The sequence below is a fragment of the Cajanus cajan genome, chromosome 7, assembly GCF_000230855.2.
Source record: "Cajanus cajan strain Asha chromosome 7, NIPB_CcT2T_4, whole genome shotgun sequence".
NCBI lineage: Eukaryota > Viridiplantae > Streptophyta > Magnoliopsida > Fabales > Fabaceae > Cajanus > Cajanus cajan.
The window spans coordinates 48,934,569-48,989,939 of NC_138523.1; the positions used below are offsets into that span (position 1 = coordinate 48,934,569).

General features: G+C 30.9%; 5 protein-coding genes and 1 long non-coding RNA gene across 15 annotated transcripts; 1 reads left to right on the top strand and 5 right to left on the bottom strand.

Annotated features, from left to right (window-relative positions):
• Positions 1–12,360: 12,360 nt before the first annotated feature.
• LOC109805084 (F-box protein At5g49610) lies at positions 12,361–16,285 on the bottom strand. Of its 4 annotated transcripts, none has more exons than XM_020367036.3 (2): positions 14,814–16,284; positions 12,361–12,494 (listed from the first exon to the last, which is right to left on the bottom strand). In XM_020367036.3, the coding sequence occupies exon 1, from the start codon at positions 15,943–15,945 to the stop codon at positions 14,818–14,820; it is 1,128 nt and encodes a 375-aa protein (XP_020222625.1). In that variant the 5' UTR covers positions 15,946–16,284; the 3' UTR covers positions 12,361–12,494; positions 14,814–14,817. The 4 variants fall into 4 exon arrangements, with proteins under 4 accessions (XP_020222625.1, XP_020222623.1, XP_020222626.1 ...); XM_020367034.3 differs by lacking the exon at positions 12,361–12,494 and adding an exon at positions 12,524–12,724; XM_020367037.3 differs by lacking the exon at positions 12,361–12,494 and adding an exon at positions 12,939–13,089.
• A 320-nt stretch (positions 16,286–16,605) lies between these two features.
• On the bottom strand, positions 16,606–19,854 carry LOC109805371 (DNA binding protein). 2 transcript variants are annotated; one of them, XM_020367427.3, is made up of 5 exons: positions 19,704–19,854; positions 19,276–19,425; positions 17,492–18,617; positions 17,083–17,231; positions 16,606–16,957 (listed from the first exon to the last, which is right to left on the bottom strand). In XM_020367427.3, exons 2-5 carry the CDS (start codon positions 19,407–19,409, stop codon positions 16,849–16,851), a joined length of 1,518 nt encoding a protein of 505 aa, XP_020223016.1. In that variant the 5' UTR covers positions 19,410–19,425; positions 19,704–19,854; the 3' UTR covers positions 16,606–16,848. The 2 variants fall into 2 exon arrangements, with proteins under 2 accessions (XP_020223016.1, XP_020223014.1); XM_020367425.3 differs by lacking the exon at positions 19,704–19,854 and adding an exon at positions 19,550–19,697.
• A 4,483-nt stretch (positions 19,855–24,337) lies between these two features.
• Positions 24,338–34,049, bottom strand: LOC109804837 (UDP-Glycosyltransferase superfamily protein). Of its 4 annotated transcripts, none has more exons than XM_020366715.3 (14): positions 33,292–34,045; positions 31,193–31,279; positions 30,944–31,047; positions 30,711–30,761; positions 29,872–30,043; positions 29,423–29,743; positions 28,471–28,674; positions 27,866–28,372; positions 27,538–27,747; positions 26,959–27,139; positions 26,368–26,545; positions 25,425–25,577; positions 25,237–25,318; positions 24,338–25,162 (listed from the first exon to the last, which is right to left on the bottom strand). In XM_020366715.3, the coding sequence occupies exons 1-14, from the start codon at positions 33,793–33,795 to the stop codon at positions 24,773–24,775; spliced, it is 3,144 nt and encodes a 1,047-aa protein (XP_020222304.1). In that variant the 5' UTR covers positions 33,796–34,045; the 3' UTR covers positions 24,338–24,772. The 4 variants fall into 4 exon arrangements, with proteins under 4 accessions (XP_020222304.1, XP_020222303.1, XP_082916075.1 ...); XM_020366714.3 differs by having other exon boundaries at positions 26,368–26,540; positions 26,951–27,139; positions 33,292–34,044; XM_083059949.1 differs by lacking the exons at positions 24,338–25,162; positions 25,237–25,318; positions 25,425–25,577 and having other exon boundaries at positions 26,381–26,540; positions 33,292–34,049.
• Positions 34,050–36,152: 2,103 nt separating this feature from the next.
• On the bottom strand, positions 36,153–43,896 carry SEX4 (dual specificity protein phosphatase (DsPTP1) family protein). The gene is made up of 14 exons (XM_020366967.3): positions 43,654–43,896; positions 43,497–43,560; positions 43,358–43,402; positions 42,506–42,608; positions 41,920–41,996; positions 41,751–41,827; positions 41,565–41,645; positions 40,722–40,854; positions 39,487–39,546; positions 38,807–38,863; positions 38,400–38,495; positions 37,429–37,488; positions 36,742–36,849; positions 36,153–36,543 (listed from the first exon to the last, which is right to left on the bottom strand). The coding sequence occupies exons 1-14, from the start codon at positions 43,677–43,679 to the stop codon at positions 36,412–36,414; spliced, it is 1,119 nt and encodes a 372-aa protein (XP_020222556.1). The 5' UTR covers positions 43,680–43,896; the 3' UTR covers positions 36,153–36,411.
• Positions 43,897–44,011: 115 nt separating this feature from the next.
• On the top strand, positions 44,012–45,500 carry LOC145949586 (uncharacterized). Its single transcript, XR_014427924.1, has 2 exons — positions 44,012–45,151; positions 45,242–45,500. It is a non-coding gene; the product is annotated as an uncharacterized LOC145949586 (long non-coding RNA).
• Positions 45,501–46,119: 619 nt separating this feature from the next.
• PHF1 (phosphate transporter traffic facilitator1) lies at positions 46,120–51,452 on the bottom strand. 3 transcript variants are annotated; one of them, XM_020367387.3, is made up of 11 exons: positions 51,432–51,452; positions 50,532–50,807; positions 49,988–50,088; positions 49,210–49,342; positions 49,024–49,115; positions 48,614–48,713; positions 48,451–48,523; positions 48,220–48,340; positions 47,837–47,956; positions 46,715–46,785; positions 46,120–46,604 (listed from the first exon to the last, which is right to left on the bottom strand). In XM_020367387.3, the coding sequence occupies exons 2-11, from the start codon at positions 50,706–50,708 to the stop codon at positions 46,408–46,410; spliced, it is 1,185 nt and encodes a 394-aa protein (XP_020222976.1). In that variant the 5' UTR covers positions 50,709–50,807; positions 51,432–51,452; the 3' UTR covers positions 46,120–46,407. The 3 variants fall into 3 exon arrangements, with proteins under 3 accessions (XP_020222976.1, XP_020222974.1, XP_020222975.1); XM_020367385.2 differs by lacking the exon at positions 51,432–51,452 and adding an exon at positions 51,155–51,250; XM_020367386.3 differs by lacking the exon at positions 51,432–51,452 and adding an exon at positions 50,948–51,088.
• Positions 51,453–55,371: the final 3,919 nt, after the last annotated feature.

The following is a 55,371-nucleotide window of genomic DNA, read 5'->3' on the forward strand; positions in this document are numbered from 1 at the left end:
ATTTTTATTTTAAATAAATATGAATAATTTTAAAAAAATAAAAGAAAAGAAAAATAATATAAATTTTTACATATAAATATTTTTAATTTTGGTTTATATATATATAAATAATTTTTTAATTATATTATTAAGCGGGGCGGGGGCGGGGACGGGTATGGGTGCGGGGGCGGGGTGGGTATTAACATCCCCGTCCCCGCCCCCGCCCCCGATTTTATCAATCGGGAAAAATCCGAACCCGAACCCGAACCCGAACCCGATAAACACGGGTTTTCCCCGTCCAAATCGGGGCGGGTACCCACGGGGACGGGTTAGATTGTCATGCCTATATATGACTCCCAAAACCTAATCCGAGAAGAAGTTGTGGGAAAAAAATTAATGAATCATAAATTTCGATGACATATATATCTGAAGTGACTATCTCATTAATTATATATATAACGTATCAAATAAGGAAAGAATTAAGCAATAATTTTTGAATTAAAATTAATAATATTAAAACTCAAATATAAATATTTTTTATGAAATGATTATTATTATTGCATTCATAACTAAAATATGCCTATGATATATAGTGTCTTTTTCGATCATGTGTAAGTGAGTTGAGTTGGATTGAATTTAAATAAATCCATTATTATTTAATTTGATTAAAATTCAATCGGTTGGATTGAGAATGATTTATGTAATTTTTTAAAAATTCAATTCAACTCAACTCAACTCAACTGTATTATAAACAAATTAGATTGAATTGGATCAATCAAATTAGTATAAATAAATTATTTTTTTTTATAAAAAATTAATATTTTATAATAAATGTAAACTAATTAATATCATGTTATAAATATAATATTATCAATTGAACATTAATTTTTTTTAATATGATTTCATTAGGTGGCTTGATTCAATTTAAGTTTCCAAGTTACTGATATCTGCTTACACTCCTATTTTTCAATATTATTACTATGATCATTATCATTATCATTAGTGTTGTTATTATTATTTTCATCTCAATCATAGTTGTGCGGTCACTATTTCTTTTCTATACTTTTTTATTTATATTAATGTTTTTTTCATAAGATTACAATTTTAATTTTTTTTAAATGTTCTGCTTATATTTTTTGAATGTCAGTAAATTGTATTTTATATTAGTTATTTTAAATTTACTTATATTTTTTTTACTTATTTATTCGAATTAATCATTTAAATGTATCTTATAATTTTAAATGTTTTAATTTTTAAATTTGACTTAAATTAAGATTATATACTCAATGTATGAGATAATTATTAATTTCTGATACTGTATAGAATTGAAATCCTTTAACAAATACTTGCTGTAAAAAAAAAAAAAAAAAACTAATTGCACCTAAACATTTTGTCACTACGCATGGAGTAAATGCATTTGATTTTTAATAATTTATTTATCAACCACTCTGGAAGGAAAATGAACGCATGCAGTAAATGCATTTGGTTTTTTAATAATTACCTTAATCACTTAGAAGTTGAAGGAGAATAACTACGACCAAATGATATAAATTTGAGATGCATAACACTTATGTTTTTTTTTTCTTTTTGGTTCATCTCTGGAGTATCCACCGCTAACAGCAGTGATTAATCTCCTCGCTACGTTGGAGGCACCTCAAAAGGTGGGATAGCTGGCTCCAAGATTTAACGCGGCTGCATACACAAGGCAGGATTCAAACCCCTGACCTTACTTAAACGTGGATCAACCCCTACCGCTGAACCACACGCTTAGGGTTATAACACTTATGTTTGATTCTCTTTATCATCGTTGTAATATTTTGTATTAATAAAATGTTTAAAGAAAAAGCAGAGTAAACCATATAATACGTTCCACCTAAAAAAAAGTATACTTTGATTCCTCTGTAAGGCGTTGAAGAATTTAAAATATTTACATTATACTGTTCGTGATAGATAATTAAAAATTTAATATTAATTCTTGAATTTTGGTATTTTATATTAAATTAATAGACAAAAAAATCACATTTCCTTATTCAAATAATTTATTTTCATATTTTCTCAATTTAATTATTATTTTTTGTCTTACTAATTGTTCTGATATGTAGCACTACTATTGGAGAATCTTGGATGAGACAATCACTAAGGAAATCTAGTTACTATTCAGTCTAAAACATTCGGTGAATGTAATTTGATTTTCTCGAGACTTTCGAGCCTACATATATTAGTTTCATTTCTCAAACAATGATCTGTGATTTCTTACCACAATCCCACAAATCATGACTCATGGATCTTAGCCATTATAATTGTTATTGTAATTGTTTCACAAATCATATGCATCCAACTAGATTATCTTACAAGTAAATAATATCGGTTATTACCTGAGACTTTATGGTCGAGGCAAGTAACTCAAAAATAATCTAGGAGTTCAGTATTATATATAGGAAACAGGAACCATATACGAGCTTGGTCCAAGAACTTGACATTATTCCAACACGTCATAGAAATCGAGTTCCCTGACTCAAGCATAAAGGTACAAAGAATTTAAGTGTCATCATAATCTCTATCAATGTAGATAATTAGCCTAAGGGAGGCTAATACAACATAGAGTCCCAACCCTTAGACTCGAGCATGAAGGTATGAAAAGCTTAAATATTGTAATGTTCTTTATTAGTGTGGATAGTTGACCAAAAAGAAACTAGTATGATATAGAATCTCCTCATATATGACGAATTTAAGTATCATCATGTTCTTTTTATAATTATTTAATAATATTTTTTTTTTATAATTTTGTATTTCTTATTTGTAAAACCTATTATTTTGTAAGTATAGATGTTTGTGGGATGAGTTTATCTATATATTCCTTCTTGAAACCGATTAAGATCCAATAACACATCTTATATAAATTCCATGGGTTGACATAATATATATATATATATATATATATATATATATATATATATTAAATTAGTTAGAATATATTTGACCAATAAAAATTAAATTTCATAAGCACAAAGTAATATTTGATTATTAACTTTAAAATACTGCATCATATATTTGAATTATTCAAAATACAACTAGAAGTCATCTTTTAAAAAAAATGAGTTTAGTTATTACATTTGAACTCAACAAAAATGTATTAACTAAGTTAGTGTAACGACTAATAAAGACTCTTACATCTTAATCACTATTGACACTACAAGATGTTATATTATTTAATTTTTTTATATAATAATACTAATAAAATTATATATATATATATATATATTATTTTAACTATCATTATTACATCAATTTATTTAATATTATCTTGTATAATAACTTTATTTAGGTATAATTTGTATAATTAAGGAGTTGAACTTCTACTCTTATAAAATTAGACATAAAATACTTTAACTGTCCATGCCTGCTATCCTACATTTTTTTTAGGCTTTCGCAAAGCTTGAAATTATTACTTGGGTAAATATTATTTATTGCTTTTCTTTTATAAGGCCAATGAATATATTAATAAATTGTAACCAAACTGAACACAAAGTTTGCTAATTTAATTTATCACCCTTAACTTTCACTAAAATTATAATTTCAGGATTTTCAAACAATAAAAAAGGAACATATATAGCATATGATAGTTTTATTTTATTTAAGTACATAATATAGCTGTATTTAAGTAAGCCTCCGTTCATGCCGTAGATATTTAAAAGTATAAATTTTGTCACGTCATTTAAAAGGAATCCTATGAAATGATAAATTTAAATTTAAAATAAAAATGAAAAGAGAAAGCATTATTGAAAAAATTTCAACCATACACACCAATATTGACATTAACAGTTATAGTTAGAAACAAACAAGAGTGCAACTTTTATAGTCTCCGGCTTGGCCTTCTTAGTTTTATAATTCATGTGGAAAAAAAAAATTCAATTTTTTTACCTCTGATAATTAGTTGCTTTATTTTTATATTGGACGTCACTTTGTATTCTACAACATATAAAGGGTTAAAACTTGTCATTTCACCATTAAGATGTTACATATGATAATTTAAATTGATGTAATTATAAGGTGTTAAATAATTTTTAAAATTTAAAAGTTTATAAATATATTTTATTTTTTTTAACTTAACACTTGAATTGTGAAAATTTAATATATATTTTAAATTATTAAGTGTAATAAATTTACTAAAATTTACCTATGAAATAAATTGATTCACACTCAAATATTTTTTTAAATATTTATTTTACTTAATAATTAGTTTTATAATATAAAATTTTAATTCAATGAATCATGTATATTTAAATAATCTTACATGTCTTAATTTAGTTCAATAAGACTTGTTCTTAAAATGTCACCATCAGTTACACGTAACTACAACTTTTTTTTAATAAACGGATAGTTTTGTATCACTAATAAGTGTTCTTTTATTTATTTATTTGTCTGATTTGGATAGAAAATCGTGATATAAAATTTATGAATTTTGAGGTGAAAAAATTGATATTGTGATTTGTTCAAAATAAATTAGCTTCTTTAAAATAAATTAATTTTATCAAAAACAATTTTATAAAGTTTGAGAATATTTTTTTTCCAGAGTTTTCTAAACACACAAATAAATATGTTACAAAAATACGTTTTTTGTTGGTAATTATTTTCTTTCCATGACTTTTAAAATATCAAATTAAAACATATTCTTAGTTTTACTTTTTTTTAAAAAATAAATTTTCTCAAAAGTTGAATTTGTGCCACTATATGCTTATTTAATTAGTTCCCTCCCGCAATAACAAAAGTAGGATAATGAATTAAAACGCTTTTGTAGAAGTCATAAGTTAACTCATCCATCTTTGAACTTTGCACATATGAGACAGATAATTGGCATCCAATGCCACCCAACATCATGGGGTTGAAAATTTAAGCTGTTCATGTCAACACACTACAATTTGTATAACATATAATATAATTATTGTTAGAATCAAGTATAAGATGGATTTTCAAAGAAGTTCATATTCTGTGCCGTGGAGTGCAAGAAATTAACTGCAACAAATTTCTTTCCCAATTAATTAATATTAAAATGGTTTTCAATCATAAGGCAATCAACTAACACAACCAAATTTATGTTATCCTTGGGTTTAGTTTGGACTTTATGAAACGATCGAGGTCACACGTGCAGAACTTTACCAGGATTGTTGGTTTTCACGGAAGCCTAGGATATCTGTATCCTTGACTACAGCCATGCATTCAGGTACATGTTGTAGCAATTTTCGGAAAACCAAACAAATCTACTTCCTACAAGTCTTTGCCTTCTCACCTACCAATTTACAACTTATGCAAAAATAACTCCATTTTTTTAATATATATACTGATGGTGAATGTAAATAATGATATTTATTAATACTAATTGTAATGAAAATAGAAGTAATAGTAATATTATGAATAATAATAATAATCATGATAATAATAATGATAATCGTGAAAATGATAAAAATTGGAAAAAATATATAATGATCATAATATATATGTTATAAAATTTTAACATTTTTATTTAGATAATTAAGAAAAAGTCAGGACGTTAAAAACTTAAAATATAGGACATGATAAATTGATATTGCATTTCAAACTTATAAATTTGTGCTACATAAAAAAAATTATTTACATTGTAAAATTAATTAATTCAAATGCTATTTTTTTTAAATTTGATAATGAGGTATTAGTTCTCTTTTCTAAATTGGCTCCTACAAAAGTAAAACGATATATTCGGTCACACTTTTATGTTCAAAGTTTATAAATATTGTGTTAGCTAAAAAAATACATACATTTTCCAGATTAAGTAACTAATTTAAATTCATAGTTTAAATATATTTTTAGTTCTTTAAATTTAGAATAAATTTATTTTTAGCCTCTCAAATTTAAAATTATTAATTTTATAATAATTTAAAATTATTGTTTTAGCTCCTCATGTAACAAATATTGTATTACATGAGGGGCTAAAACAATAATTTTAAAAGTTTATAAATATTGTGTTAGCTAAAAAAATACATACATATTTCCAGATTAAGTAACTAATTTAAATTCATAGTTTAAATATGTTTTTAGTTCTTTAAATTTAGAATAAATTTATTTTTAGCCTCTCAAATTTAAAATTATTAATTTTTAATTATCATAACTTTTAAAATTATTGTTTTAGCCCCTCATGTAACAAATAATATATATAAAAATGACAATTTAAGATAATTATGCATCATTAACTAAATTTAATGTGATATTTTTACTAATAGAGACACTGATAAATATATTTTATTTGATAATATTTGATAGATTTTTTGAACAAAATTTGAATATAACGATTAAAATAAAATTTTTCAAAATTACGTGATTAAAAAGATTGATTTTAAATTTAATAGACTAAAAATATATTTACCTTAAATGGATTAAAACATATTTAAACCTAAATTCATTTAAAAGTATTGAATAATTTTAAAGTTTTATAAAACTTGTAGACTTTGATATATTTGATTAGAAATTTTAATTTAATAATTTAATTAATAAAATTTAATATATTAAATAATTTTATTTATTTTTATAAAAATTTATAAACTTAATTTACTAAATTAGATTTTTGAATGTAACAATTTAATTAATAAAATTTAATATATTTCCCCTGCATACACCATTAAGCAAATTGAATGAGGCTCATCCATCCTTAGAGATCTAGCTTGATCATCAATTGTGGCCACTAGAAAAGAAAGTTAACCATTTTATTATGATAATGTCCCGAGACAAACTGAGTAGCTAGACTTAAATCCAAAACTTTCTAATTAATTTTCCATGAAAGTTCATCACCACATCCGCAAAATATGTAAAGCCAAGAAAATTTAAGATACGAATATGTGAAATACTCACCATCGTTACAAGAATTAATAATTCACATAACTTATACAAGCATGCCATTTATCCCTTTTTTAAAAGACATAAGACATGGTTGTTATTGGATAAGTTCTGGAGTTGTTTGTCCTTTTTTTGTGTTTTTAAACACATTAGTAGGTTGACAAGCTAAATAAGATAGGTTTTGGGTCATAGTCATCCAAATTTTGGCATCAATTCATAACCATGTCTTGGTTTTAAGAAGAGTGAGAGCTATATATCGATAGACATTAGACAGCTTGCTTTGATAAATTAATGCTTTTCAGAGAGCATAAACTATTAATTCAAATATTATTCCATCACAATACACATGCCTTTAACACAAATTTTTATTTAGTTAGCCTATCAAAAAATCTATTCTTATGAAGAGCCATTTCTAACTATTGATAGCTAGTTATGAATTTTGGTTATGGAATTGAAATCTCATTAATTATAGAAGTCCATTTTGTTGGTTGTGCTTGTACATATATTTAAATATAACCAAAACAAGGAGGCCAAACATTCAAGTTCTTTGTCTATTTGCAATTTAAAATGTTATCAGTGTGTTATTAAGAGAAATTAAGACTGAGAACCATTAAAATTGGAGCCAAGAGAAGATAGTACTTGAAATTTATTAAATATGAAGATTGATTGTGTTTGGCTATACTGCTATATATATATTCAGATAAGGAGTTTCATAATTATGAAGACAGCTTCCTAACTACTGATTTATGAAGATAGCTGGTTGCAATTGAAGTTATAAATTGAAAAATGGGCATTGAATTTGAAACCTCTTATGATAGTGGTTGCACCTGAAACATTGTTAATATAGAGGAAATAATGAACCTAAGCAGTACAGTTGTTGATGCATAGCAATTAAAATTGCTGTCAGGTTTTGAAGGGCGTTATGATTGAGTGGAACACTTGAGTTGATAGCAACTAGTAAACCTGAAACATCCATACCATGAACACTAATGTTGCTGATAGAGATATATATAAATTAATAAGTCACTCTTTCATCTTCTAATTCTTGTTCTTTAAATATGCAACTTCTGATTAAACTTTGGTTAGGTTTAAGTCACAGGCTGAAATATCATCAAGGAAAAAGAAAACATTTAATATGATGCTTTGTTCCCTTTCTTATGCTTCGGCAAGAACTTATAACCCAAATTTTTACTTTGTTCGAATCAAGGTTCTATGTCATGGTATCATTTTTATGTCATGGTATCATTTTTATATGTAATGTCATGCAAATTCAAAGTTGCGTAGTTTTAAATTATGAGTTAATCACTTATATACTGTCAGTGTAAAAAAATTTTATACTGACAACCAATTATATTTATTAAATGTGTCATGTTACTGTTAAAAGTAAATGTTTTACAGTGACATGGCACAATTAAAAATTATAATTGGTTGTCAGTATAAAAAAAACTTTACACTGGTAATGTATAGGTAATTAACTCTTAAATTAAAAGGAATTAAGATAACATTTAAAACATAGTTTGCTTGTAGTTGTATATTAAATTATTAATCAATTCGGTTGTTCTCCAGCTGTAAACATTGAAATTAATTAATTTGTTCTTACATGAGATTTATTATTAGGTTGATATGGGCTCTAAATCTGGCCCATGATGCTGATGATCCTAAATCATCATGTTCTTTTGTTTCCTAGCGGATTCTAAGAGTGCCCAATTAAATTGATATTCACCGCACATTTGAATAAATTAACCGAGTCCAGACAATTTAGTCTCTTCATTTCTACCAATCTAATTTCTCTTATATTTTATAAATTTCCATGTGAACTTATATTAATAATGAAGAAGACGTATCATAATCCTATTGGAAACCTTCATGAGATGTTAATGATTGGTTATGTTCTTATATGGGTTGCAACTTATTTTAATCTTTTTTTTTTATAATAAAAAATTGCATGGGGAGTAGTGGTTGAAACTGAAAATGTAATGCCGATCGACCTTTTTCTTTTAACTACTCAGTAATTAAAAGAGAGCCAATTACATGTGTGAATTGGAGTTTCTTATTCAAAGTCCATTTTATTAGGCATGAGCATGCTTGATTGTCGTATTTTCAGGATAGTTATACTAATATATAGTTTTCTTTATCATGATTACATTTCCCTTTTTTTTCTTTGTGATGTTCATACGCGAACATGTTTGGCATTACAGAGAAGGTAACTCGATATATACTTGAATGTTATGCAAAATAATGTCCAAATTGAATATATAAAGCTAATATGAAGTGAAAGATGCATTTACTAGGTGGGAATAGAGGGAGAGAGGCTAGGGTCTGGAAATTGACCCTAAGTATGATTGACATGGACTGTCTAATGCAAAACATGGGCCTATGTGTGGAATTTCATGAAAGGTTCCCCACCTGTAGCCCTATCAAGGTGCATGAGAGCAACCCATTACAAACAAATTATGATGGAACCTTTGACCAAAAAATTAAAAAGGATTATGATGGAACGGATCGATGGGTATGAAAACAGTAAGAAAACTTCAGTTTTTATTTTTTTTAATGTATATATCATTTTTTTAGAAAAAGATCTAGGCCAAATTCTAATGTAGCCATCAATGTAAATTTTAAAATATGCATAATAGTGACCACATCCTTAAAAAAATATCGTTATTTGTATTGTTTATTACTTTAAATATGATAAACTAGTTTAGTAACGGTGAAATGCACGGGGATTTAGTAAGGAGTTTATTGAGGAGTGTCATAGATATCGTGTTAACAATTTAACTTTGTTAACATTAAAATAAGAGCATAACCAGAAATTACTATTATAAGTAATTTGATGAAAAGTTGAAGACATGGACATTGTGTATGTTAATTATAAATAATAGGTTAAATTATACCTGTGATCTTTTATCTTATTTTTTAGATTTATTTTGACTTTTATTTGTTAAAATATTTATTATGATCTTTTATTTTTTATATTTGGATGATTTGGTCATTTCAAACTAATGCTCATTTTCAATTTTAAGACACAATTTTGTATTAATTTTTGATTGATTTAAGATGTGAAACTTGTAGCATTAGATTCACCTATATAAAAATTATAAAATCAAATTGATGTTTGAATCAAAAAAGGTTATAAGCATAGTGAAAATCATGTTAAAAATTTATCCCTTGAATTACTAGAAAATAATGTGAAGTCAGATTTTTTGAATTTTTTTTATTGCTTTTCATGTCATTCTTACTATGTTTATGATATTTTTTTTTTGTTTAAATTGTATTTACTTTTAATAATTTTCATGTAATTGAATCTAGCGAGACGAGTTAAGTATTAAATCAATCAAAAATTGATTTAAAATTGTGTCTCAAAAGTGAAAATAATCATTATTTTTATAGGGATCAAATTGACTCAAATTAAATTAGGAAATAAATGATCAAAATGAACATTTTAAATGATAAAAGACTAAAATAAAATTTAAAAATAAAATAAAGGATCAATAGTATAATTTAGCCTAAATAATATCTATTTTTACTAAATTTTTTAAAGTATAAATTTTATAATAATTTATCTATTAATGTATTTTGTGTAAAATGTTTATCTTATGTTGTGTTTTATACAGAATTTTTATACCAATCGATGTACATGTAGATTTGAATACGTAAAAATAGCAAAAGAATAATGATTTATTTACCATTTGTCATCTAAGTTGTTTATGAAGATAAGCACCTCAGCATCCAACTGAATGCTGATGGTGAACACACAGTTTGAAAGACTAAGCTTGACAATAAATAAAGTGGATAAATATGGGTACAAATATGAGCATTCAAAAGGAGGGAGACACGTAAAATGCCCATGTGATGTGAGATGAGAACAACATGGTAATTATTGAATTAGATGTAAGAATATATGTATCATGATTAACTCACTTGAAACTGATAGTCTCTCTTAGAAGTTTTGTAGGCAATTATGTATGGAGACACTATCAACACTGGATTGAAACTTTATGTATTCTAATCGATAAAATGAATTTTGTTTTATGAAATTTATAAATGACGAATGGTTGTTGAATAATATTTGGTTAGTTTGTTTTTGAAACTTGACTGGTTGATTAGGGACCGAGTTTTGTTGGTTTCTGTTTGTAATTTCCTTCTATTCCTATTTGATTCGCTATTATGCTGTCCGCAACCTGCTTGTTGCCTCCTCCGATTTACTTTTGAGTTAATCATCTATACACTGTCAGTATAAAGTTTTTTACACCGGTAATCAATGATATCTTTTAAAGTTGTTTATTTTATTATTATTTCATTAAATAAGCAACTGACATAGCACTATTAAAAGATATAATTGATTGTCAGTGTAAAAAAACTTTACACTGACAGTATATAGGTGATTAACTCTTTGCTTTTTATTTTTGGGTGAATTCATGTTTCCTTTCAGTTGAAACCAAGGATTTGAGAATGAATGAACTAGTGAAATTACTTTTATCAGTATATTGTCGTAGTGGGTATCTATCTGTCATTCTATCCATTATCTAACTTACAAGGTTGTTGGCTAATTAGTCATATTCTTGTCATAATTAACGCGTGATGATTGTGAAGTGACACTATTTGATTTATTATAGTTCATATTAGATGTTAGTGGTTGTTACAGCCTTCAATGCCAAGCAAGTCATTGTTTACTTACATACAGAGAAACGATTATCATGTACAGAAGGAATTGTAGTTGGTTTACATTGAAAATCTCTCAAATTGAAGCAAACTCAAATTATGTAGCATATATTATACATGTAAAATAAGTTTTATATAGTTATCCACCAACAAAATATTAACAATAATTTTTTATTGGTCGATGGTATAAATTTTTTTACACTAAAATAGTATATAACTATTAAATTCTTAACTTTGATATTAGAATAAAAAATTTGGTTTCTCATCACACTATTTTTCTCTTATAGTTTCTAAATGATTATGCCTCTAATGTAACTACAAACAGAATAAACACACTCTTCTCTGAATACGACCCATTTTCAGTGCGCTTGATTTTGCAAGTTTTGAAGTTTGCTTTTTTGAATTTTCTATCTTCCCGAAACTTTATTTTCTAAATGTGTTAAATTTTTTAACACGTTCTGAAAATTAAAACATTCTTGAATTTTAATCTTGAAAATGTGTTGACATTTTAACACATTCCAAACAACTAACTTGCGAAATGCATTAAACATATATCAAAAATAAATTTCCAAAACATTTGCTCACTAGAAAAATATATACTGGAAATTAACTTTCGGAAAGAATATTTTTAGCAAAAAATGAAAATACAGAAATAATGAGGGAGTGTGAAGAGAGGGAAAAAAAAGGATCGCAAATAAAAGAATGCAATTAGAATCCCCCATACATACAATTCATAAAACATCTACTTACAAACATTCCATCTCTCAAAAGCCTTTTTGAATAAGTTTGAAACACTTTTGAGAAATTTTTTTAACTAAAAATAATTTATTTATTTATTTATTTATTTTATAAAAGAACTATCAAAAGTATTTATAAACTTATATTTTAATAGACTATATCACCGTCATACATTAACCGGACATCATCATGCCGCAGGCAATGAACCGCTTAGCTAGCTTACTCAAGATAGTCTAAACACCTCCATACTTCACCTGAGGAAATTAAAAATATATACAATTACTTATTTAAAAATTTTTTTTCTTGACATTGATCTGAACAGATAGTCTAATAAAAAAGTTATCATAGACAAGTGCTTTTATTCACAAGACATTGTATTCTTTCATGACCCAAATGTTAGCATGTAGTGGCATAAAAAAAATAGAACAGTGATGCCTTCAGCTATCTTGCACGGTGCCAGCAATTTTTACAATCTTAGAGACATCTGTACAACACAAGCCGTTAAACAAAAAAGACAACATTCTATATCGTTTTGTGGGTGATGTAACAGCTATCTGTTTGCATATTGTAGCAGCTAGCTATATCTCACAATCATCAGAAAAAAAATCATTTTTTTTAAAGAGAAATGACATATCGGTTAGTTCAACAAAAATATTTCAGAACTCTTCAAATTCATATTAGTTGCCCAGTGCCATTAATTTCTTTTATGGAATTTGAAAATAACATGTTGAATTCACACAACTAAACAGTCTGTATAGTGCAACTCGATGATACTCCTCCTGCTATGAAGGTTGGTTAGGTTGCCAGATGAAATTATTTTACAGAACATGTCAATGGCTATATCAATTTCTGCAATTTAGCAAAACAAATTTATCAAGCAATAATGTCTAAAGAGAAGTGCTAACAACATTCTCTCTAATACACTCCTTTCAACACACTTTTTTCAATTGATCAAAATTTATTGAAAATTACAAAGTCATAAGTGGGGTGCATTAAATAAGGAGTAAGACCCACACAACTTTGTATTTTAAATAAATTTCGGCCAATAATAAATTATGTGTTAAAAATAGTGTGATAGAAAGTGTTATCATCATTTCTCATTTCTAAGTTCTTGAAGCAATGCTTATGATACGCAATACAATAAAATTCAAGAGACATGAAAAAGAAATCTACAATAAACAAAAATACACACAGAATGAAAACCCCAAACACGATAATAGTGAACTGAATATTAAGCCTACAAAAGAGAAAGACGGAAGTTATTCAAAAATAAGCTAATTAAAGAAACAAAACAAGAAATTAGGCATCCAGCTAAAGCTGCTGTAGGCATTTGCCAAACGACATAATATATGATTTCTAAAACACTATTTCTACACTAATAATATGATGATACACAACAAAAATTGATCAAAGTTTAATAATTGGCGATGAATGACGAGTTAGCATTTTGTGTTTAAAATAAGGAAGTGGATTACAACAACTTAACACCATAGGCAAATCTACAAGCGGCTTAACCACAATGACCAAGTCCAAGGTACTGTGAATTACCCCTCATTCCCACTAACTTTCGGTCAAATTTCTTTAAGTAAGTATTTGGCACCATTACTCTATAGCAGTAAATCATTATGGTGCCACAAGACACAACCCATACCACCCATCAAACTGGTTAGCTTGCTCAAAGTTTAGGGACCACTCTCTTGGGCATCTAAATACCTACATAATTTTTTACACATAAACCCAAAACCCTAAACACTATACAACCATAAATACAATTCCCTGGATGCAAAATTTCAAACTTTAAAAAAGAAGATTGTGACTTTTATTTTTCATCGTGGTCTGGAATCTACGTAGATAATCTAAAAATTTCTCCTGAACAACAGTGCCATGATTGCTGTTGAATTTGACTCCCCAGTTATCCCTTAACCTTTCATAATTCTGATTTTCATTATAATGATAAACTTAACGAAATCGCAAACAATCAACTACTTGAAATAGGATAACACTGTTTCAGTAGACAATCTCATATTACTCAACAACAAACTCTTTGGACAGAATTTGGTCAAACACTTTCACAGTGAGTAAGCCAAAACTACCATCATAAACAGGGTGCACAGCATGATGAATTAAATTAAAGTTACATTCCAGAAGGCAGGAAGAACTTCAGTGCCACACAATCTCTAATAATTTGACAGAGAAACTTGTTTTAGAAATTTGAAGCAAGCGAAACATAGCTAATAGATATTCTATTAGCAGAAAAACAGTTGGTGAATGGAATTCACAAATAAAAAATGGAGATAAGGACTTGGTTTACACTCCGTGTATGTACTAAGAATGGTATAACGAGAGAGCAGCTAGCTATTTTTTATATCAGTAGAAAAAGATTACAATGACTACAATATATATACGCATAATAAAGTATATTGTCCTAGTGAATCATTGGAGTCAGTCTAATAGTATAGGAGTTAGAATAACATGTATAAAATCTTAAGTTCGAACTTGTCTTTATTATTGTAATTCCTAATGATAAAAAAGAAAAAATATATCGAACAAGTATCGGTTTGGGATGACTTTACCTCTTCAATAAGACACCAAACCACTTGCTTTGTTCAGTAAAACTAAGCTCTCAGAATAATGGCCACAATAAACATAATCTGTGCCTACTTCAATTTGAAGGTCCTTAAAGCTTTTCCTCTCCATATCCAGCGAAAACAAACACCTCTTTCCTGCCACATACATGAGCAGCAACACCTCTCCACCGTTCGTAACATACAATGCTAATGGCGGAACTGCCACGTCAGTGAGCATCATCCCCAAAGCTGGTGCCTCCAAGCAAAATCCACTCATAACAAAACCAAAGACCTTATTCCAAGACTCCACCACACCATACTCTTTCATGACCCAAATGTCGCAAGAGCATGGGGAACCAGCACTCACATGGTACACAGAAAGAGTCTTCCCATTGCCACCTCCAACAACCTTAACGGTAACTGGGTTATCCCAGGACACACTAGCCAAGCTCTCAGGGAGCTCAATCTCACGAAAGAGCTCATCTTCAAAACAAAAGGACAAAACAAAAAAGTACCAACCATGACTAACGCAGCGTTTGGCAATCCAATGAACAAGCCCATCGTGAAAACCGTGGGGGGCATCTCCGGCAATGTAACAGACAGGAGCAATGCTGTGAAGGGTCCTCCAGAACCCAGTTGCGAGAGAGTAAAGCTCGACCTGGGGAGCAGAAAGGCCGAAGCTTTGGTCATCCACCATGCACGAAATTCTAACCACCTTGTAATCGCATTTGCTGGAATCGAAGGCGATATAAGAAAAGTGGTGACAAGGGTAGTGGGAAGGTGCGGGTAGGGTGACATATCGTCGAACACTAGGGTTGCAAATGATGAGGGGTTGGCATTGCTCACCGTAGGCGATGCAAATGAGGGCGTTAGAGAAGGCAACGACGGGAGAGTCGCGATGGGGGAAGGAGGGGAGGAGGAGGGCGGAGGAGTGGCGGCGGTGGGGGAGGGTGAGGTGGTTGCCGGAGTGGAGTAGGAGAGAGGAGGGGGAGTGGCGGTGGTGGATGGAGATGAAGGAAGGGTCGGTGATGAGAGACCGCCATGATTTGCACACGCTGGTGAATCTCACAAGGCTCTTTGTTGGAAGTCTTTTGAGGATTTCTACCAGGATTTCATCGGGAAACAAGTTGTCTGACATTGAATTTTGGATTTCCGATTAAACACGAAATGAAATTGAATGGCCTGTTCACGACAGGGGTTCATCCCCACATTCCACGTATTGATCCAAAATAGACTGACAACATTCTTAGTGACACTGTTCACGAATATTTGTCCAAAACTTTGCCATAGCTATCACAGATAACAAATACTACTTTTAACCATCCTCAACCATTACTGACATTCGTGCTAGTAAACTATCATTCTCATTAGAACTTTCAACTTTTAAGAAGAGAAGAAACAAGAGATGTTTCAAATATATGGCTCGTGTTCTTAGTAATGCATTTTTACTACAGTTGATCAAGGCAGTAGTAGACAGTGCTACTAGAACCATAATTTAGTTGTTTATAATTTCATGTTTGAAAGATTTAATATATAAAGTATTACACAATATTATTTATAATTATTAATAATTTAAAAGAACAAGTAAAATTTCATTTGAAGAAAAGGAAAAAAAAAAAAAAAAAGATTGTAGATTGAAATAATAAAGATAATTTTTTAACTAATTATAAAAATAGTGTACAAAATGTATCTCGAGAATTAAATAAGAGGACATTAAGAATGTTTGATTAAAAGAATATGGTTATCACTCTAAATTATATATTCTAATTTTCAATATAAAATAATTGCACACTTGAAATACTAGAGCTGCATCTCGTCTACTAATTATACTAAACACAACTGAACTTACATGATTATACCACAATCGGCTCATCTATGAAATTGAAAACAACAAGATCGTTGTAATTTAAAAAGAAAAAAAAAGGAGAACAAAAATGACGAGCTTGTTAATTGATCAAGCCTACATAAAAGGATGGTACAAAACATCAACTCCACCATCACCATACATACCACAACAAAGAAAGAAACAACATTAAAATCTTCATCCGGACCAAAATTTCACAAAAGCATCAGCTAAAACTTTCAAAACAGCTAAAAATGGGTTGGATTCTCGTCTTGCGGAATTCTTAGTTGCTCCATCCCAAGATTCTCTACAGTGAAAACCATATAAAGGGCCAATCAGATATAGCAACATAACCAAATCAATTTCTCTTCTATAAATTAAAGTTTTAAATCTGCACCTTATTTGATATCAAATCATTTTAGATGTACTTACAGATTGATCCTATCCACAGTTGTGTTGCTGCTTCTCTGAGAGTTGCCACCATGTTGACCATCAACTCTATGGATATCAGTTTTTAGCAGGCCACCATCTTCCTCTGAAGGTTTATAAGTCTTGCTGATGTTATTGATTTGAGTGCTTGTCTGTGATAATACATTTAAATTGTTACAAAGAAATTTCTCCTCAAATAACTATCAAAAAAGTAGTTACTAACTATTGTTTATTACTTAAGGGATCCTTCAGTCTTAGACACTCCAGAGCAAACAAATTATTTCAGTAGCAGAGGAAGAAGAAAAAGAAAACACAAAATTGGCACATTCCAACTAGCATCCAAGACTGAAGAGTATCAACTGTGACAATTTAAGAAATCCTTAAAAAATACAAGTAGACAATAAAATTTAACCTTAGCTCCATCCATCATGTGGCCTTGCTTAACGGTTCCGTAGGTTATGGTATTTTGATGAGATACTCTAGCTTGAGGATTAATGTGATCTTCAAATCCATGATGATCAAAATGTTCAATGGTAGAATGATTGGAGCTTTCTTCAAACATATCTCCTACATTCTCATCCTTATCAAGCCCAGTGTCAGGGATGTTCTTTAATATTTGATTTCCATGGGAATCCTCAAATTTCTCGTCCAATAAGTTCAAATTCTTTGATGGCTCTATACCATTTAACTCAGATTTACCCACGCCTTGTTTCAATTCAACCGTTTTTATGTCATTCTCGGGTGAATTACTTGAGTCCCTCAACCCTCCCAGATTTTTTATTCCATCAGTAGTCCTGGAAACAGACCTTAATGGAAATGTCTCTACTATCAAATCATCTGCCACAGCGGTTACTTTAGCCATTGGTGTTGTGGCAGCTTTCAACTCTTGTTCAACATTTTGTTTGAGTGTCGTAGGATCACCTACCTGCACCTCAGGGATAGCAGCTTCATCAGATTCCTTGTTTATCATATTCACCTGGCTACCATTTAAGACATGCCCTTTGTCAACAATTTTGTGCTCAGTTTCAGTGAAACACCCATCAGAAACAGCAGCAGTTTTCACAGATTCATTGTTCATCACATCTACCTGGCTAACATTCATGGTATGCCCTTTGTCAACCATTGGATGCTCATCAGCAACAACAGCCACTTCTATGGGTTTCTTGTTTGTCACATCTACGTGGCCAACACTTATGATATGCCCATTGTCAACCACCTGGTGCGCAGCTTCAGTATAAGACCCATCAGAAACAGAAATCACTTTGCTATTTGTATCAGAAAGTTTGTCATTCTCAGAACAATTTTCAATTGATGACGCAGCCGATAAAGGTTGAGGATCTCTTGCAATTGAACCCAGTGGATTTTGTTCAAAAAAGTGGTCAGCGTTTAGCTCTTCTAAAGTGAACTTAGCAGGACCCAACACTCTATTTTCTTGAATTATATCACGTACAATCTCCCGTACTGTGTAGAAAGAGCCACCAACTTCTTTATGTGTAATATTAAGTGATGGAAAGTTTCCATTGTTCGACTCTTGGTACCTGGAGACAAGTAAATACAAGTGATGCATTCAACAAATCATTAACAAAACAGGCCTCTAAAGTTTGACTTGAATTACAACAACTGAATAGAATAACAGGGGCATACTAAATAGTTCAACTGTTAAACCTTTTAAGCATATAATATAAAAAGCACAGTGGAAGAGAAAATTATAAGTAGATTGATATCAAATAACAAAGAACACAAATACAAAAAAAGTCTCATCTGTGAATAAAAGTATACCAAAAGGCATTTATTAAAAGTAAAATAGTGGCAAAAAATAAAAAAAAATCCAAGCATCAAACGTGAAACAAACATCAATTTTGCACTCCCACGTTAAACTAGTGGCAAGAATAGATGTCGCAAAGAAGTGATATAGGTATTAATCAAACATCAAATATCAATATAATAAGCATCGTTATTGCTTATTGGATCACATTTGCACTATCGTTAGACAAATAATTACATAAGCACCTCAAGGAATGAGTCAGGTTCAAAGGTTGTACATGTACAACGAAAATTTCCATTCCTTAAAACAAAATATATTTACAAGAAGCTTCAAACACGTCGTATACTAAGGATACGCGAAGGAATTTCCAATTGAAACTCTAATAATAGGACAACTAAAGGCTGGATGAAGAGAGAGTAATAGGGCATTACTTCTTAATGAAGGACTCAACCATAGCCTTTCTTTCCTCCTTGGAGCGGCGAATCCGAGTCTTTTTCCCTTGAGATTCGTTGTGCTTAGCAAGGGCAAAGGTTTTGCCCCATCCACTCTTCACAGAGTGCATCATGTTCTACAATCTCAACCTGCGCGTAGCAAAATTCAATTGCAGTGCTGCACGAGATAATATAGGGGGGAAAAGGAGAGATAATGTGTAAGCAGAAAACAGCAGAGAATATTTGGGCCCACAGTAGTTCTCCAGGCCCATACCTATATGGCTATATTCACCCAGAAATTGATAGCGATTAGGTTAGCAACCCAATAAGTTGGGAGAGTGCAGTGAGTTGAGAAAAGATTAGTAAGAACTAAAATAAAGAAGAAGAAGAAATATGGAAATGAAAAGAAATTGAGAAAGAGATGATACTTGGGACGAAAAGGGTATTGTTGTTGGAGTGTTGTGTTGAAATGGTAAAACCCTCACTCGGAATCGCAACATTGAAGAGGCGAACCGTATAGAACCAAAACCATTACGATAGCGATTGGGTCCAACAACAGTGGGCGCGGGAGACTATTTTTTGTTATTTTCGACTTTCCTTTCATTTCGTTTGAGAACAACATTTTTGTTTTTTCTTTCATAACTTAATATATATATATATATATATTTTTTTTTTGTGGGATTACATATTTATGGTTTGTGAAATTATAGACTGTGAGAACTAAATTTGGGTGATTTATGCACTTAGTAGTATTTTTTTTTTCAAAATAGAAATTTATACACTTTTAATTCTAAGATATTGATCTTAATTGCTAAAACATTTTATTATGACAAAGTTATTCCATTAACTTAAGTGAATAATGGACAGTGGTATTTACTTTGATTTTTGGAGCTTTTGAAGCAATCGAAGGTGTAATTATTTTACTGAGTATGAAGTATTGTTTATATTGTTTTTTTTTTGGTTTTTTAATCTTAATTCCATTTTAGGAAAGTAAGTTCTTTTTTTTTTTTTGAAGGGGTAAGTTTTTTAAATTATCCATTTTTTTCTATTAAATATCGGTTTTTTTAATTACACATGTGATGCACACTTTACTTTTTTTTTTTAATTTATAAAGTTTTGTGTTTCTAAATATCATATATTGATATTAACTTCTCGATTATAATATGAAAATACGTGTATCCTTCTTTAAAACTAATTTTTAGATTTTATTTTTTGAATTACACCTGTATGTAATTTATTTTTGGTCAATTATGTTTTTGTGTTTTTCAATTACAATAATGTTATCGTTACCTTTCTTCCTAATTAAAAAAGTTACTTTGATAAAAAAAAAATATTGATTAGCATAGGTTAATTAAAATATTAATTATAACTTTCAAGAATTAGCATACCTTTTTTAAATTGAGTTGTTTTTTCAAAACAAAGTTATCAAATTGATCACTTTTAAATTTAAACGGTAACAAATTTGATAAGACCCAAATAAAATGTATATATTGTTAAAAAAAATCTGTTCTATTAAATAAATTTATCGTTGATAAAAATTTAAAAAATATATTTATATGTTTGAACTTTTATTGTTAATTATGTTTTGTCTTTTTTAATAACGATAAAAATATCCCTACATTCAAAATAACGATAAAAACCCTAAACCAAACAATTAACTTCTACTTTGTTTCTTATTTACTTTTCACTCATCTATTCTTCTCTTCATTTCTCCCTACTTTATTTTTTACTTGTTTCTTTCCTTTCTGTTAAGCAGATTCTGAGTTTAGAGTAGGCCTTGTATTTGAACTAATTTTTTTACCAAAAAATCCTTTCCCTCAAAAGATATTTCTCTTTAGGATATAACTCATAACTCATGGACGTCAAGATGAACAAGTAAACATTTGAAAATGATTTTTAAACACACAAAAGGTACCTACAATTAGGGGTGTCCACAAAACTATTTAAAACTAAACTTTTTAAATAACTAAACTAAACTAAAATAAACTAAATTATTTTTTAATAGTTTAAACCAAACTATTATTTTTAATGTAGTTTATAAAGCTAAACTATTAAAATTAATAGTTCAGTTCACTAAAATCAAATACAAGCAAAAGTCTGAAACACATTCACGGAGAGTCGGAGACTGACTACCACGTTCGTCTGACTACCACGTTCGTCTGACTACCACGTTCGTTTCGGACTCGCGGAGACTACACATTTACTAGGCTAGCAAGATACTACTTTCATTCCTTTAAAAGTTTCATTTAAAATGTTATTGTTCCGGCCACGAGGTGCACTAGGGTTTTTTCCTAGGTCAGACCTTAAAGTCAGAGCATTCAAGAGTGTAATCTGCCGTCTTAGCTCTAGGATTTTAGGTTTTATGCTTTTCTGTTCATGGGCCTCCTGGGCCTTGTGAGCGCGAGGATTTTCATAACGGTTTTCCTTGGGAATATTTGATTATCAAAGATAGGCTTTTCATCCTTGATTCTCGGACCAGTCCAAGGGGTGAGACCCACTCGGACTTTGGCCGATCATTACCATGGCCGAGTACACCCTGGCCGATCTCTCCATGGCCGAGTACACCCTGGCCGATCACCATGGCCGAGCACACCCTGACCGATCTCTCCATGGCCGAGCACACCCTGGCCGATCTCACCATGGCCGAGCACATCCTGACTGATCTCACCATGCCGAGTACACCTGGTCGACCTCTTTATGGCCGAGCACACCCTCGCCGATCACCATGGCCAAGTACACCCTGGTCGAGCTCGTCCATAAGGTGGGTGAGATCGCAGTCCGACCGAGAAGACCCATATTCAAGAATCATCGGATCAAAACCTGTAAAGGGTATTAGATCGGGATCTGACCGAGACGGTACACTTGCCTTCCAGCCCTGAGCCTATAAGGCGAAAGGGATAAAGCAACTGCCCCTTCGAACCACATCGAAAATAGGCCGAGAATCATATCGAGAAATAAGCTGATAATCATGTCATCATGTAGAATCGTGGTTTCCCGGAACCTGAAGTGAGATAGAATTGTCATCCTTAATCCTCGGAGCACCTGACGTGAGACCCACTCGGACTTTTGCCGACTGCACATGGCCGATGTCAACATGGTCGAGCTCATCCTGGTGGGCTCACCTTGGCCGAGCTCATCCTGGCCGAGGTCACCATGGCCGAGTACACCCTGGCCGAGCACACCCTGGCCGAGCTCACCGGGGAGTGGGTGAGATCGAGGTCCGACTGATCTTACATACGTGGAAAGTTAGATCGCCTGCTGACCGAGACTACCCATATTCAAGAGTCATATGATCAATACCTATAAAGGGTATCAGATCGGGATCCGAATGGGACGGTACAGTTATATATAAACCAAAAAATATAATAACTTTTCTGTTTTCTATATAAAATAATTTTAAAGGTTTTTACAAAATTCTTTTTCATTTTTATTCCACAATAAGCACAAATACATTGTAAATTTATAAATTAATTAAAAACAAAAATATAACTACATAATAATAATTAATATTACTTTTAAATTTAAAATGGTAAATAAATAAATAAAAACAAAATTATTCTAAAAAGATTTGACAACTAAAAAAAGTTGTTTATATTATACGTATCAAAATTACATTTAACAGTTTTTTTTTCTCAATTTATTATTTTCTGATATATTTATTGAATATATATTATCCATGTTATTAAAAATATTTCATCATTCAAATCATTCCATCACAATTGTAAAAAATTTATTTTGTGAAATAAAAGTACGAACAAAACATATTGATTTGAGCTTAATTTTTATACATCATATAAAAAAAGTTACATTTGTCAATAAATTAAAAATTTTCAATTAATATAAAGTGTTGGAGTAAAAGATTTTATATTATTAATTAAAAATTAATGTTGCTATGAATTTTGTAATACATACATTATTATTATTATTATTATTATTATTATTATTATTATTATTATTATTTATTCATTGAAATTACAATGGACATATGAATATTTAAATTAATTCTTTCACCATAAGATTGGCCCTAATTATTTAATATATATATATATATATATATATATACATTATTTTTTTATTATATCGTATAGATAAATAAGTTAGTTTATCATATTTTATAATTTTTTTTATAAGTTTAAGTTTAATCTTTTTAAATAAATAATTTTTTTAAAAATTTAAATCTGACATTTTAATTAAATAGATTATATTATATCAAATTTTAAACAAATTAGATCGTAAATTTCTGTTTGAATATTATCTAACATTCTAATCATTTGTCATCATCATGACATTTATAATAAAGGAATAAAAAAATTAATAACATTTTCTTTAAATTAAAATATACGACAAAAAAATTATTTGAACATAATATAATCACATGCAACATTATATTTAAATATTTTATTTCTCATTTATTATTATATTGCGTTCATAAACATTAGAATCAATATTTTTTAATATAGTTCAATTTAGTTTATAACTAATAATAATTTAATTTATAATTAATAATAGTTTAATTTATAATTAATAATAGTTTAATTTAATTGATATTATAGTTTAGTTCAAACTCCTAGAACTATAGTGCACTAATTTAGATAATTGTTTAGTTTAGTTTAGTCAATATTTATTTTAGTTCAATTTAGTTTAGTGAACTATTTATTATAGTTTAGTTTAGTTTTTTTTTAGTTTAGTTTAGTTTAACAATTTGAACACCCCTACCTACAACATGAAAGAAAAAAAAAATAGAAAAAGAAAAGAGATAAATAATTGATATGAGTGACATAGAAAAAGAAAAATAAATACAAATTAAAGACGTAGAATGTTCTATTCATTTAGGCATCAAAAATCATCACCCGAGCATTTTATAAGAACTCAAGTATAATGACATAATTCATGCTTATTGCCTATAACGCATGTACCTATGCAAGGTATTTATTTCTCTTGAATGCGTTGAGCTCTATTTTTTTATAAATAATAATAATAATAATAATCATAATCATAATAATAATAATAATAATAATAATCATAATAATAATAATAAATAATGATAATGGTAAAGAAACTATTCAAGTGAAAACCAGCATTATTCTACTCAAAATTGCCACTAATGTTTTACCAAATATACAATAATGAAAGAATACAAAGTTAAGCTAAAATCAAATGTAATTGGTGAATGCATTTCTATAGACTATGAGTACACCTCGAACTGGAACTACCTGCATCTTCTGTGCTGCTATACTTGACCGTGAAAAAAGGCCGTGAAACTAATGAACAGCAGAAGATGGGAAACTCCTTTGCTCTCTGTCTCGCTCTTTTCTGAGACTGAGGGTTGAGTATACGTATTCAGTTAACGAAGAAAGAAACAATAGTGTCTCTATGATCTGTGCCAAAGTTAGAATCGAAGTCTCTCCAATTTGTGAGACAATTTTCCCGATTTAAGCAAAAAATGGGTTGACAAACAGTTTGGCTATGTAGTGTAATTTTCAAGTCTCAACATTTCTTATCGTCCAAGTGATTTCTGCTTGTAACCATACTTCATTCTTTCAAATAATTTTTCTTTTGTTTTTCTTTTTTTATCCATTTTTAGCCTGTACCTTTCTTCCCTCTCCCTTTCATAAATCCCTTGCCAGTGTACCTCCCCTGTCATTGGCCACAACCACATTTCCCTTGGATGGTCACCATCATCTGCAGCCTCAGCTAGATCTTCATCCATACTTTTCAACAATGAAAAATTGAAGTATTTTGCCCACATAAAACCCTTCCGTTGTTCAACTGGGTGCTGCTCTTTCATCGAACCGGTGTTGGGATTTATATACACCATCTTTCGTGCACTATGATAAGCCCATACATTGATGAGAATTTCCAACACTCGACAGTAGCAGTGCTTCTTCTGCGTACGTAGACAGGACAAAAGTAAGACACAAATAATTTAAGAAACCTTGAAAGCAAATGCAAACAAATTACCTCAATCTCTGAAGAGCCTAACAAGCACAAGTTATATTTACTGGAGTCTCTATGCAGAGCATCAACGGAATCAACAAACATCCTGCATTCAATTGACAACATTTCAGATTTTCTTGTTTCATTCAGATCAAGAAAGTACATTTAATTAACCAACTTTTGTGAAAGAAGCAACATGATTCATTAATTACCGAGAGAACATTATGAACTCCAAGAAAGAAGGGGTTGGCATCACCCAGCTGTGCAGTGCTGACCAATAACCACCATCTTCAGGCATGGGGGGAAGTGCTTCTGCATGGGGGGGCAATGCATACATCTGGCGAAAGCCATCTTGAAAAACAGTTCTGATGAAATTGGAAGCATAATATCAGACGTGTTTGAAACACATTACAATATCCAAAGTCCAACCTCTACAAACTCTGTTTTGAACCTCCAAACATATTTCCTTTAGAGCAAGTCATGCCAAATTAAGCTAAGTGATTCTAAACATTTTATTCTGTAGGAAGTGCAAATAACACAGGATACAAATCAAGCACTGATACTCTCATTTGGTACACATCCGTATTCGATACAAATACTCTTAGATACTTCAATACATATCCGTGAAGTATCCAAGCATTTAAAAAAATTACGAAAATTCCAATACAGCTACACATGAAACATAGAAACATTTGTCCCTTGATGAACCAAAAGTGAAAACTGTCTGCTTTGTGGATGATTTCGAGAAAAAAATGAGATTACATTATTATAACAATTCTTATTTGTAGAATATACAATAGGAAGTGATTAATTATAATGCTTTATAATTTTTATTGTCTTTAATAATGTCCCAGAAGTATGTTATTGATTTGGATTTGTAGAATTACAATTATATATTCATCATATTTATGAACTTTTATACATATCTAAATATATATATATATATATATATATATATATCTTGGACATACCTTATCCTATATATTTTTAGAATAATTGTATTGTCTTATCAGATACAACGTATTGTATCTGTGCATCATAGATGCAACTTTAGGAAAGATCAGGGATGGACGTGGGATGATTGAAATTCTTGAGTAGCTGAATGACAGCAATGAACAAAATGAATGTATAAATGATATATTCCCTATTATATACCTGCAGTTGCCTCCATTTAAGATGTCACACATGTACCAAAAAGAAATTGCATTGTTGTTTAATATGACACTTTGATCCAAGTCCAAGCGTCCCCAAAAATATATTACATCCCCTCTTAAATTCTCTTGCATCGTCTCTTCCAGGAACTTTTCAGCTTCCACTGACAATGCTACCTGCTCTGACAAAAGATGTGTATCAATCAAGCAATAATTTCATGTGGAACATTCATACATTAGAAAGTTACATTTATAATATATATATATATATATATATATATATGTGTATATATATATATATATATATATATGTGTATATATATATATATATATATGTGTATATATATATATATATATATATATATGAAACAAAAAAGAAAAAAAGACCCAATTTTCTCTATAGAAAACTTCATAATTGCACCAAATGATGCATAACCAGAAAGAAAAGATATATAATATTTCTTGATTCCATACGAGGTTAAAGAGATATTTTAAATTCTGAAAGCTACTTAGCATGGTATTTCATAATCGCAGGAGGTTTATTATACTAAAATAGAAAATTTTTGCAAACAAAACAAAATGAATACCTTCCTACCAGCAGCACGCCATGATTGAAACCCAATCCAAGGTCTCCTGTGAATGCTATCCACCCTATTTGCAATTGCAAACATTCCTCCCATTTCACAGAGAATGTCCCGATAATATGTGTCATTCAAAATAGGCAAACGGCCAACTGCATCCACATCATCAGAACTTTGTCTCTGTGCTCTTCTAGACTGCCAGAAATAACATTTCATTATTATCAGAAAAAAAGGGTCAACTTCTTTCCAATAGATTTACATAAAACTAACAAAACTAAACCTTTTTTCATCAAATTCAAACAAGTGGTCATCCCAAGGGAAATAGAGCAAAAATTATCTAAAAGATGCATCAGATAAGTTACACATTCAATTTAATGCTTTTCTCTCACTTTGTATGGGAAAATAGAGGTAATAAAATTAAGACAAGCACTCTAAATTTGAAATATCTAAAAATGGTACGAGGGACTATATAATGATAAACAGATCAAAATCTCATGAGCTTGAATGATATAAATTGAAAAAAGAGGAAAGACAACAAAAGGCCAAAAGAAAACAAAAGAAAAAGTGTCTTAACTATGAACAAAGATACTCACAAGGCTTAACCCACGATAGAGCGAACCATGGTGCAAAAATGACCACACCCCTGCACCATTGTATATCTCATAAATGCACACAGGTTGTCCTGTTCTTTCAAGCTCCCCCTCATCCCTTTCATTCACTTCAAACTTCAGTTTCTCAGATTTTCTAGCATTACGATATATATCATCCCATACACCAACATTTTTCTCCATTCTCTCTTCAACCTACAACAGATAGAAATGACTTTATGTAACCAGCTATCTCTAAAATAAACTGACAATGAATTGCAAATAGATGAAACAGAAATGGCCGAAAAGGAAGATTTGGAAGATTACAACATACCTCTTCCATTTCAAACATTTCATTCTCTTCAGATATTTCAATTTCTCTCAGAACATCCCAATCCAATTGGGTTAGTCCATCTTGCAATGGAACCTCTGTTCCATTCTCAAAGATGCTTGTTGAATAATTAAGACTTGCCAATTCATGCTCGACAGCATGAACAACAGAAACTTTTCCATTGAAAAAATCACTATCTGTCTTTGACATGTGAATCTCTAGGTCTATTTCCTTCTGAAATAAATTCCATTCCCATGAACCCTGTTGAATCTGAGAAACAGGACCAGGGAGTACAGCATCTGAGGGAAAACTGAGTACATTCTCCAGAAGCCTTGCATAGCCAGTTATGCAATCCAAAGCTAGTAAATTTTTAGCAAGTTGTCTTCCAGATGATGCAATTGCTTGAGCAAATTTAGAAAGTCTACCATTTGAAAGCAAAAGTGAAAAAGCATTCATCAAAGCTTCAGGATTGTGTTTAGAAAAAAATATCCCATGAACTCCATCCACAATCTGCGAGTTGAGAAAAGCTCAATGAAAATGAAGGAATGCAGTATTTATGGCTTCAGAAATCAATGAATGATGAAAAGGAAAAACTAGAACAAACTTACATATTTTTTTAACACAGGAAAATCAGGTACAATGACTGGAATTTCAAAAGTCATTGCTCTGATTAATAATGGAGGAAAACCCTGCACCTCTTGCGCAGAACCGTATAGGATGATATCAGCCATTAGTAAAACACTATTCACATCACCATTCAATCCATAATGCCTTATGGAACCATATGGAAGTCCCAAACGTGAAGCAACTTCCTACATCAACAGCTAATAAATCAGTAAACAATGCAAAGATTCTAGCTGAGATAATGTCACTAAAGATAAGTTAAACATTATAAAACAGAACATTGCCACAAACATATTCCAAGAGCTCATCTTCAAGATTTCTATTTCTTCGGCATCAATTACTATTTCACTTCATTACTAACATATTCTTTTCTAACCCGTCCATTCTTTTACTGACATCCTGGCATGCATCCAGATGACCACTACACAAATTTCCAACCTCTTGGAGGAGGTTCCTCCAACAATATTGATTTTTACCACCAAAAATAAATCCCTGCAATTGTTCATAATTTTACGATGAACAAGAGCAATTCTTGAGCACATGCCATATTTGAGGAAGTCCCAAAAATGCAATTTTACACTATAGTGCTCAATTTTGGTTTCACATATTCTTTTATTAGACAAGTAAACTACAACAATAACATCGAACAACATCAACAGGTGCCAATACTGTGAAGTTACTCATTAAAATCTAATTTGACAGCAAAATAATTTCCTAAGATATAATTCTATACATTGTTTACATAATTTACATATATATATTTCTCCTGACAAGTACCAATAATTTAAAGTAAATACTCACTTATTTGTCAACTAACTTCTTAGAGGTGATTAAAACATCTAATCACTGCTTAAATAATGAGCAGTCTAATGTCTTATATTTTGTCAGCATCAAGTCATGAACATAACATATGTGTACCTTAAAAGGAAAGCATACCTGTAAAGCTTCATCATAACCATCAGTAGAATTGCCACATAAGAAAACAAATTTAAATGCTTCAGTTGCATCATTCCTCCTAGCATATTTTGTCAGCAGAGGTCCTATGGAATGCATTGCAACAGCATAGTCCCACGATAGGTCATCATAGAAGACTGAGCTCCCAACAACTAGAACCACCATATCATTTTTACCAAATCCACTAAGTTCTCTTAGCTGATCCTTTGCATGGGTCTTACTATATCTTTCTGCAGCCCACACATCTACTGGTGAACCAGGAATCACAAAGAAGTTTCCAGTGTCAAGCTCACTATATAACATCTGATACAGAAAGAAATAAAAAATGAACAATAGCTTCCAAACATTTAAAGCAAGTCTATGGAGAAAACATCCTATATTCTAATACTGTCGATGTTTGAATCTTTGAGCATATGTAACAGCATCTTTACCGGAGAAGTAAAATCTGGAAAGACAACAACACTGGCTCTGCTGAAAGATCTTCTCCAATGAGAAATAATATGATGCCAACCCATTTGCTCATAAACTGGAAGGCGACTTGAAAGGCTATATTCTTGAATAATCCATATCAATGGAACTGAACAAAAAGGCTCCTGCATAAGGCTGCACAAATATAAAACTCACTAATCATAGCATCAGAACATCCTGCCTTCCCAATTCATCAAGACACATTTGAGACAGCAAATTTTCAAACAATTAGATTAAATAAAGAAAAAGGTCAAGGAAAACCTATAGTGGGTCTGAATATCAAGATCTGGTTAAAGCTTACTCTATCTACAAGCCTCTGCAGAACTTTTAAATTTTCAAAATCAACAAAAAAAAAAAAAAGTAAAATACCCAACTCTTAACAAAAGCAATGAGAGCTAATGTGTTGTCTTTTTGTATATTTTATAACATTTGTAGGAAATAACAAAAAAAAATCATTGGACATAAAGGAGGAATGAAAATGGGAAAGTATATATCTTCTAATTTCCATTCCTATCAAATTTACCATGTTTCCAAACAAGGTAAACGAAACACTCCCTCTATTACAATGCAAACAAAATATCAGCCAAACAAAGTGCAAAAGTACCACCAATCAACACAACATATTTACATGCTTAAACTTTTCATGTAGGCAGCATGATTATTTATTATTTTGGAAAACACCCAAAGAATAGGAATGCTGTTTCAACTTCTGAGGACAAAATTGGAAACCACCCCCCACCCCCCCAACCCAATACAATGGGCAGAAGTCAAACATTTTGCAATTTAGTTAAAGAAAACCCACCTTGAAACGGCTTCTTTTGCTTCTAAGGAATCAACAATGATACCTTCAAAACTGTGGAGAAACCAAAAGGAAAAGAGGGTGAAAAGCTAAACACCTATCAAATTACAACCAAAAATTATTCCTAAAACATATATACAGGGAAAAAACGCTAATGCTTTAAAACTGACACAGGTAGCCCCAACTTAAACCCCCAGCATCAAACAAGAAAAGTAAAGTCAGTAAAAAACACATACATCGACCAATCAATCAGGCCTTGCTGCTTTGTACTCAAAGGAGAGATTCCACCACCAATGTTTTCCCATATTGAGTGGGCCTTCCCATGCCCTACTGCAAATATCTGTTAATAGACACGGGAAATGTATGACCTTTCAAAACCTATACTCAATTACAAAAGCAAAAATATAAATTAACAAGCTACACCATCAATTAGAGGTAACTCGCTGTCAGCATTTATGAAGTAGATAATGTCATAAATAATGTACCTTAAAAGCATAACCCAACTTCTGTAGATTTCGAATCACAGTAACCAACATCAATGACTGGGGATCTATCGTTGTGTGCCCTAAAATCTGATAGACAAAACAAGTAAAGATAAATATATTAAGAGCATAGACAAGATGTTTTTCATGCATGCTACTATGCTGGATGACGCAAATGAATTTTGGGATATTTGATAAGTGATAACCCCAATTAAGTGCACAAAAGTTAATGTAATCAGCCTCTTTTTTTTTTTTTTTACTTTCTAAATAAGCGGGCCAAATGGCTAGCCCACACCTTTTGGGTCAAGCCTTTTTGGCCCAATGGCTATGAAGTCAAGATTCAGGACCATAAACTAGAAATATTACTATTCCATATACAGCTGAAATAACAAGAACCTCTTCTTTGAGACAATGCTCATTACTCAAAACCAATGAAACAACCCATAATCATGAAGGTAATATCAAAGTTCTTAGACAGGGATTCTTGTCCAAATTAGAAGCTGTAACTTGTATGGTTTCATCTCTTTTTTCTTTGAATGACAGAGACTTGGAGAGGAATAAAGATCTGCATAACAAATGCATGATCAATATAAATTTAAGAAACTGAATAGATTTTGCACTTTTGCTTGGGAATCACAAAAAGTAACACTACAAGAGCAGAGCTTCTTTATCCTCCATTATTTTTGTAATTACCCAATTTTAATAACTTCTAGAAGTTTATGGCATGCTATATTACAAGGACCACCAGTTCCGAGTAAACCTCACTTCTCTGTCATACATTCAGATTTACATAAAAAGTTCCCCACAGTAAGAGTGGCAACTATGAAATGATAAATTCTAATAATAAGCTATCTGGAAACCAAAGGGTGCTAAATCTTTGTCCATTATTACTTAAGTGAACTAAGTACGTTGAAATCTTCAACCAAACCTTGTATCAAAAATATATTAAGCTATATCCTAGAAAAATAATTTGAAGAAATTACTCATTACTTTTTTTTCTTCTGTTTTTGGTAAAGGGAGTAGGGGCACTAAGATTAGATGTTGCAATGGAAAAAAAAATAAAAAATCAGATGCTATGTGCAAATATTTTGACAGTTTGACACTCTTTGGGTATCAAACCTGGTATCAAGTGCAAAGGTGTAGACTTTTTGTTGAGATCCTACATCGACTAAAAATATAGAAAATGTAGTGCTTATAACTTATAGGGCTTGGACAGCCATAAGCCCAAATACATGCAGTCCAGGGAGTTCACTCTGGTCCGGTGCACTCCTGATGATCAACTTTTGAAGCTAAAATCAGATCAGGAATGTATCTAAGCCATAGATATTTCAAGATTATCAACATTCCCTTCAACTTAGCTCTAATCAAAAGGGAGAATTATATTTGAAACTGGAGAAGAAAAAGAACAAGTTACCTATGCTCAAGGACCAATTAAGAGTCCAGAATTCAATAATTGTAATGAAATGCAAATTTTTCCCATCATTACAAAAAATGCATCCATCCATAATAAGAAATAACCTTCAATCAACTAATTAAACAGAATACCAACATGGTCCGTGCAAACAATTAAGAAAGCTTACATCACAAGTCTTAACTAACATGAGTGCAAAAGCCTGTGCTACATTAACTAAACAACATTGTTATGAAACAAACAAACAATCATTCCATAGAAATGCAACATCAAGCTTCTTGACCCAATGGTTGTAAGGTTTGTCTTGAGACAAGGTAATCGATCCGGTGCTCTCATAATCAATTCTTATCAGTATTAAAATAATGTTTTACCAACGGCAGTTACACACTACTAAAACATGTAGATTAGTCATTCCGTGTAAGCTTGACACTACCTGAACAATGCTCATGGACAAAAAAAAAATATCCATAGAAACACAAATCAATTATACGGTTGGGTTGTCCAGGCACAAGTCGAACGGATCCTTCAAACTGTATCCCGCATTAACTAAACAGCTAAGCTCAGCAATTAACAAGATCCTAACGAAACAACTAAATCCTCTTCAGTGAAAAGCAACAGGCGGCATCAAAATATCATCCATTAATCAGCATCGGAAGAAACAGAAGCAATGAAAACGGGAGAGGGAACTCACGATAGCTATCCTGGGCGCGCGAACGGCGGCCCGGGGCTGGGAGCGAAGCCGATCGAGTCCATCGCCGGAGAGGAGCCTCTTGGAGAGCCTCCCGGGGACGAAGCGGAGCGCGGTGCCGAAGCGAAGGCCCTGGCGGAGGTAGCGGCCGCGCTCGGCGCGCTGGCGGAAGACGGAGGTGATGGAGCTCTGCATGACGATGGAGGCGAGGGCGAAGAGGAAGACGACGGCGAAGATGAGAGCGTAGAATCCAGACTTGGACTTGGAGAAGGGGAAGAGCCAGAGGAGGAGGCCCTTGCGAGTGAGGCGCGTGTGGAGGTGAGATCGGCTGTTGGAGGAGCGCGGCAATTGGCGATCGAAGGAGGCGCGGTGGCGGTGCTGCGGCGGGTGCTGCTGGTGGCTAGGGTTCCGCTTGAAGGGGAATCCGCCTCGGATCGCGTGGAATCCGATGTCGCCGGCGGCGTCGTCGATCTCCGGCTGCGACGCGGCGTTGCGCGACAATCCCATGGAGAATCGAAGGAGGGAAAAAAAGGGGAATCAAAAGGTAGCAGAGTTTATTGGGATTCGGAAATGAGAAATCGAGTAGGCATTCTTGTTGTTATTATTATTATCAATGTTTTCTTTCGCATTTTGGTTTTGCCTTTGCGCTCACTTTGTCAACCTTGTTTTGTTACTGAATCCACTTTACGAACCCACTCTCTCTCTCTCTCTCTCTCTCTCTTTCTCTCTTCTTCTCTCTCCCTCTCGTCAATGTGCATGCTTTTATCGTGACTACACTGTCACATGTAATCATTGTCATTCATGTAAATTAATTCATTAAAACAAGTTTACGTAAATCAGGCTTTTTGGTCCGCGTAAATGTAGAGGATGGATTTTTGTTTATGATAAATAAATATTTTTCATATAATTATAATTACGTTTTCAGTTTTAGATAAATAATTTATATTATGATATAAATTTAATTATTAATATTGAAATTTTAAAAAAAAATAAAAATAAAAAATTAGAATGATACATTTGTTAGTTCATGCAACAATATCATGCGCCTCCCACATTGGATCTCTTTTTAACATGCACATATTTTCACAACATATTCTTCTTAATTTTCTACCAAACAAACAAAGGAAAAGATTTAAATCTTTCTTAAATTCTTCCTAAATCACTCCTTCCAAAATGACTTAAATAAAGAGTTAGTGAAAACAAATCATTGATCACTAACAGTTGCTCATCACAAAATTAAATCTCACGTGATTCTACTATAGATTCCCCTCAATACATCAATAAAAATATGTATTGCTCAATAAAATGTAATAATTATTTACAGATTTGTTAATTATACATGTAATAAAGGACTCAAATTTCATGTGTATGAAAAAATTTCTATTACAGAGATTTTTTTAACTAAATTTCAGTCAAATAATTAATTTTAACTCCCCATGAAGCAGTAGCTTGACAACTAAAAATATTGTTAGTTGTCAGATGAAAACGAATCCTTATTGATTAAATGAACAGTATCAAAGCACCGACAAAAATTTGTTCCTAACTGCATGTGTCTAAAATATATAAACTTTTAGTTGTTAGCCATTTAGCAAAAATAAATAATTATTTATCAAAATATTTCACTCAGTTATTTAGAAGAATATTTTTGTCTACTAAATGTATTTTTCTTTTCTTTTAGCGTTTCAGTGGGTTGCTAACGGGATTTGACAAAAAGAGAAGAGAATAATTTTTTGCCTGTTACAAACATGTCTTCAATCCCATATCAGCGCTGATAAATTTTTGTTTCAAAATGGGATGTTAACATACTATTTTATTTAATAATTCAAACTTTTATAATTCTCATCAAGATTAAATATTTGTTTTTTTTTCCTTATAAGTGTTTATATAATAATGATATATACATGTATCATAATCCATACAACAGTTTACACAACATAAATTTTTTTAACATTATTTCTTCTTATTTGATAATAATACTGTACAAATTGATGTAATTTTTTCTATTGAATTTTGTTTTATTATGAAACGTTAAAATGAAATGATGTTTTTTTTAGTTATTATTTATAAAAATATCAAGAAAACCACTCTTAGCCACGTGTTTTAAAGATTTGACTAAAACCCAAAAGGAAAACAAAAAATTTATCAAATTATGTATAAGAGGCTCCAATGACATTTGATCCTTCACTATAAAACAAATTCTTTTAACACGCCAATGTTAATTAATTATCTGAACCATCAATAATAAGCCATTAACAAACTTGACAACTTGTATTCTTCATGGCGCCATTAGAGCTAGCCTTCTACAAAAAGACAAATTTTTATGTCTCCTAAAAGTTATGTAAAGTTTACATGACATTCTTTATTTAAAATTATTTCAAAAAAATTATAAAAGACGACATAGAGAATGCATATTTGACTGGCTCTTTTTTCAATGTTGATATCCTAATTACGATCATCATAAATCATAAATACATTATAAAAAAAACGATAGTATTAAGTATTATAATACGCATGCCAAAAAACACATTAATGAAAAATTATTCATACTAAAATTAATATTCTTTTGTTTATTTTAGCAAACTAATTAATATATTTCTAATTAAAAGTTAAAAATTAACCCCTCAAAATACTAAGATTTACTTAAATATTTGATCTTCTTCAACAATTATTTTTCTATTTAAAACCCTTTATTATGTGCTGAAGTAATAAAATTATCTATCAACTAAGTGACACTTTATTAATATTCATCCATTCATTTAACTCTTAATCCATTGAATTCAAGTATTCCGGAAAGTTTATACAATTACTCTAGTAATTTGAGTACGCGACTAAAGCATTATGGCTTCAATATTTTAACATGTAAGTGGTTATAAATGTAAAACCCATCTTATAAAAGTCGCATTCAATTTTATAGTACATTGAAAGTCATGGTGCTATTTAAATAATGCTAAAAGACATTTTGATTGCTATGAAACTCGATAAACTGCAGCAACCCAGCAATATAACTGCAACAGAGATCTTATCTAAGGTTTATTATCAACCTTTTATTAGATAACGTGTATGCGTGCATCTATTACTATACATAGTATCAACCAAGTATCAAGAACCACGTAAATTGATGGTTCACTGATCCTCATCAGGACAAGCTTCAAGAAACTCCTTTATTCTCAGTCGTTCATCCTTTGTGAGATCAGGATCATCACTAGTCAATCTCTCACGAAGGGAGGCACGAACACTGCTGCTGTCGTCAAGGACCTGATGGGAGAGAATGAAATAAGTGAAATCAATAACACAATCTGCAGACATTGTATGTTGTGGTGCATTGTATTTTTTAGTTAAACTAATTCTCAAGTACTGATTTCGATTTTCCAGCAATTTCCTAGGATTCAAAAGAAATAAGTAATAATCCCAAAATTTCTTCTCTGAGCTATTTAGTTGAAATATTGAACTTACTTGAATAAAATTGTTGACATGGCCATCTTTGTTGGGAGAGGTTACAAGCTCATCTTTATTGCAAGTCCATTCCCCATCAACAATGTACTTGTATTCGTAGAGTCCTTCCTGGTAAATAGGACAAGAAACTTATTTCTCATCAATCTAATGAAATAAACGAGAGATCTGCGTGTCCAGAAACTAGCAAATGCATTCCAACATCTTAATTCTTCAACCACCTAGATGCCTTTATAAACGAATAAAATAAAATCAGGTGTTTCAAAATAGTCTTTAGATAGGAAGCGCCAATAGTAATTTTATATTAAACAGCTGAGGGAAGAACTTCAGCCATCTAGTGCACATGATTAAAACTACTACATCATTTAGCTGTTAAATACAGTTATTGTCATATGCATAAGGTTGAGAAAAAATAAATACGATAAAGCTATTCTATTAGAAATTAAGTCTCATTTAAGATTTTTTTTTTATGCATGAAATTTATAAAACATTGAAAAAGAAATTCTCCAACAGTCCTTTATTTTACCTTACTTTTCCCCATGTATTGTTTTAATCACAGCCGATGATCAGATCTCAAGTTATTGTTTTAATCACAGCCGGTGATCAGATCTCAAGTTATTTGATCATTCGTCAATATAAGACCGAACTTTAAACTAACAAATAATAGTAGCCCACAATAAGTTCACTTACAGGCAATTCCTTCTTGAGAAACCACGAACCTTCTTTGTCATCAAACTTTAGGGGTATTCTCTGAAAAGAGATCACGACTAAGTAAAGCTTTAGCATGAACTCATATCAACCACAAGCAATGTTCAAATATAAGAAGTCAAAACTATGTAATTCAAATTCTTTTAAAGATAAAAAGATTTTGAATCTGAAATGACACTTCATCTCATCCCTTAAGCAGATCATTTTGGCAAGATGTCAAAAGTTGTCAGTTCAACTTTTAACAGCTCAGGACCAAACTGCCAATTTCTATTGACAAATTAATTTTCTTAGTTGGTCTGAATTCCTGATAGCAGCAGTGGTGAGAAAAACAATTGGTAAAATTCAATAAGCAACTAATCTACAACTTACAAGGTTTAGTACAAAGAATTGGTAAAATAAGAAATGGAAGTCTAACATGCTAGATGAAGATGCACTACCAGGATTTACAGATGAAATCACAAGTGACAATGAAGAAAAGAAAAAGAAACATGACAATTGGGGATGCAATTAGCAAATCATATAACGTGTTATGTAGACATTCATCATCCAATAATTTCTTATCTGAATTGTTTGAATATATTCATGAAATGCAATGGCAGCACATTTTTCCCTTCTCAAATATTTTGACACTGATAAATCAGCCACCTCCGATTCAAGTTATCAAGGACTCTTAAGTCACAGTCACACTACCAAGACCCACAAGCTATAGTACACTATTTTTAAAATATTCTTCAAGGTAATGAGTATATAACACAAAAATCCCAACAGGAAACCAGATACCGTACATGTGAAAATGTTTCAAAACAAAATGATAGATGGCTGTAACTGAAGCAGTTGATGATGATGATGGTGCTATATGATAATATCTCCATGTAATGTAACGACCTTTACATGTTATATAATAGAGGAACTGAGACATTTCTTAAATCTAAACAAGAAGACTCAACCATCACCTGCCCCCATCCAATATCAAGTCCTGAAATTTCCACCGTAGAGCAATTGCTGTCTTCCCATGCCAAAGTGACAGGCTTCTTACTGAGGCCTGTAAGCTGAGCACCACAAATAAATAATGGTTAATGATAAAAAAGTCACTTCAAATGTTATATATTTAAAAAAAAGAGAGAGAGAGAGAGAGAGAGAATAAGTCCTAAAGCATACTTGTCCAATAAAAAGATAAAAATTAAAAAAACTGAAGAACATCATCAATTAAATCATCATCTTGAAATTTCACAATAAATTATGTTAGCTTTCAAGGAGAAAAGACTTTTCAAGAAGAAGATCACAACTATAATGAATAACAAAAATATCTATAACTCAAATTGTAAAGCTCAATAAATATAGAAAAAAAATATTGACTCACAATATCAGCAGTTGCACTCTTGATGGCATCCAGTTTCGGAAAGCATGACCTTTTGCTCTGCAAGTAAGGAAGAAAAGAAATTAAAAAAATAAAATAAAATAAAATAAAAAGGCTCAAGAAAACTTAAAAATATTCCAATCTCATTTCTCCCTTTACATTACTTGCATTTAAAACTGGTTCACAAGAATTATAACCGTCAAAGATCAAACTCGCAGAATGAAAATTCTAAGACATGCAGAAAAAGAAAATGACATTAAATTAAGGTACAAACGATTAAAAAAATAAGAATTGCTTATAAAGTACATGTAAGAATCAATCTATCAGTAAGTAAACTTCTCAGTTACATAATTCACAAATACTGAAGTTTAGAAACTAGTGATCAACTATAACTGTTGAAGAATCAGTAATTGCAACACAATCATTATGCATAGGAAATCACAAATTGCATAAACTCGATTTGAGTTACTTGTGAGTTAAGGAAATTAATGGAACAGATAGGACTACCAAGCCTAAAATAATCCTTTGTCGAAAGCCGTTGAGAAGAAAATCAAAATGGAAAGAATTATTTTGTTTAATCCAAGCAATGTGGAGGAGTACTGAAAAACATGCAGCATATTAAAAAGAACGCTTTATGGATTTAAAATGTGAAACAATGAAAAGAAAGTATTGCGCATAGTCACCTGGAGTAGTGTATGAGCCTCATTGAGTTTATAACCCAGAACCCAAAACATATAAGCCAACTGAGACAAAACAAATTGTTAGTAGACAACCTATACACACACTGACACACCTATTGTGGCATGATAATGTTCAGAGAAATTCAGAGAGAAAGAGAATAACTAGATTTGATTAACAAAAAAGTGATTTCATTCAATACAGCAATAGTACAGTGATAAGGATTATATACCCACTGAATAATTTATGACAGCTGTCAAGCTAACTTGCAACTAACTAGAACTTGTAAACTGATACCCAATAGATAGAAGCCATAGGCTGATTTTGTTTCATCATTCACACATGCCAGAATTACAGAACAGATAAATCATTACACAAGAAATGCCAATTGCTAAAATATTTGAGAAAAAGAAACTAAGACACCACTAACTTTTTCACCTGTATCATCATGATAGCTTTATAAATGATAAGGTTAAATATTTTTTCCTCTTGCGCATCCTTTTTTTTTGTGTTAATTTCTATCGATTAATATAATTATAATGTTCTCCAATAAAGTAATAATTAATACACAGTCCACAAAGTTCATATTTTATGTTTACACTACTCTATTGAGAAAATAAGAAAATATTGATTTTAGGATTTCTTTTCTAACCTTTCTTTATAAAAAGAAGCCAGCTTCAAGAAACATCTATAGATGAAATTAGGAGTGGATGCAACCAGATGGCTTAGGTCCAAGTCATGTATAAAAAAAGATGGATATTAAAGAGGGTGACCCAATGCATAATGCTCCCACTATTGTGAGGTCTGGGGAGTGGGGAGGATCAGATGCACATAACCTTAATTGTGAGAGAAAAGTCTATTTCCATAACTGGAACCAGTGATGTGATTGCCACATGGCCCACATCACAAGGCAATAACCTTGATGTAGAGATAAATCAAGTTGGATATATAGGCCTGTTCGAAAACTCAATCTAGAGATGATAATAAAATGTTTCGACACTGAAAATGATTTATAGGTGTTTCTTTTGTATGAACATATTTAAGTGAAAAAAATATATTAAAACCATTCAGCATGAGAGAGGTTATTGAATACATCCAGCACCAATCCTTTCCATATTTAACTTATTAATTGGATAATCATTTCCTTTACTATATCCAGAACTAACCTAAAAAACATTTCAGGTTAAACATTCTGCCCTGCAAGTAACAAGTATCACATAAATGAAACCAGGAGACATACCGCAACAGCTGGAGCTCTTCCAAGTCCAGCAGTGCAATGTATATATGTTACACCACCGTTGGAATTTATTGCCTTGTATAATTTGCTAACTACAGCTGGAAGTCGCATCCTTAGATCAAATGCATCAAAGTCCCTGCTACATCCATGTCAGATCATCGTATAATGGGAAGAAGAACATGAGAAAACAAACGCAATGGAATGTAAAATGAAGAATATATAATTGTTTAGTTACACATACCACGAGTAAATAGAAATGCTAGTAATTACAAAAAATGTACAACATATATGTAAAGCAGAAATGACTAAAATTTAGTCATATGTACAAAGAAATTAGAGATCATAATATACAAGGTGATATTACCAACTAGTCAAAAAAACACAGAATTGTCCCAAATGCTTGAGCTTTTGGTAACTTCTAAATTGATTTTTTGATATATCCATCAGTAGTAAGAAGTAAATATATTTAGAAAATACAACAAAGTAACAAATTTTTGTGCAGGAATTATTCAACCTATAGTTTTAAAGAAGGATTTCATAGCATAAAACTTCAAATTAATAATAGTTCAGTTCAATTTGAGTTCACAGTGGGTTGCCTCATGAGGTTATTGTTAAAATATCTACTAGAGTCAAGATATCTCATAATATTTTGACTATCTTAGAATATTTTAAAATATCTGTATGATATGTTTAAACTCACGAGGTTTTGTATCACATTATCAATCCACCATACAAATCTTATGTCAAAATATTCAAAGACTCCTTTCTTTGATTTTACTCCTTCCCAGTTTAAACCCTATAATTTCTTTGAGTGTTTTGATATAAAAATGTCATGCCATTACTAACCTTATCTCAGCACGCAAGTGTTGTATGTCATTGAACGTTTTGGCATATTCTCGTATGGCATTAATGTCAACTCCAAAATATCTAAGTAGTTGTAAAGAAACACAATGGTTCATTTGCTATATTAAATTTGTGATATTTGTCTCAAATGCTGAAAGTGAGTCTTATTAAACAAATTGATCAGGATACTCAAGGTCTGGATCTTGTTGTAAGCAAAATATAGTTTTTACTCCAATTCTATGCAACTTGTCAACATCTTCAGGAGTCTGGTAATTTGAGATAGAAATAAAATAAGTCAGAGAACCAAACTAGATTTGACAGAATTCGATCAGGTATCCATAATTCAAACAAAAAATACCTGTAGGCATGAGCCCACAATCAAGTCTGGACGGATGAAGTTGTAGTTCATTCCTAATTCATGCCTATAAGTCAAAACTGTGTAGAACTTTGTTAGAAAGGGTTAACAACATTAATTATTCAAAGAAAAAAAGAATAGGACAAGCAATTGAGTGGTCCTTGACTTAATCCAAACTATTAGCAGAATATGATTATTACAAACCTAAGAAAGTTAGAATTATCTTAGCAAACAAAATGAAGGTTTATTCCCATAATTTGAAATATATCATCACAGTCTACCCCAAAAAAGAAATTACATATCAGGGAGCTTCAAGTCTAAACCCTAAACCCTAAATTGTATTGCAAGTTCTTCACTTATCTAGAACCACAAAGTAGGAGAAGACCAACAAAAGTAAGAAAAGTAGATCAAGTGGAAGATATGGTCTGATTCAAAGGGACAAATATAATTATAATGTTCTAACTGGACTTATATTGAAATTTTGGTTTCTTTTAGGGCCTAATGATGTTTGATCAATGTAGCCAACTCCATATAGCGGGATACGGCTACATCATTGTTAAACTAGAAGCACAAAAGTCTTTAAACATACCAGCACCCATGGCTTCTGTCATGTTATGACTATATGTCTCAGACTTTTCCTCCTCCTTATCGGCACTACTTGTGTCTGCACTCGGTATAGAACCTGAAGCAGCCTGCAAAGAAAAATACCAATCATGTTCTCTAGAAAACCCAAGAAATATTACGAAGCAGAAATGACATGAATAGCAGATACCAACGGTCCACTTACATAGTCAAACCTAAGTGAGAAACTGTGGATGAATATTTCACAGGACAGGGCACAGAAGTAACAAATGTTCCTCATTTTAGGTTTTAATATTTACACCAGTAGCAATATCTCGTTTTTTCTTTACATTTAATTTTGCCATCATTGATTCTGGTAGATTCCAGAATATGCCATGAACATCCCATGATTTCCACACACATTCGTAGGTTGTCTAATAATTCCAGCTTATCGTGTATTCCCCACAAAAACTAATTCAGCTTCAAGACAATAATGATATTGAGCTACCAAAAGCCAATCCTATAATCATATTTAAGAGTTCTGACATTGGATCTGTTTGAATAAACTTCAAACACTTTAAAAAAAATTGTAGAAGCTAAAACTAATTTATGCTTAAGTTAATTTGTAGAAGCTCTCTCTTATTAACTTCTCTAAAATATTATTTTTTGACTTGCATAAACTACTTTTAGCTTACAAATAAATTTATTTAATTTCTCTTTCCTATTTTTCTCAACTATAAGGAGAAGGAGAAGTTTACTCACACATACCCATTATGCAATACTCTAAGAGCTTCTAATCGATTGAACGTGGAAGGACAATAAAAGCAATATTATAGAATCAACAAACAAAACAGAAAATAAAATAAAACAGTATAGTTACCCTGATCGCCATACTACGATTTTGATGAGAATTATTAACGATTCCCTGTGTCCAGCAACGAAAAGAGAGGGCGTGAGAGTGAATAGTGGTAGATAGCGATTAAAGAAATAAAAAGTTGAATAAAATGAAAATGGCGTGCCAGTGAAAGACGAAGATTCTTGTGGTGGCGCGTAAGAACTGATTCGAAGGGCAAAACGGAGAATCTGGAAAAGCAGGAATCTCATTTCATTCTCATTCGATTCGGATAACAGTATATATATATAGAGAGAAAATGAATGGAAAAGGGGTTAACGAACCGAGGAAGATTGTGAAGACAGTTCATGATGATTGAGCTGAGTGACAGTGCAATGTAATGGGTAATGGGTAATGGGATTCGGTTTGATATTTTGTTCTTCTTTTTATTGATTTGTGTGCCCAGAGTCGAAACAAAAGCAACGATAAAGACAACGTCCTTTTTCACTCATGGCATAACTATCTGGTTGGATCACCAGTAACCATTTTCTAGACCTCACTCACAAACGCCAAATCTCACTCGCCTTTCTTTCTCAGCTATGCTAACAAATATCGTATCAGTGGGTCCTTTTGTGTTCACCTCCGTTGCTTAAAAAGTAAAAACTACTTTTTATCATTATTTTAAGAAAATTCTGTTACATTCTGTCAAAAAAAAAAAAACTGTTATAATAGAATGAAAACAAGTTAAGTTTTTAGAAACAAGTTAATTTGTACTATAGGATCGAATTAAGATTTAAGAGCAATTTTCATGATGTAGAAAACGAATCTAGTTTGATACAGTAAGTGTGTGTTTAGTTTCACGTTTGACCGGTTTAACTTGCATAAAAAACGTAAAAATAAGAAACTATAATTTTTTACTTCTGCGTTAAATCAATTAAAACGTGAATCAATTACGTGAATTCAAACATGCACTAAGAGTGTGTTTGAAACCAAAATTACTGTATGAATCATCATTTTCTATTGAGATATCCCTTGATCTTTTGACAGTTTCAGATATTTCTTGATATTTTTTATGAATATTCTATTATTATTATGATTGATTTGGTTATCACAATTATAATATCTGTTATAATGGTGATGTAGAGATTCTATTTAGGAATAATTGTGTAATTAACATAAATTAAGATAGCTATTCATGTAATCTTTGTGTATATATATTTGGTCTTGGTCAGCATTAAAGGGGCAAGAATTACATAGCAAATTCTTCTTTATTATCTCTTCGTGTTCATCATAAACAATAAAAAAAAATAGATTTTACATCATTGAACATATTAACGTAATTTTTTTATTGTTAATATGCTTTTTTGACATTGTTTTAAATACACGGTAACTTGATTAATCTGATTCACGAGTTGAGTTGAATTGTAAAAAATTTATGTCGAAACTTATATTGCTTAAATTTTAAATAATATTGTGATAGCCTCTGATTAGTTAATTTAGGAGTTGACACCTTTATGTTTTAATAATAATTTTTCCCGTAAACTTTAAGCTCCGTCCATCTTAAAAAAACAGTGGATTTAGCCATGCTAGGCTGGACTAATAAATATCCAATCTAAAGTTAGATCAATTATACTCAACTTGGTCTAAAAATAAACTAATGCACTAACTTGAATGGGTTTTGATTATATATCTTATATTTTTCATAAAAGACAACTTGCTTTCAGACTGAGTCAAGTAAGACAATGTAGATTAGATTGGAGCTGTTGTGGAAATCAAGGACCAGCAGGGTATGGAGGTTTACTTCGGGGACTATACGGCAATTGGATTATAGGCTAAAGTCAGGTTTGTGTTACATACTCTCAAAATGTCTTGTTTTTTATCAACCAACAAATTGAGTATTGTCACCGCTGAGGGCATAAAGGATTTCACCAGAGAGAATTGGAAGCTGGAGTTCAAGCATACTCTCAGAGAGGGAATCAATGTTCTTGTGACAGATGCCAGGGGTTTACCATTTTTGAGGTTGTAATTTTTCCTTTTCTTTGTTTGCACATGTTACCGAAAAAAAAAAAAAGACTGTAGATTACAAAGACCATGTATGTTTTGATTTCATGTGTGTGAGAAAGAAACACTTATTTTAAAAAGTAATTCCTGTATACTTATTCTATTTAATAAGAATTTCATATTTTAACTATCTTGATGACCATTTAAATTAAATATTGGGTAAATTAATTTTTCATAAATATACAGTTTTATAGCTGGCATTGCTTATATTTTAAAATTATATTGCACATTAGAACAAAGTAAATTGATAAAATTTCAAATATTTTTAAATTATATAAAAAAAATTAGACTCTATCCATTTAATAAAGATCCCAAACTAACAATTAAGTCAATGGAAATTAATTTATATAAAAAAACATTAAGTAGAGTAAAACACAAAGACTAATTTTTTGTGTATTGTAAACAATCATTCATGAAGAATTTGCACTCTTGATACTTATTTGGATAAGAAAAAAATGCTATAAATCGTTTGGCAACAGAATGCATCTCTATTACCCCCAAAAGAAGTTTTTCTAAAAAATCCCTTGTGGTATATGCATTTAAAATTGAATTTTTTGCACTATTCCAATTTGTATCCAATGCCATAAATTGATTATGTCTACCCTGTGCTAATGTTTTCAGTGTAACGCCATAAAAGATGAAAGCGACACATTTTCTTACATTATAATTTGATTCAAAGGCTCCCTCTCTTTCTCTCTAACCAAAAAGCATAAAACAAATGTTAAAAGGTTACCAATCAAAACAAGAAATGAAAATAAGAAAAATGGAAATATATCACAATTCTACAAAGCAGTGCCTTACGTGCAACTTGTAAATTTAAGGAGGATATTTGATTATTCCTAAAGTTTCTATTAAGATTACTTATCAATAATGGCCCTTAGGTTCAGAATTTTCACCCAAAAAATAAAAATGTTATAATACCAGTCAACTGCCTATGTCTACAAGGGCTAAATTAAATAAATGTTGATCCCGCGTACACTAATACAGCTTCCAACAGCACTGAAGAGTGAAGACTAAATCAAGACTTGACAATGTCATCACATATCTACTGGTCCCCAAATATTTTGATCATCATAAGACTGGGGATCCCTTAACATTGGTTTGAACCTTGGTCTTGCTGGTTGGTCTTTACCCATGGGAAAGTTCCAGAATGAATCTGAGTTCTCAAAGAATATGTAAAATGCAACAGCTGATGCTAAAAATAGTCCCAAAAGCACCAAATAGATCTGCCACTCTGCAGGTTTTAAAGGATATTTAAAATGTCAAATTAAATCAACATCATTGGACAGTATTAGAAAGAAGGAATGTCTGCATGCGTGTGTAAGAGAGATAGAAAGAGAGGACCTTTCCAATCCTTAGGTACAGTCAGCTTAGTGACCAGCGCTCCCCATTCTACTGAGGTTGTAAGTACAACCCTGAACAATAAACACCCAGGTGAATACATAGGTAAGACCAAAAGTATAGATTTATTAGGATAATTGAATGTATATTTTTTTTAATGTGAAATTGCTTGCCCATGATCATGTAATCAGACTTCAAGTCTAAGGCAATCTGTGGAGACAACTTAAATTCCTTTATAAATGGCTTAAGCTTTAATGTCAGATTGGTTCTCTAACACTAGGTTCAATTTCAAAAATCCACATTTGCTCTGGCTAATGATCTGATGGGAAAAATTTTCCATTGCTAATATTAATCAAGATCACAAGGGAATTGCAACTTATTCTAGATCCATCTCATGTCTCACCATTCAATATTATCTACATTTATGATAACCCACCAAATCCTTTGCATCCCATTCTTAGTATGTACGATCATGTGATTCTACACTTATGCCTGGTTTTCCTTGATTTCTCAAACTAAAGCTAGAGACCTAGTATTTTCAAACCCATTTATCATGCACGACTACTTGTTACATCCACCCAATGTTTCCTAAATATACAGCTTCTAAATATTGGATTTGGATCCATGGATTCTAAAACCCCAGAAATTAAAAATCCTCCAACATTAAGGAGAGAACCAGAAATTTGAGAAGAGAGAATCTCATTTGATAGAGGATTTTCATACTATTGCAAATCATTTACTTTTTTTTGTAACCATCTATCTTCATTGATGATTAACAGATTCGCCTTAGCTTCTAGATTTTTGTTTATGCAAGTATCATAAAGGCTAGTAGAATTTTTCTTTCGAACATTTATGTTGTTAAAAATAACCTATGCACCATTAAGTCCCTAATTTTTTGCTTTTATACCTGAAAAAATGGAAAAGGAGGTTTCAACAATTTACTCAAAGTCTACATAAATTTATATTCCGATGCATGTTCCAATATTCAAATGAATAGCTCAATCCCAACTTTGTGTCCAATATTAAAAAAAAAATTAAAGAGGTTCCACCAATTTACTCAAAGACTACATAAATTGATATTTGTCAGAGGTTCCAAATTAAACCAATCGAGCATATAGAGATTACCTTTCCCTAGGACAGAACTCAAGCGATGAAATCTTTGTACCCAGGTGTAGTCTTTTGCTATAATGGTGTATCTGCATTTTCTTTACTTCAACTACACATATGTCTCCATCTTTACTTCCCCTGGAATTACAAAAGTCTATGAGCTGAAGAAATGCTGGAGACATGAATCATAGATTGTAATGTGATATACATGCAAAGTGCCAATTACATCACAATTTTACAAGCCTTCAAATTTTTCCATTTTTTATAGTTAAAAGACAGTCGCTTACTCTTCTTTTAACAGCATAAATTTTGGAAATCAAAACTGACAAAAAATAAAGAAAGAATGTTGACCAATGACCAAATACATGCCCGAAAGTCAGAAGGTAACTGTAGGTTCTTACAGAGAAAGGTATTTCCCATCATGGCTAATGGACATTACTGAAGCAGACTTTCTAATCAGTTTCTTATGCCCAATTTTATTCCATGTGCTAATATCATAAACCGCAATGACAGAAGTATCACCTGCTCAGATAGAAGTATCTATAAAAAGGCCATGCTTTGCTGGTCCAAGAGATTTGAAGAATATACAAATTAAGATTATAGAATATACTAGAAACAAGATCCTCTTATACCTTTTTGAACGGAGCAAAATAAAAATGGTTTGGTTCCATCCTTTGAAAATCGACACAATTCAATCTTTTCATCCTAAAGAGGCAAAAGGAAACATTTGGATCAAGTGATTCAAGTAACTGCATTCAGATCCTGCCACAGGTTCTTAAATCAAATATACCATACCGAGTTGCGAGATAAAGTAGATAAAGGAACACCATCTTCAATATTCCAGATTCTTGCTAAACCATCAGTAGAAGTTGAAGCTAGAAATTCTGAGCCTAGACTGAAGTATAAAAAAAAAAAAAAAAAAAAAAAAAAGGAAGAACAACATAATAAGTATCAATGTCGTCAAAGTTTCAGGATTAAGATATTTACAATGTAACATACTTTTATTGTCTAAAAGATCATATCTACACAGTCAAGTGTTGTAGGGGTAAACATGCAAAGCAAAAATTATCTTATCTGGTTGTAAGGACTCCAAATAAGATTACTACAGTTTCAAACTATATCAAGTATTTATTACAATTCTACTAGCTGTAGGGATTACTGCATCTTTTAGCAGGACCCAAAAAATATTTGTTTATTATACCTACCTAAAATCCATATCCCGGACTGATTTGTGAGCTCTTGGTTCATCCAAAATCATGCGCATACCAGGCCACTCCATAATTCTGAGATGTCCATCCTACAGTTGTTAAAGACAGAACTCAAACAGGATCAAACTCAAAGTGCTGCATAGAACATAAAAGCAATTGGTTGGATTCAAGAGTGATGCTTACCAACCCACCAGCAGCAAACTTAGACCCATCAACACTAAAAGTAATGCAGTTCTGGGGACCAATACCCTGTAGAGGAGCCAGTTCCTTAGCCAACAACTTCATGTTTGTTTCACGACCATACAACTCAAACAATCTACAAGCCATTGAGAAATACTTCAATCTATATATGTTCACTATAGTATCTATTATAATTAAGAACCATGGAAGGATCTCACACCCAGGACTAGAAATATAGAAACTAAAACATGTAGTTCGTCGACTGGACCAGACATGTGCGGCAAGTCAAACATCAGGACTGAATAGGCTTTTGATATGATATTTGAATTGGGAGTTAAATGGGTCTAACTCAACCTCAAAAACTAACTCAAATGGGAAGGATTGCCAAAGTCATTATAAAGAGTACCTTGGCCATATACCTAACTAATGTAGGATCTCATCACAGTATCAAAGGAGGATACAAATCATCCGATGAAAATAACTCAAGGCAAAATTCAGCTATCTATGCTTAAGAAACAACATAACTATTATGTCATACATTCACCTAGTTCCCAGGGGGAAAAAGAGGAACAAGAAATTTGGCAGAACTGAGCCTACAGTTTTATTGTCCTTTGAATAGTTAAAGGGAGATAAAATGTTGGAGGTCTGATTCCGATATTACTGAAAGTGGTACTAACCGCCAATTTTAGAAACTGGAAGTTGAGACACATCATGAAAGTACTTTTCAATGGACGAATACAGATAGAAGATCAAACCCAAAGATCTAATCATAGAAACTTACTTGCAGCTACCATTGCTTAAAGCGCACACAAAATCATCCCCACTAGGATGAACAGCAATAGCAATAGGATCACCTTCCTCCGCTTCCAACACATAAGTGGCCTGAAAATATCGATCAAACAAAAAGATCATTAAAATAAAAGCTAAAGCCCCATCCACACTTTGCCTCCATTCATCAACCCAGAAACTCAACACTAAAAATGCTTTTCAACTACAGAAATTGTGCACAATATCTACTTCCCCCAACCATCTGCTTCAAGTGGGAAAAATGAAGAGCTTCCCGGCCAAAAACCAAAAGGATATGCACAAAACAGCTCATGTTTCAAATGACTCACTCCACAGAATCTACATGCTCACACATAGATAAACACAACGCATAAAGAAAACAACAGTTACTCAGCTTACAATAAAAAAGGGGTGTGCAAAAAAACAGATTAATATTTCAAATGGATCACTCTATACACAATACAAACACACGACACCTGCATACGTAAACAGACAACACCCACACATACATACTTATATTCAAAGTTTTAGAGAAATACCAGAGGAGAGGTAGACAAAGAAGTGGTCTTAGGAGCGAAGGAGAAAATCTCGAGTAGAGAAGGACAAGAACTGCCACGTCTGGACTTTCCTAACACCACCAAATTCAGATTATCGGGCCTCCGAATCCACGACCCGCACGTAACCGGACCCTGCGGTGACCCTGAATCATTCCCCATAGATAGTGTTCGAAAATTAGATACCCAGATCCCAAGTTCGCTTCTTGTTCCAATTGGGGTGCAAGAAATGAAGCTCTTCGGAGATCGTTGAATTGGATTCTTCAGCAAAATTTAAATAGAAATATCAGAGAAGAAGAAGAAAGCCTCTAAAAAAAATAAACAAAAAAGTCAAAGAGGAAAAAAGCTTTGTCTTGTTTTATTTAACTGTTAATCAATTAATTAATGAAACAAGGGACAACCTTCTGTGATATTGCGTTTTAAGATTCCTGAGTGTGATTATGATTTATGGGGTTTTAATTTGTGAGCGAGATGTGTAAACATGTTAGGGAAATTTATAGAAAATAAAATAATTAAAAGATAATTAACTTTTAGGGTTTAGAAAATCAAAGCGATTTGTTTAATGGGAAGGAGATGGGTCCGTCCAGTAAAACAATGATGAAACAAACATTGTCAACAATGGAAATATTCGCCAAAGATTCCGCGGCATTAGCTCGATGTTGTTGTTGTGTGCCATACAACAAGTTCATGTCTATATTGGCACAAACAATGTTGATTAGATATATAGATTTGGACGAAAAATTTCATCCGATACAAAAATTGATTTACATAGTTTTGTATATATACAAACAAAGGGTTACTTTACCCGTATGTTGAAATGTGAGATTATGATAATTAATTAATATTATAATTGTGTAATGTAATAATGAATAATCATAATAATACCGTGTTGGTGGTTGAATCACAAGTGTTCCTCTAAGAAAGACGAGTGGGTGATGCAAATGCGTTGCTAACAGAAAGCGACGACGTTTTAGTGAGAGAAGGTTGAGAGTTGGTTTATAAGCGAATGTGAAAGGCGGCAATAGATTTGAGATAAGGAGGGAGGGAGAGGGTTTCATATTATTATCTCTAATTCTCTACATACTCTCCAATTTATTTAATTGAATTAGAATTTGATTCAAACATAATCACAAATTATCAAATATATAAGGATATTAACTTTTATGATAAAAGCTTAATGGATTTAAGCTTAGTCAATTAAATTAAATTTCAATTTTCATGCGATTTTTATTTATGATGATTATTATTAAAAATCAATAAACTTATTATATATAATATTACGTGTTTTTTAAGTTATATATATTGTCTTTAATAATCATTATTCATTAGGATTAAGATTTGAGATAATTAAGAATATGAGAACTTAATTCAATCTATTTTTGTAATCTTTTATATTTTTTATCAAAAAAATATATTATTTTCAACAGTTAAAAAAATAAAAATATTATGATAAAATCTTGATATTAATTGGAAATGTTACAAAAATAATGATAGGATTTGTTTTCTTGTAAAAAAAAAAACTTGTTGTCTTTTTTATAATTTTTATATAGATTTTTTTAATAGAAATTTTGCTTTTAACATTTGAGGGTAAAAATACGTTAATAAAGTAACATTAAAGTACTTTCTTTTTGTTTCCTCATTGTATTTATTGAAACTTAATACTTTAGTTCATCGTAAAAGATATTTTGAGGGTAGCAAGTGTTTTTATTTATTAAGACATATTATAAATTAAAATAATTACTGAACATTTTAATACAAAATACAATTTTAATGTCTATTTAATAACTAATTAGTAGTCTTAAGATCAAGACCTTGGTAAGTAGTTATTTTATATATTTAAAGAAAATAAATTTTGTTGGTTACGGTGATTCTACTGGCATTTAAAAATAAAAAAAATATCTCGCATGGAAGTTGTGTTAGTTTCGATCAAAAACTACAAATTTTAACGTAGTTTGCAAGTTCTCACTACAATAATAAAAACAAAAACTCTTTTGCCGTTTCGCGTTCTCTTACATGTAATTTTGTCTACTGAAATTTTATCTCTTAGTTAAAAATAAGAAAGAAAAATTAAATAATAAAAAAAATAATAGGATTTGATCATTTGATGACGGAAATTTTTACCGAAGATAACTCTGAAGCGAAAATCTTATGTGAGATAATACACTTAACTTTTTGGTGATGTTAGTCTTAATAATATATATATATATATATATAATTAATTGGATGCTATAAAATAAAGGTAATGATTTTTTATTAGCAAAATTTACAACGACGCAATAGGATATCAAATTAGGAGGTTATGGTTATGTATAAGGGATGTTAACGGCGGGAGTGTTCTACAGTTATAATTATCATTATCTACGAATATATGTAAATATTTTTGGATATTTATTTTTTTAAAATATTTCTTAAGAAATATTTTAATATTAATTTTTCTTTATTTTAATATTTTTTTAAAAATAATAGTTTAAAAGTTAAAATTTAAATTATTAAAATATTATACACTGTTTTATTAATTAATATTCTTCAATTCAAAGATTAAATTAATTATTAAAGCATTTCATTCCCATAAATTTAAACAAATTTAATATGTATTTGAATATTAGTGGATACTCATGATAAGGATATTATGATGTTTCATATTCATCCTTATTAACATATAAGTATGGAAAGTATTTGTATTTGTTATCGCGGACATTCATCTTTACTACTAAAATCATAACACAAACTAATTTATACGAATCAAATGTCATTTTAGGTTAGATTGGTCTAAAACTTATATTTTTTGGGCTATCATTTTTTGGCCAAACCTAACTCATGTCAAGTCATTGGACTAAATTGACCTAATTAAAAAAAGTACATTAAAAAAATGAATATATTTTTTATAATAAAAAATTTGTAATATCATTAATTAAAACTATACACTAATTACATATGAATAGCCATCTAGTCACAATTATGTAACATTAGTTAATTACATATGTTCATATACATCAAAAGTAAAACATATTTTATCCATAAACAATAATTAATACTTAACTCTTATAGTTTTCTTGTTTAATTAAAAAGACTTTATTGTGATTAACATTTAGGTTTAAAATCATGATTTAACATTTCATTTATTGTCTAGACCCCTTCAAATTTAGTATAAATGCATTGAATATCATGCTTGATAATATACTAAGCAAGTGCATCTCTATAAGTATTGTGATCAAATTTTTATTGTTTTAATAAACTAGCTTTGTTATCCAATGTAACTCCAATATTTTGTTACTTATGATAACTAATTTATATAATATGACGTCTCAAATGATTAGTACTTGAAATAAAAATAGAAAAACTCTCATAGTAGCTAACTCTAGCTATAAACTTATGATAATAACTTTATAAGCAAACACAAAAGAGTGAAAAATTATTCTTATTATTATATTTTATTGCATTATTTTTATAATGCATTACAAGTTTACAGATTAACAGTAGTGGCAATTTAGATTGTTTCCCTTATTAGTTTAATGGGTCATCCAAATATGGGTCAATTTGGCCTGTCGAACTTAGTAGGTTGTGTCAAATTAACCTAATTCTATTTAGGTCATCATTTTTAAGACCTAACCTGATCTTATTTGTGGACTAACAAGGTTGGACCACTGGATCGAACCCAAATTGACAACTTAAGACTATACCATAACACAAAGTCCACAAAAATAAACATAAACTATAATTTCATGAAACGATAAAAACATAAATCACTTTTCATTTTCTACTTCAAGAATATTAAATACACTATTAGAAATCTACTCCACTTTTGTGACAATGAGAACCTTTGGAATTAATTTTGGAAACGATAACCTTCTCACAAACACCATAAGTTACGAAATATTCACAAATAATATTTTTAAAATTATACAAATTGATGGGCAACCAACTCTACTCTACCATTGTGTCTAACGAATTGGCAAGTTAGGTAAAATAGATCAAATAATTTAAATGTTTATCTCACTCCACCAATTTTTGATAGTCTAGTAGGATAATCCACCGAGCAGTGTCTCACTTTGTCATCCTAATTATTATGAAAGTAATGTTAATTGTTTTTTCTACAATAACATTTAAGAGGTATCATTATTTTGTAACTCTTATATATATATATATATATATATATATATAATATTAGTTATTAATCTCTGCACTATTTTCATTTGGACTTAAGTATATTTTTAGTCCCAATAAAATGAACATATTTTGATTTTAATCTCTATAACTTTTTATTTGTTTGTTATCCTTATAAAATTTAAAATCATTATTTTAGTTTCTAATAGTGTATGACCTTTATTTTTAAAACTATTTATGTATTCATTAGAAACTTATGTAACCATATCAAATAGTACCCACAACAGTAGGTAACACTTTATTTGCATATGACACTTCTAAATTACCGTTTTACTTATTCAAATAATAAGTTTACTTACTGCACTTAATAACTTATGTTGTATATAAAATTTTAACATTTAAATCATTAAATTAAAAGTTTATAATCAAGTATGCAAAAATATTTAAAATTTTAAAACTATTTAATACATTATTTCATTAATTTAAACTAACGTATAAAATAATTCTATAATTGTCAATCAATTTGAATTAATGAAATAGAGTATTTAATAATTTTAATATAGAGTTGAATTTATACATTGAAAATTTTTAATTTAATATTAAATTGTTAAAATTTAATATTAAACATTATTTATTGAGTAAAATAAGTTTAGATATATAATAATGAGTATATATATATATATATATATATATATATATATATATATATTAAAATAGTGAT

What these genes read in the sequence shown, in the direction of transcription:
- LOC109804837 (XM_020366714.3), bottom strand. Translation starts at nt 33,795, where the DNA reads ATGGGATTGTCGCGCAACGCCGCGTCGCAGCCGGAGATCGACGACGCC. An exon ending in GAGTTCATAATGTTCTCTCG is followed by an intron (nt 25,319 to 25,424) that starts GTAATTAATGAA and finishes AATTGAATGCAG; the next exon opens with GATGTTTGTTGATTCCGTTG. An exon ending in TAGGCTCTTCAGAGATTGAG is followed by an intron (nt 25,163 to 25,236) that starts GTAATTTGTTTG and finishes CTACGTACGCAG; the next exon opens with AAGAAGCACTGCTACTGTCG.
- PHF1 (XM_020367385.2), bottom strand. Translation starts at nt 51,235, where the DNA reads ATGAACTTGTTGTATGGCACACAACAACAACATCGAGCTAATGCCGCG. An exon ending in TTAAGCAATGGTAGCTGCAA is followed by an intron (nt 49,343 to 49,987) that starts GTAAGTTTCTAT and finishes AATGGCTTGTAG; the next exon opens with ATTGTTTGAGTTGTATGGTC. An exon ending in GATGGGAAATACCTTTCTCT is followed by an intron (nt 47,957 to 48,219) that starts GTAAGAACCTAC and finishes TTGTAATTCCAG; the next exon opens with GGGAAGTAAAGATGGAGACA.
- LOC109805084 (XM_020367036.3), bottom strand. Translation starts at nt 15,945, where the DNA reads ATGTCAGACAACTTGTTTCCCGATGAAATCCTGGTAGAAATCCTCAAA.
- LOC109805371 (XM_020367427.3), bottom strand. Translation starts at nt 19,409, where the DNA reads ATGATGCACTCTGTGAAGAGTGGATGGGGCAAAACCTTTGCCCTTGCT. An exon ending in GTTGAGTCCTTCATTAAGAA is followed by an intron (nt 18,618 to 19,275) that starts GTAATGCCCTAT and finishes ACTTGTCTCCAG; the next exon opens with GTACCAAGAGTCGAACAATG. An exon ending in ACATGATGGATGGAGCTAAG is followed by an intron (nt 17,232 to 17,491) that starts GTTAAATTTTAT and finishes GTATTATCACAG; the next exon opens with ACAAGCACTCAAATCAATAA.
- SEX4 (XM_020366967.3), bottom strand. Translation starts at nt 43,679, where the DNA reads ATGAACTGTCTTCACAATCTTCCTCG. An exon ending in TGTCTTCACAATCTTCCTCG is followed by an intron (nt 43,561 to 43,653) that starts GTTCGTTAACCC and finishes CTGCTTTTCCAG; the next exon opens with ATTCTCCGTTTTGCCCTTCG. An exon ending in TTGATATTGGATGGGGGCAG is followed by an intron (nt 37,489 to 38,399) that starts GTGATGGTTGAG and finishes ATCTCTTTTCAG; the next exon opens with AGAATACCCCTAAAGTTTGA.